Source organism: Solea solea, chromosome 21 (genome assembly GCF_958295425.1).
Source record: "Solea solea chromosome 21, fSolSol10.1, whole genome shotgun sequence".
NCBI lineage: Eukaryota > Metazoa > Chordata > Actinopteri > Pleuronectiformes > Soleidae > Solea > Solea solea.
In genome coordinates, this window is record NC_081154.1 from 14,240,207 (window position 1) to 14,310,984 (window position 70,778).

The 70,778-nt window shown below is 41.4% G+C and overlaps 6 protein-coding genes across 9 annotated transcripts; 4 read left to right on the forward strand and 2 right to left on the reverse strand.

Annotated features, from left to right (window-relative positions):
* The first annotated feature begins 9,831 nt into the window (after positions 1-9,831).
* crygmxl2 (crystallin, gamma MX, like 2) lies at positions 9,832-11,451 on the forward strand. The gene is made up of 3 exons (XM_058621883.1): positions 9,832-9,929; positions 10,394-10,636; positions 11,121-11,451. The coding sequence occupies exons 1-3, from the start codon at positions 9,921-9,923 to the stop codon at positions 11,394-11,396; spliced, it is 528 nt and encodes a 175-aa protein (XP_058477866.1). The 5' UTR covers positions 9,832-9,920; the 3' UTR covers positions 11,397-11,451.
* Positions 11,452-11,829: 378 nt separating this feature from the next.
* Positions 11,830-13,726, forward strand: crygmx (crystallin, gamma MX). The gene is made up of 3 exons (XM_058621884.1): positions 11,830-11,917; positions 12,703-12,945; positions 13,143-13,726. Exons 1-3 carry the CDS (start codon positions 11,909-11,911, stop codon positions 13,416-13,418), a joined length of 528 nt encoding a protein of 175 aa, XP_058477867.1. The 5' UTR covers positions 11,830-11,908; the 3' UTR covers positions 13,419-13,726.
* A 3,526-nt stretch (positions 13,727-17,252) lies between these two features.
* Positions 17,253-28,527, reverse strand: aldh18a1 (aldehyde dehydrogenase 18 family, member A1). Of its 4 annotated transcripts, none has more exons than XM_058620231.1 (18): positions 28,199-28,527; positions 27,402-27,488; positions 26,395-26,546; positions 26,142-26,291; positions 25,947-26,051; positions 25,701-25,859; positions 25,026-25,116; positions 24,581-24,705; positions 23,220-23,364; positions 23,032-23,105; positions 22,753-22,852; positions 22,254-22,474; positions 22,033-22,170; positions 21,051-21,246; positions 20,826-20,947; positions 20,480-20,666; positions 19,084-19,179; positions 17,253-18,918 (listed from the first exon to the last, which is right to left on the reverse strand). In XM_058620231.1, the coding sequence occupies exons 2-18, from the start codon at positions 27,472-27,474 to the stop codon at positions 18,722-18,724; spliced, it is 2,331 nt and encodes a 776-aa protein (XP_058476214.1). In that variant the 5' UTR covers positions 27,475-27,488; positions 28,199-28,527; the 3' UTR covers positions 17,253-18,721. The 4 variants fall into 4 exon arrangements, with proteins under 4 accessions (XP_058476214.1, XP_058476213.1, XP_058476216.1 ...); XM_058620230.1 differs by having other exon boundaries at positions 28,175-28,527; XM_058620232.1 differs by having other exon boundaries at positions 17,254-18,918; positions 25,707-25,859; positions 28,175-28,527.
* Positions 28,528-31,810: 3,283 nt separating this feature from the next.
* LOC131448660 (phenylethanolamine N-methyltransferase) lies at positions 31,811-34,353 on the forward strand. Its single transcript, XM_058621304.1, has 3 exons — positions 31,811-32,021; positions 32,194-32,404; positions 33,301-34,353. The coding sequence occupies exons 1-3, from the start codon at positions 31,850-31,852 to the stop codon at positions 33,737-33,739; spliced, it is 822 nt and encodes a 273-aa protein (XP_058477287.1). The 5' UTR covers positions 31,811-31,849; the 3' UTR covers positions 33,740-34,353.
* A 2,423-nt stretch (positions 34,354-36,776) lies between these two features.
* Positions 36,777-48,746, reverse strand: LOC131448552 (protein phosphatase 1 regulatory subunit 1B-like). The gene is made up of 5 exons (XM_058621121.1): positions 48,381-48,746; positions 40,397-40,480; positions 39,164-39,239; positions 37,623-37,763; positions 36,777-37,522 (listed from the first exon to the last, which is right to left on the reverse strand). Exons 1-5 carry the CDS (start codon positions 48,498-48,500, stop codon positions 37,410-37,412), a joined length of 534 nt encoding a protein of 177 aa, XP_058477104.1. The 5' UTR covers positions 48,501-48,746; the 3' UTR covers positions 36,777-37,409.
* A 5,264-nt stretch (positions 48,747-54,010) lies between these two features.
* LOC131448569 (neurogenic differentiation factor 2-like) lies at positions 54,011-57,917 on the forward strand. The gene is made up of 2 exons (XM_058621148.1): positions 54,011-54,516; positions 56,509-57,917. The coding sequence occupies exon 2, from the start codon at positions 56,522-56,524 to the stop codon at positions 57,626-57,628; it is 1,107 nt and encodes a 368-aa protein (XP_058477131.1). The 5' UTR covers positions 54,011-54,516; positions 56,509-56,521; the 3' UTR covers positions 57,629-57,917.
* The last annotated feature ends 12,861 nt before the right edge of the window (positions 57,918-70,778 follow it).

The following is a 70,778-nucleotide window of genomic DNA, read 5'->3' on the forward strand; positions in this document are numbered from 1 at the left end:
CTGAAACTATAAAGAAAGATATAGCGACAATGCCCCACAGAGAACAAAACAGAGTGCTTCTGTGCAGCCAGCTGAGCGGCTTCTGAAAAACTGCAGAGAGGTGGAGAGGAGACCGTTCACGTCGTGGCAACACCGCAGTAAGGTTAGGTGCTTGACACTTTTGACACGGGGAAAGTGATTTTTCTTGAGTTCAGCTCTGATGGTAACGATGAGGTCTCGGCAGACTGGGTTAGGCCGAAGAAAAGAGAAGTGGAAAATAAACAAATGGGGAAAAAAAAGAAAAGAGCACAGCAGCCGAGGTATCTGATGTTGATAGCTGTGGCGAAAGACCGCCTTTGAAAGGCTTGAGGAAAGTGACAATGCTGCATGTTTTTTCCTTGTTGCGGCGCCTCCAGACGGCCCACATAAAAAAGTCAAAAAAGCTCGACAGATTGGTCTGAAAGGACTGTCAAATGTCAAGCGGTTATCAAACGGCAGACATGTTTTCTTTTAAAAAAAAAAGAAGAAGATACCGTCAGAAGGAAAAGCCTAACCTTTCAGCGAGTGAGTGGAAGTCACTCATCCCATCATGTGTGGTGCTGCACACACGCCAAAGCCGTGCTCTTTACAAGGCGTAGTACACTTTTCACTTCAAATCTGTTGTTGTGGACACAAGTTTTCCACAGCTGAAATAGACAGATTTCAGCGGGGATTTGTTATTTACTCGGAGTAACAACACAGAATGAATGAATGAAATTTCATTGTCGAAGCTCAGTGGAAAAAGGAAAATGGTTGACAAACACTTAAATCATTTTTATTTATTGTTGTTTATTCAAAGTTGTCTTTGCATAACTTGCTCACTTCATTCATTCAGGTAATCATTTTTCTTTTTCAGAGCAAGTAACCTTCACAGACCTTTCCTTTAATTCCGTTTCAATAGCTCGAGGTCGGCTGCAGCACCGGTTGCGCTTCTCTGTTTACATCCTGTTGCGGCCTCTTTAGATCGCACAACAAAATCATCAGCGTGGACTGACAGCAACAGCTTGCTCAACACCGTGTGTACACTTGTCTTTCGGTGTTCCCCTTCCTGTTGCTGATGTTGTCGAACAGACGAGAGAGAGACGCGGGGATGACAATGTCCTCGATTTTTCAAAGCAGCGCGACTCATTAATGCCCTTGTTTTCATGTACACTCCTGAATCAATCATCAGACTGGTGCACGTCTTCATCACGTTAACCCGCGTGTGTACTCGAATCATTTTTCCCTTTATGTCATAGATTGCTGCTTTGTTGTGGCAGTGACGGGAGGTCAGAGATTCAGTGTCTTGCTCAAAGACACTTCTGCAAACTGACTTCAGGGCTTCGTCTTCCACCAAACATTTTGGCTCGCATTGAACAAATGACTTTTATATCCAAAAAAAAAGGGAAATTACAACATCACAAGGCCATTTTTAAGTTGCATGATGTGCAACGGGGAGAAAAAACATGTTTCAGTCCTTGTCATTTCATTATTTATTGGCGTTAGAATGGAACATGTTACTGGTGATGGAGACGAAGGACAGGACGCAGATGGAGTTTACACGTCCTTCCTTTACAATGAGAGAAAGGTGAGACCTGGCGTTGCTCAGGCTTGACACTATCAATTTCTCAAATACACGTTATCAGGCTGGAAACGCGCACTTCCCTGCAGCTTAGGTCATTGAATACAAAGCTGCCGAGGACGCAACCATCTCAGATGTTCAAAACCAAGGTGAGGCCAGGACAAAGTGTACCTACTTTGTAATTGCAGTGCTTCGAAGGGAGGTGATAACGAACATTAATATGTACAGCTGGCTTGCGAAACAATGCACACTGTGCTGCCTTTGGTGTCCTGTTGAGAGAGTGTCTAAGCAGTGCACCATCAGTGGCAGGGAACAAAGCCAGAGAAAATATCAAGTCTCTATTTCCACCACTGCCTGCCTGCCTGCCGCGCTCTGTCGTAAGATTAATCTAATTTGGTCTTTATTGAGAAATGGGTAAGAGCAGTTTTGTTTTATTTATGTGTGTTTTTTCCTCCTCTGCTCCCTTTCCTTTGTTGCTTCTCCTCGGCTGCCTCTGACAAAAGACAGCCAGCCTGCCAAGCCCGGTGTTGCTCTGGGACGAACCTGTCAATCACTCCTGACGGCACCCTGACAACATGTACGTTAAAATTTCAAACGGGACTCAAAGGCGGGGAGTGACAGCCAAGCCTTTGAAAGTGGCTGTAGCGCTCGGCGACAGCCAGAGGAGTACGTGTGGAAAACAAACTAGAAAACAACAGTGCAGAGGGAGAAGAGAGAGGGAGAGAGAGAGATAGTCAGAGACAGAAAATAACAACAAAAGTTAAAAGCAAAACAGTGAAGAATGTGGGTCTTGATGATGGGAATTGGCATTAGATTCTCCCTTGGTGTATCATTGTTTTTTAATTTGGTTGAAACTCCCCCGAGTGGAGCTGTGGGTCTTCCAGGGATTCAGCTGAGGCCGCGTTCTCGTTGCAGAGCAGCGACGGCGGCGCTTCTCTCCCGCTCCGCTGAGGCCTCGCTCAGATCAGGTCAAGCTTCCTCTGCATCTCACAATCCTATCCTTCAACGCAAAGCAACTGTGCACGAATGTTAATAACATTCTTGATTCCATCTCACATGGTTCACTTCATGGTGGTGCAATTAATTCCCAGTAGGAATGGAAACCAGTGCCTGCGACTGAGATAAGCCTTTTCTTTTCTGCGGAATTCATAAATCCAGGACGCGTGTGGCTTCCAGTGCCGACAGGAAAAAGGACCAGTCAATTTAGATTCTTGCTCTGCTCGTCTTTCATGCACCGGGATGGAATCTTGTTTAAATCGCTGTGTCCGCCACAGACCTTTGCCTACAAGCAAACAAATAGCACATGGCGAACAATGTGTGAAGATGCATTTTCAATTGATCAACCCGGCAGAACACACAAACACAGGCCACCGCCACCTTTTCAACATGGCTAAATGAACAGTGTAAATGGGGCACAGCACAAAGGCCTGGGCTGTGCCAAACCCTATGGGGGGAACTGCCATCTCTGCAGTCCTGCAGTTTGTGCACTGATCCTTCAGTCAGCATCCACATCTGCAGTTCAAAACCACGCACTGGCTTGAAACTGCTACAAAGCTAACTGTTCATTGTCTGTCGGAGACTTTGTTTTGACCATAGTGTGTGTCTCTGTGTGTGTTTGTGTGTCTCGTCCAAGTTTGTTTGAAACTAGCATTCTAAAAACAACTCTAGCATAAGCTACTGTGTGTGTGTGTGTGTGTGGCTTCTACAAACAAGTGGACAAGCAGCATGTGTGCTGGGACACAGGTCATGTCAGCCTGTTAGTGAATGTGTTTTTTATTCGTCTCCCTTGGTAAAACTATGTCTGAGCACTGATAGGCTTCAGTACAGAAAGCAGACATGGCACTGACACACACACACACACACACACACACACACACACAGCCATCGCACATGAATTTCTGAATTTATGCCGTTGTCTAACTCATGTCTATACACTTGTTTACTTACAAATGTATACATGCAAACACACACACACACACAGGTTTGTGCAGTTATTCTTCTTAGGACTCTGCAGTGATTTGCAGTAATTTGGACAGCCTAAACAAATCATCATCCCAAACCTTAACCACAACCAGTTAATGCCTAATCTTAACCTAACCACAATTCCAATCCTTGTCCTAAACTTAACCAGTTCTTCAGAGAATTAGCTTCTGCCTCATTAGGACCAGGTTTTGGTCTCCATGAGGGCTACTGGTCCTGGCAGGGTCAGTGTTTATGTCAGAAAAACTCCCTGAATGGGTCACAAAATACAAGTCTGACTACACACAAGCTGCCGAGAGATGATGTGGCTGAGGTTTACAGAACTAATAACAGCATATGATTTGGCTTCTAGTGCCCTCTAGTGGTCACATTTATGTGTCATATGAACTTTAAGTGGGCAACTGTGAAGACTTCAGCTGAGCGCAAGTGAAATAGAGCAATTTGATTATTCAGACAGATGTACTTTATCTGTTTCTCAAAGAATACTGGAAAACTAGACATTTGTTTTTAATTTCAGCATAAAGTTGCCTATTTCCTGATTAACCTTGGAGTGACATCTAATAATACCAATTACTACTAACAACAGACAATAATACATTTAGTAAACAATTAAGTACATTTAATTAATGAAAAAAGCTTACATTTCATGAGTATATGTGCTGCTCTATGTGCTATAAAATTGCAGATACGACTATGTGAATTTAAATTGTTGTACATATTAAATTAAAACTCTGAGGGAATGTTTTCATATGCAAAAATGCCAGAAATTGACTTTGAATAATGGAAATAAAAGAGCCGATATTTCAAAGGAACAATGTTCTTTTAGAAAACACTGACTTCAAATTACATTAACGGCTTATCTGTGGAGTCCCATCAAATTGCTCTATAATTAGATCAATCTGACTCATTTACATAAATACACAGCCTCTCAGTGCTGCTGCTGTTGCAAGACTATAAGTCTGAGATACTGCAACATTTTCTCAAGAATATTCCTTTGTGCTTAACTTAAGAGCGTCTAATGGAAATTATGAAAACATATTTGTTTGTTTGAGGCTGACAAAAATATCTCTGAATCAAATAAAAGTGAAACACCTTTGATAATGAATGATTAACTTAAATGTTTCTAATGATGATTTGTATACAGCGGTAGAAAAATATAAAATAAAATGCAAAAGAAAAACATGTTTTTTGATGATGTTCTTTAGGGAAAGTGATCCAAGAATTACATTATTTAAAACTAATTAGAAAATGGGTGAAAAACAAGAAAACAGCAACAAAAACTCAGCCGCTTTCTATTCTCTATTACTAATGTGGTGCACGGGAAATTCAAGAGACATTATCAAGGTGCCACGAACTAGAAACAAATATATGACTTCCCAACATCACACTCATATTTCTGCCACATGTTTTCACTTAAAAGTTTAAATCATTATTACTTTCTCTGCGATATTTAGACTCCAAACTGATAGAAATACATGATCAAATATGACAAATTCAAAAAAGCAACAGTCCAGACGTGCAGAGCAGAACATAGTGACAGATTCAGCCGAAACAAAAATAACATATGGGACCTTTGTGCAACTGCGTTCCCTCCAATGTGAGGACATTAATGCGGCGTTAATTTACCATAATAAGCAGAAGGCTTTTGTAAATCATTTGCATTTATAGGTTTATGCACATGCACGACAGAGCCGGTAGATGAGGGATTTGAGAGGCACCTCAAAGCTGTGATCCTGAGTGTCTCTGCCCAGTGATGTTACCTGCTGGGACAGCAGCACTGCTCCTCTAAATAAATTGCAAGTGGCCTTGGGCAATAAGAGGAACCCTCCTTTGATCTGCCTGACTGCCAACCAGGAAAATGTGCAGGCAGTCAATCAAGCTCTTAAGGCCTCGCAACAATGGAGCCGACCCCCGTTTATTATTTATTTTTTAAATTGATGTATTTCATTATCACAAGGTGTCTACTTGGTGTTGGGGGGTTAGGGCGGGGGGGGAGCGACACGATCAATAATTGATATGCGGTGTGAAAAAGCTGATTTGGTGCCTCTCCTCTGGTGCACTTGTCACCGGCTGTTGTCAGAACACATTTGCTTTGATGACAAATTTGAAGAAGTGAACAACAGCATCACATCTGATTACAAATTTAGCGCACGGTGAAAGGCAGGGGCCCCTTCTCACTGAGGCTCTGTTTGTTCAAGTGTTGCTCAGGAGGAATGACTCGCAGGCGCCGAGGTGAGCCGCAGTCTTGTAAGCAGAGAGATGAGAGGGGGGTTGAACTTTTTTGTCATGTGTCAGTAAACAGCGTGACTTGTTTGAAAGGCACCTGGATTACAGGGTGAAAAGTTGCTCTTTAAACCTTTAAAGCTTTGGGGCATGGGAGACACGCCACGTCAAAACAGTGCGCCGAGATGGGGAGTGAGAGCAACTACAAGCCATCACTCCCACAAGTCTGTCTGTTGAGAGAGAGACAGACAAGAGAGGAGGTGTCCTGCTTTTCACTGGGTTTGGGTCATGCTCGTGTGGTGGAGCATCTTGATTTAGCCAAACAAAGGATGATGCTTGAGTGATTCAGGTTTCATGGAAGACGGCTGGTGCTGAGGTGAAGGGAGTCTCTCAGAAACAGAAGATTTTGGCTGTTCCAAAGAAAAACAGCATCTAATCAAAAATAGGGATCCAAGAACTTAAAGCGTCATAAGAACATAGGTGCATTTGGATAAAACAAAAAAAACAAATGATGCTCTCTGTTGTGTGTTATTCATGTGGTGCATGGGGGAGCTATTAAAAATACAAGAAACATTATCAACAAAAACGTGACTTTTCCTTACACAACACTCATTATCTGCCGTGTGTTTGTCATGAGTCACAGAAAACATTAAATGTCATGTAACAGCAACAAACAATAGCTGTGAAACTTCAACTTTCTGTCCAACATTTAATTTACTGACAATTTGTGATATTCTGCAGAATGAAGAGCATTTTTCCAGTGTTACAGCTCATAAACATTGGTTATAAAACAGGAAGGAAGTCGGACGTACAGACACAAAGTGTGAGTGAGAGTTTGTGCCAGAAGCCTCACCTGCAGGTCATTGCAATTTGTGTCTTCATGGCGCTTCATTGCTAAGTGTAGTTGCTAATTAACCTAAATGTTTTTAATTACATGTACAGAGCGGAGATTTACTGTAAACTTTACGACTAAATCCAGATGAGTAGCAGTTCAACGCAGAATGTCAGTGAAGAGAAAAACAAACTCAACATAATTGACAGCTGCATCTATTTGCTCGGTTGCTCCTCCTGCTTCTCCACTCTGTTCTTCCAACACCATTTCCTCTTTTAATTATCCCTCAGCAAAAAGATGGAGCACATCAGAAGCATCGTGGTAAATCCTGGCCCTGGCACAGACTCATAGTGGCGCCTGCGTCTGGCAATCCCGATAGAGCCTGAGCGCTGGCAGCGACAAGAGAGGGGCGACGCCTGGAGATTTCCTGACAGAAAGAATGGAGAGGATGATCTCTCAGCAAAAGAGAGGTCCTCATTTTACTGTCGTTATGGCAGGCTTTTTTTTTTTTTTTTTTTGGCGAGCACTTTTCCGATCATTCCACATTTTCGGGACAAGATTAGCGAGTCCTCGGGAGCAAAACTCGCGTATAGCCCTTGTTTACACCTCAGCGCTATAGTGTTTTTGTTTTGGACTGTTCAGTAACAAAGCACGTTGGACTCTCTGCAAGCACAGCTGCTCTCCTATCTTGTCCTACAACATTTTGGGGTGAGACACGCTGTGTATTGCAGGGTCAGAGAGACCAGAGTTTGGACTGAGGCGGGGAAGTGATTTGTTTTCAATTGAAAGGAGTCTCCTCTGGCCTGAAATGTGTTTTACTGAATGAATTGCAAACGCACACTCTAATGAGGTATCAGCTACAAAATGTTTTATTTTTTCTTCTTTTGGAACCCTGTTATGAAGGGAAAAGGTTGCAAGTTAAGTATTGGCATTGCTACCATTCGAAGTTTCTTCTATCTCAGCGGGGCGCACATCAATCACCGCGCTCCCCAACTGTCACTGGTTCTGCAGGCTAATCGTGTCGTCATCTCCCACATGATTGCAGACATTGCACAATAAGGAGCCTCGGACACAATGGAGATGTGAATCGACTCCCCCACTCTGTTCCCTTCTCCTTTCCTTTTCTTCCATCATTCCGAGATGAAGAGTGGAATGCTCCACAGCGGGTAGCTTTCTTCTCCTCCGGGGGGAACTGAAAAAGCAGGCAAGGGCCTCTGTGATGTTGCTTTCCCTTCAGGGTGGGGAGGAGATGTCTTGTAGCAGAGCTAAAGACGATCATTTGAGAGCGTGCGAAACAAGGTTCCCCTCTAGAAGCTACATACACGTGGAGAGAGCCAAGGTCCTGACTAATGAGTCGGGGTTAGCCGATGTTCCTCAGTGATGAAAATGAGAACAATGGCAATGACGGCTGTGCCAGTCAAATAGTTCTGCCTTGGCTCAGAGAATGTGTTGCACCTCAGTTCCACGCGTCTCTCGATGTGGAGGTCAGATGTCAGACTGAGCAGCAGCCACAGAACTGGTAGATTCCCAATCAAAGACACACACAGCAGAGCAATAGTTACTCTAGCGCACATAGTTTGAACGAGTGCAGCACAGTCACGCGCGGCTTTCCTGTCATTCCTCTGCCGTGTTGCGTCAACACTGAAAGAAGTGTTTTACATTTTAAAACTGTAGATACATTTGTCAAATGAGTTCACACCACGCTGATTAAGTCAGCTCCACATAACTTTCTCTGTGTTGTAGGGACGTGGTGTAAGTGGCACAGCATAAAGTGAATTCTACTGCTCAAATACACCTGGTTGTTCAGGGATTTGAGAGGATGAACGTTTTTTAATCCCCACCCACACATGTGCTGCTGCTGTATACACACTAACACGCCCTAAATCAGGTCTAATAGAAGATGAAGGACACAGCGTCCAAAGACCGAACTCCAAACAGAAGCACAATAATGACATCAACGACAACAAAGGTCACCAAAATGTACTATCCTTAAGGCACAATGAAAGGAATCATTAGTCTGAGCATATGAGGAATATCTAAACATTTAGTTCCTTATATTTTCTGATAAAACCTTTCCCAACAATTTGCTCCAGAAACTCGCAAAAAACAAAACATCCCATCTGATAATCTTCCACAATTATGCTGCACAGTGTGATGAAAGAATATCAACGATCTACTTATGTCACAGAAAAGGAGTGCAGCTTCAAACATGAAACCTATTGAAGCCGATGAGAGTTTCAAGCCGGCGAATGATCAAAGGAGCAAAAGCTTATCAACGCGGTTCCTTAACACTGAAGCAGTGTCATATGGCTCTGTACTTACAACTGCAGAACTATGGTTCTTTCTTTTTATTGTTTCCTTTTTGGCCAGCGATATAATGGCTATTGTGCTTTCTAGAAACATTTGCCTTTTCACACAGTTGAAGCTGCAAAACACACAAACCGGAGTGAGGGCATGAGCTCTTTATCCCAAATGAAAGGCTGAAAGGTGACCTTTCTGGCATCAGCTGGGCTTTGGGAACACAATACGTGGCGGCAACTCATTCTGGCCTTTTCCCCTTCAGCTCTGGGCGATATGCTCACAAGCCAAAGACTTAGGTCCAAACATCTATCATTTTATACAAAGACTAAAGCACACACATGCCCCAAACGCCTTCTTTTATAGCGCAAACACACACACACACACACACACAGAATGCAGTTCCGTCTGTACATCTGCAAACAAACCGGTCCCGTCTGGCATCACAGTACAACTGCAGGCTATGGAAGCTAAAAGAGACAGGAGATCATTGTATATTACATCAACACGAACGCTTGACTCAGTCCACAGTATCAGCCCCACTCTCCTTTAACATAAATTGAAACAACAACTGCATTGTAACCTGTCCCACGCAGGAATAGGCCCAGGCCCAACTCACCGTATCACTGAGACTGAACAATCCGTGATCTATATGAAAATCATGACGCAGCTATGTGCTGGAGTGCCACCCATAATGGCTGTAAATCTTTGTTATCGCACCCTAAAGAGCCTTTGTGTGATGTTTCAAAAGGCTGCATCACAAAGTGTGTGGCGTGAAAAGGACACAGAATGGGACTTGTGTAGTGTTCATTTTTGTGGACGGGGACGGGGGGACGGGGGGGGTCCCAATTCTATAGGTAAACTCTAGCAAACAAGAGGTTTGTGTCTAAAAAGGTAAAAGGTAGTCGCGTCAGAGGCCTCATCATCATCATCATCATCAGGACAGTATAAAAGCACCGGGAAGTGTGTGCAGGGCTACGGTGCTCAAACATCCACAGCCCTGCAACCATGGGAAAGGTATGAGCAGCAGCAGCTCTGACGGAGGGAAATGGCATGATGTGGGAATATGTAGGGAGCATTGTAACAAGGGAAGATGTAGCAAAAGTATTCACATCCAAATGTGGATTTTCACTATGTTTTTGCCTCTTGCGGACGTGTCTCTGAAGGGGACAAATACACAAGCAGGTGTTAGTTTTACAACAAAGTGAAAATGATGACCTCTGCTCACCCTGAATTGGGAAAAATGGTTGGAAAACAGCTGCATCTTAAATAGCTGGTCTAACGTAATCACAGTGTCCTGTTTTATCATTGAATGCTGCAAGTTTTATCATTTATATTTGAACATTTTTGCATTCTGAATTTTTCTTTCTTTTGGATGAATAACTGATGCTGTTATAGGGACAGCAGTGTCCCCTACAGTCCATTCCCGCGTATTGCAAGCAGTCAATCTATCAACATTCTTTTCTCTTTTCCTTTTCAAGATCATCTTCTACGAAGGCCACAACTTCCAGGGCCGCCACTGGGAGTGCAGCAGCGACTGCATGGACACCTTCAGGCACTTCAACTGCTGTAACTCCATCCGCGTCAGTGGGGGTCACTGGGTGACCTATGAGAGGCCTCACTACATGGGTTACCAGTACGTCCTTGGCCCTGGTGACTACCCTGACTACCACAGCTGGATGGGCTTCAACAACTGCATCCGCTCCTGCCAGATGTACTCACCTGTAAGTCAGTCAGACAGACAGAAAGGACTGGAAGTGGAAGTACCCCCCCCCCCCCCCCCCACACACACACACACACACACACACACCAATGCCACTCACCTCGCACATCAAATGCCAATTTAAAAATGGATGTCAGTCACGGGCCGTTTGATGTCATTTACAGGGACTCAGTCGGGTCATAGCATGAAAGTGTGGGCCCACAAGGAGACCAAGTCAGCCTTTAAAAAGAATATGACACGCCCCCCCATAAGACCTAGTGCCTTCATCCTAATTCTGTTAGTCACACTGAGTGTTTCTGGCAGTTTAGGAGGGGGTTAATCTCATTCTGTCATGCTCATTCTCATCTGTTGTTACTCAGAGACCAAGTAGACAAGCACTCCGTTGCATCCGAAAGTTGAAGGATCAGCCGAGGACAGGAAGTTGTGAGGGAGCGCGGCGAGCCAAAGAAGCATAATAACCACGTTCTGATCTCTTTCACATCCAGTACAGAGGATCCTACAAGATGAGGATCTACAACAGGCCTGGCATGATGGGACACTCCATGGAGTTCATGGACGACTGCCCCAACCTGTACGAGCGATTCAACTACCGTGACATTTACTCCTGCAACATCATGGAGGGTTTCTGGATCTTCTACGAGCATCCCAACTACAGAGGACGCCAGTATTTCCTGCGCCCAGGAGAGTACAGGTCCTGCGGTGAATGGGGCTGTCACAACCCCATGATGGGCTCATTCAGGAGGATGAGGTCTGTCATGTAAATTCTGCCCATGCACGACTCATTTGAACATTAAAGATGTGGTTTTCAAACAATAATGACCTTTGTGAACTTATTTAAATAAACCATAGGTGCAATATAGACCTGAGTTTCAAGCACAATACCAACTTCAGCCTATAAAATCCCACTGCTGCTGCTGCTTAATAAAACATCACTTAAACAACTTTTTGACACCGTGGGTAGCCTCACTTTGCAAGTTTTCCTTTTTTGGGGGTTCCATGGAAATAAAGGCAGATGTTGCAACTCCTTTTGTAGCCCGGACAGAAAGTGCAGTTGTACAGTATTTTTGGCCGACAGACTAACAGAGCTTTGACAAAGACAAAGTGGCTGCTGTGCATCACCAGTCCTATAGTGCTCGGCAGTCCATACAGAGAACTGTGCTGACACGGCGAACCTTTGTTTCATGTTTACAAAAGCCTGATCCGTGAGCGGGGTCTATAAAGAGGTCTGGAACAGTCCGGCATTTGGTCTGGTCTGAACTTAAACACAGTTGCAATGGGCAAGGTAAGTGTGCAATTTAATATATAGTATGTATAGTGACAGCAACGCAAGCAGTTGTTGTATATTAATCAATTCTGAATGGATAAATGCTGCAAAGACTCTCGGAACAAACATGTTCAAGGCTTGTTTTGATATTTCCAGGACATATTGTACATGAGGATGTAATAAAATGTGAGCAATTGCAAAGAACTGTGAGAGGAGAACTGCAAAATAAGAAAAATATGGCGTTGTCTGTTGCTGAAGATAGTACAATGCAATATTATCTTGAGCTTGTAATTGATTTTAAAAGACTCTGTTCACTGAAATGTATCACATATGATGTTTTTGGGGTATTTTATTCAACTTTAATTCAGTCATCCTGGATGTTTTCCTCAATCTCTGCAGTTTATAAACAGCAAAATCAAATTTCCTTTCATACAAGTCCTGACTAATTTGTGTAACTGTTTACTACTTGCAACCTTGGCAAAACAAAATTAAATACTAAATTACTATTGTAATGAAAACTGTGCAGACTAAAACTTAAGTTATTCACTTAAGAGTCTGTTAATTGAAACATACCACATACAGTATATTTCTTCTAAATCATTTAGATTATTAGATTATATGTTTTTTTATTTTATATTTTAACAGATTATGTGGTTTTATTTTAAGATACATAGAGCAGTGAATGTATAGCTTACAGGCGTTGTCAGTTCATGACAACGTCCTCTATGTAAAGCAGTCTAGAACTGGTGCACTGTGTGTTGTAGCTCTGTGGCAATAATGTTTAATTGTCTGTCGCTGGGCAGATTATCTTCTACGAAGACAGGAACTTCCAGGGTCGTCACTACGAGTGCAGCAATGACTGCTCCGAGATGCAGACCTACTTCAGCCGCTGCAACTCGATAAGAGTGGAGAGCGGTTGCTGGGTGGCCTACGAGAAGCCCAGCTACGGTGGCTACCAGTACATGCTGCACAAGGGCGAGTACCCTGACTACCAGCGCTGGGCAGGCTTCAATGACTGCATCCGCTCCTGCCGCATGGTGCCAGCTGTGAGTTTGACCTCATCCTGTTTGCCAGTTTAGTTCTCAGGCCTAGTCCTACTACGGGTTTCACCTGTCAGTGCCAATACCTGTATTTCTGGTTTGACCTATTACTGCAGTAAAATATTAAGTAGCAAGAATAGAATGGGCCAAATATGAATCCTCAGTGGCTGTATCATTGTATTCTCCCATCCCTTCTTTCCCAGTACAACGGCAAATACAGGATGAAGATCTTTGAGCGATCCGACTTTGGGGGTCAGAATCTGGAGCTGATGGACGACTGCCCAGATCTGCAAGAGCGCTTCCACACCCGCGACATCGCCTCCGCCAACGTCATGGAGGGCTACTGGATGCTGCACGAGCACCCCAACTACAGGGGACGCCAGTACTACTTGCGTCCCGGCGAGTACAGGAGGCACAGCGAGTGGGGAAGCACCAGCCCGACCTTTGGCTCGCTGAGACGTGTCACTGAGCTCAACTGATTCACAGTTATTTTCTACCAACGGTTGAGCTCTTCACCCTCTGGTCCCCACAACGCTCACAGTGTTTCAGTCTGGTCATAACACCACGTGTCCAAACTTGAAATATTAACGTTGGGGGGATTTCTTTTTTTTTTAGAGCGTCTGATGTTGGGTTTCAGTTTTGTTGGGTCACTCAGTTCTCCTGCAGTGAACAGTGATGTTTTTTTTGTTCCTTGCTTTGGTCGTCCTGTAGCAAAACGCTTTGCCCCACAGGTCCCCCACCTCCTGTCCTACTGGAATGACAATAAATGAAAACTTGATGAAAGTCAACTAAAGCGAGCCTTTGTTAATTTCCAACTGACGACTCCAGCTGTCACTATCAAAAGATCAGGGGGATAGGGCCTTGTCATGAATCTGAGGGAGGATTTTCTTTTTTTAACGATGCTGATTTAACTTCAGTTTCATCAGGCCACAGAGTGAGATGCACGTGTAATCACTGAGGTCCCGGTAAGACGAGTTCTCCGCAGTTTTGACACGGTATTGTTATTCCGCACACACAAAGGAGAAAATATAAAGGAAACTGAAGATTTCTTTTTCTTTGAAGTTCAATATTAAAGAACAAAAAAAGGGGGGGGGGGGGGGGTATATCTGAAGACAGGCATGTAGGAGTCTTTATGAGATCACATGGTACACAGTAAGTGCTTTGGGTCCGTGAAAGATGCCCATATTAGATCCACATCACAAGGCCAGTGCCAACTCAAAGAGTCGGAGTCAAAGTGGCCTGGTATTAGCCCCGAGCATCAAGCTCTCACAGAACAAAAAGCAAAAACCCTGTCCACATCCCTGCTCATGCATTTTTCATCAGCCCAAGATACTCGATCCTCTCAGAAATAAATATCAATTATTGAAATTGTTAATTAGAAACTGCATAATTGGTGAAGATACACATGAATAAATCACTTTGACCATTAATTATTGATTTAAAAAAAACTGGAGCCCAATGGGGAGTGTATTTGAGAATCTCTTAAGATCAAGTACAACAAGAAATATGAGTTTTGCCCTTGAGTAATGTCCAATTAAAGGATTGTCAGCTTTGCTGTACAAGTCCAGTGATGTGCACTCATCATCCCTCACATATCCTTTTGGACGACGATACCCAGCAGCTACCACAACATCAACTGGTGGAACATGGGATGTGATCAGCTGGAGCCTGGGGGCACAGCCACATAAAAGACGTGAGGAAGTTTACAGACCTCGCTCCTAACTGCAAGTTAATGTGAGGGCATGAAGACGCACTGGCTTCAAATACTACAATAATTAAGGGAAGTAAGCACTTTAGACTTTTATACAACTTCAATTTTTATGCAAAGTGCACTGATCAAACACAGAGAAGCAACTTTAAAATATAAAATATACTCTCTACTGACAGCAAATTGTTTTCATTATGAATCAATCTGTTGATATTTAGTCTTTATTTGGTCATTAAAATGTCAGAAAATGTTATTGTATTTCTCAAATATTGAAGACCGGAAGCTCCAATTAACGCTGCTTTTGTGTGTGCATCTGCGTCATTACCTCGTTTATGAAACCCTAAAGTTTCAGAACAAACAGAATAAAAGATTTTATTGTTTTCCGGGGCTCTGCAAAGTGGAAAGGCACTTCCGTTTGTTGATGATGTCATCAGGAAACCTCACGTAGCTCCTCCTGGTGCGGGCGCTAGTCCGGGCACATCCGGTTGCGTACATTCAACCGCAGAAGAAGAAGAACTACTCTCGTTGTAGCCATGGATGTATGATAAGAACTGGATAGAGCACCGTTTATTTCCGGGTTGTGTAGAGCATGAGCATGCGCAGTAGTAGTTATTCACATTTCTCATAAAGTTTTCACATGGTACAGTAGCGCCGCTCCTGAGACGCCACATGACCGCGCTTTGCTGTGCTCGTACACAGCTGTGACGTCACGTCATTTTGCTATTTTTGTTGCAGTACCCGGAAGTGGCCACCAGGACAAAATTGTCTTCAAGTCTCTATCCAGTTCTTATCATTCATCCATGGTTGTAGCTGCTGAGATGCAGAGCATCCATCGTGCCAGAGGGGGAGCTGCGTATCTGAGAGCTGACGTGCTAATTACGTCACTTCCAGGTACCTGGCCAATCACAGGACACTGGGAAAGCTCTCTGTGTGATTTTGGTCTGAAACGGCACGGCTGACGAGAGCGTCAGTGAGGAGATAGTTCTATCTGCTCGTCTGCAGCGACTAGGAGGATTTTAACCATGAAAACAAGTTAATATATGTAAGTAGACGTCCATAACTAACATATATGTGCGAAACGAGCACATATATTTCGATGTCACCTTTAAAATCAGGGTTCCTACAGCGTAAGGCAAGTTAAATTCCAGGCTTTTTTCACGTGGAGTGAAATTTAAGACCAATTTTACAATAAACAAAAACAACAAAGCTGCCCAAAACACATAAGTAAGGGACAACTTTGCCCAAGTGTTTATTTCAACATAAAACATGACTTTTCCGTCCAGTGCAAAAGCTAGAATATCTACTTCCCGGTGTTGGTATCATGACGTCCTGGCTGAAAACTGTTTTATTGGTTCCTGCTATCTGCGTGATATTACTGCAAGAGTAAAAAACATTTTTTCAATAATTGTTTTCAATTACAAAAAATAATCATAAAATCCTACTTTCTATGTGCTAACATTTTCAAGACCTATGAAAGAGGGATTTAAGACATGTTAATGCTAATTAAGGCCTTGTTTTTACATTTATGAATTCAATGCCTTCTAATGAAATGAAAATGAATAGTTCCTCTAATGTCTTCTTTGTCCACAAACCTTACCGGGGCAAAGACAGAATCACATATTCACAGAACTTCCCATTTTAAAAAAACAACAAAATACTCAATTTCCCGATTATTAAATCAGATAATGCTTTTGTGGTCAATTTACTAATCGATTAATTCCATTATTGCTGCAGTCCAAATTGACATGATGGGTCATCTTGAACTATAAACCTCAGTAAGGTTTCATGTTTTACTCCTGTGTGAAGAACCAACTGTAAAATGGTTGATTTGCAAGAACTGAGGTAGTGGGTTTAGTTTATTCCTGAGATATGATTATATAATTTCTAGTGAAGCATCATAAAATATATGATAAGTATAAGAAGTGTTTGTGTAAGTAATTCATGCAATGGATGTTTTCCCTTGTTAATATTATTATATAATATTGCTAAGAGTAATAATGTTAATCCTAAAAAAGAACTTTTATGCTTTCAAGAATATAAAGCAGGTCTCTGTAATATCAAAGACACAATCCTCATTGTCCCCTGTTCCTTCTCTACCTCAAGTCATTTAGAAGTTTTTGTGTTCAGTCACTTCACACATGAAAAGGACAAAGTAGTGAGATCCGAGTTTTGTCTCCCTCTTCATCGCTGAACCCTTTGGACTTGGTGATGGGAGGCTGATTGAAGGGTAAAGTACTGCGTTTTGGAGAATGAATTCTTTAGATGAGAGAGGGAAAAAAGAAAGAAACTGAGAAACCCAGAACGTAAGCCTGTGATTCCATTATTAGTCTCAGTTCTGCTTCTCCCCCTTTTCTTTTCTGATGGCTGGATAATTAAACCTCTATAGTATTGTCTTCCATCTTCCTTGCCCCACTTCCAGCAATGTGAATTCCCCTATGGGCAACTTTAAAAAGGCCCTTTTTAGACATCTGTTTTTCAGATCAGTATGACTTTTTTCCCCATTAATTTGTGTTCTTTGTGAAAGTAGAAAGACTATTGCCAGGACAGGGATGAACAAAAACCCTCAACATTTCAACTGCAGGAATCAAAGAAAGTGAGAAAAATATTCCAAATATTCCTTTTCAACATTTCTTTTTTTTAATTCTTCAACACTGCTATTAAACAAGCCAAAGCACTCCTTAAGTGTGCATTGCAATACATCAGATAGGAGCTCAGAGGCTGGAATTGTTGCAGAGCTTCATTTAAAAGCAGCTGCGTTCTTCCCTCCAGCTTGAAGGAGGCAGCTTGTCAATTACTGTTCCTGCTCTGAAAGAGGCTTTAGGCGCCACAAGGTACAAACAGCAAAACAGCGGATCACGGAGAAAGCAGAACTTGTAACAACGATCAGATAAATCAAAACTGTAAATAACATTAATGTATTCATGTTCAGGTGTGCGGGTTGTAACCTGGTGAATTATTCTGTATCATATATGATATCATTAATGTGAATCCTCGTCATTACAGGAAACATAAAGATGATAATCAGCCAGTTTACTGTCACATGCCGCCTCGCAGTCGTATAACAGCGGCACCTCGGCCAATTAAAGTGCCTGTGTATTTTTAATTTACACACGGAAAATAAGAGCTAGAAAATAAAAATGTTGAAATGTATTAACCTTCTGGGCAATGAGCCAATTACAATTTAAATAATATGTACAATCATAACATGATCATATTTTTTAAATATGAATTAAGATGTAAATAAGCTGGATAAATAAAGTAATAATTTAAATATTGCTGACCCATGACCACAGATTTGAGTAAGTGAGTGGTTTTACACAGTAAACCTGGCTAAAAGTACACGCTGTACATTGTATTACTGATGACTGTCAACAGCCTCATGAACATTTAATGAATGAAGTAAGGGTTTGTGTTGCACTATAGCACAGCCTGGTAAAGTAAGTTGCCAGATCAGAGTCTGTGTCAAAGGCCTTGTCAGTTGCATTGCTGTTGGAGACGCCAGTCAAAGCAGCTTGATAAGTGGTCTTATTGATGGTAACGTAGAGTGAGGTTTAAGAATGATATTCCGAGATTGCATTAATATAAGAAAATGTATCTGAAAAACTTTTTATGCGAAATCTTATGTATTTATTTTGCATAAAAGATCCCGTGTGTAAGATATAGTGACATCTAATGGTGAGACTGCAGATTGTTGACTCTTTTGCTCACTCCTCCCTGACCCAAGCACATCAGGGAACTACAACTACCTCCGTATACCATTAGCATCCGTACTAAGTAGCATACTTATGGGCAGTATATTCAATTTCAGCCAATAAACCTCCGTAAGTGTTACACACTGGACCTTTAAAGAAAGTAACGTTGCTATAAGGGCGAGTTCTCTAACTCTAAAGTGTGATAAGTTGAGGTAGAATTTAGAATAAAAAAAAGTTCACACTTCATCAGAGAACCAAGTACAACATCCAGGTTGTGCTTTTTGAGCTGCAGAGTCTTAAACAGTGACTTCATGATCTGTTGCTGATTTTTGGGGAGCTGCTGGTAGCTAATGCGAGTACAGCATTGTGTATCGTCTCAAGTCTAGTTACTGTCTCTTTGTCCGGCTAAAGGCTGCCCAACAGGCAGGTTTTCATGGAGGTACTTCATGGTGCCGTGCTCAGAGAAGTCAGCTGTTGTGTGTCCATCCCCTCTCAGGACCCACTTGGTGGTGAGCAGCCCCTCCAGGCCCACAGGGCCTCGGGCGTGGATGCGTGCAGTGCTAATCCCAACCTCTGCTCCTGGAGGCAAAAGTGAGACAGCCGTAAACAAATTATCACACACAGGGAAAAGAAAGTGTGTCATTGTCTTGACAGGAGGGATTACAGATCAACATGGGTAACGAAATGCGACAAAGAATGAGGTTTACGAAACCCTGACGACACGGCGATAAGGCCAAAACATACCAAGTCCAAAGCGGTAGCCATCTGCAAAACGTGAGCTGGCGTTCCAGAAAACACAGGCGCTGTCCAGCTGCTGCAAGAACTGCTCCGCTGTTTCCTCTGGGACAAAAAAAACAACGATTATTTGTGCTCCTACCTTCAAATCTACCAATTCTCGATGTGTCATTGAGACCAAGATGACAGGTGCAAAGATAACGCTTAAAAGAAAACAATCTACTGTTCTGAAGACTAAACATCCAGTGCAACAATTTCTGTTAACTGTGAAACCCCCCAAAAAATCCACAAAATATAGATAATTGCTATAATCTTGGATTAGTGTGGACAAGAATGAGTTTAGAAAGTCATTAGAAAAATCCAAGTGGTGTTCAATGATCCTTATATCAAATAAACCAAATGTGGATGATAATTCTTACACAAATGTTATAAGTTAATTAGTCATTTAATCCATCAACCATATCTACTAAATGTTTATTCGTCAATTACCATCAATATACAATAAACATGTACCTATTTTCTCAAATGAATTTCTTAAACCTTTCTATCAATACATGTATTAATGTTTCTCTCTGTCATAACTATGTATGTGGTAAACTCACAGTGACACGTTCACAAGTTTATTTTTTATCTGATGAGTTACCTTCAGTCGTCACTAGATGGCAGCAATAGATACTAAACCGCAGGTGACAGCAGGGTTTTTTCATTGTTTATTCAAAGTGTTAAACGTCATCAAATATTCTGTGTATATCGTGTGTGAGGCTTTCCATGCATTTGTACTATATACCCATCAAGATATCGTGATATGCCTGAAACTATATATATATACATATATATATGTATATATATATATTAGTTTAACAATATTTGTGATATGCAGGTCTGTGGAGTTAAATTTGGTGGCATCTTCTCAGTCTGGATTGTTTATTTAATTTCATCTGAATTATGTCTGTGAACTGAGGGGATTATTAACTAGTGAAATTATGGTTTAGACTGGATTGGCAGTGTAATGAGATTGTGTAGAGTTGTTAATTTGAGTTGGGAAACTATTCTGGGATCTAGTGTTTGCTTGAGTTGGAGTGGTTGGTATAATTATTAAGAATTCTTATAGATTATTTGATTTGAATCTGATTTGATTCATTTACTTTGTTTGTAAATATGGAAATAAAAGTGAGGGGGGTAAATTCATTTAATGCACTAAATATACTAAAGATTAAAAGGGTGATTTAATGCAATTGCATTCTTGAAAAAATAAATCGGTTTAAAAATAGATCCTAAATAGACCTGTTTGGATCATTTAATATATAGACAATGCACTGAACAAGCAGTGTTTTGGCGACGGAAGTTACACACTGGAGCTTTAAGTGCAGTACATTTAACAATGAGAACACTTTGGGCTTCGTACCATTTTCTGTGATGATTACGTCTGTGTGGGAGCTGCCATACTTGTGGATATGGTCCACGGCGTCGTGCATACTGTCCACCACCTCAATGCAGCACTCCAGATCACCGTACTCGGTACGCAAGGAGTTGGCCTCTAATGGGCTGAACGTCAGGAAGGAAGAAAATCTAGGGCCTGCGTGAATCTTCACCTAGACATAAAAAGATAAAACATTGTCATTGAAAAATGCTTTATCTTAAAGTAACAAAAATATATACATTTGTGTACCATATATTCCTTGCTGAAAAAGCCTATTCTACTCCAGTGTCTTGTTGAGTTATTGTCCTATTGGATATTTGTGGTGTTTTACCCGTTCATTTCGCAGCATATCAATGATCTGGTCAAAAAGCGGCGTCCTTAGAATGTCTCGGTGAATCAGCAGAGTTTCCATGGCGTTACATGCAGCTGGGTAGTCGCACTTTGAGTCCCTGACTGTAATAAGAAAATATCCATCAGCTGAACTGAACGTGCTGGTTGTAAAACTGGCCTAACGGTACCACAATCACAATTCATTCACAGATTTGCAGTAGCTGACCAATCTTGATGACTTTATCGACACTGGCGTCTGCGTCGACGTAGACGTGACAGATTCCCTCGCTGTGACCCAGCACTGGGATGCCCTTGGCTGCTCGCTGTATGTCCTTCACAAGCTGGGATGAACCTCGAGGGATAATCAAGTCGATCATATTGTCCAGTCGACATAAATCCTCCACCTCCTCACGAGTGCTCACCTAGAAACAAAAACAAGTTTGTGAATCACAGCAGCTAATGTATCTTATCTTTTTTTAGGAATTCAGGCTAATTTCATGACTGATGAAGTATGTACAGTATACATTACATTTTAGTTTAAAGCTAAAGTGTGTAACTTTGTGTCATTCTAACAATTGTTAAATGAGTTCATACAATGCTGATAAAGCATTTTACGACTCTCCGTGTTTCTCAGTATAGCAGTGTTTTGTTTTTTTGCGACTGTGGTGACCAGAGTTATGTGGGAAGGAGAACGCTTTCCCAGTTCTCTGAAACATGAGTAAGGTGGAGAGCGATACCAAAATTAACTTTAAAAGAGAACAATTGGAATATGGATGTCCTTTCAGAAAGCTCTGTGGGCTCACCTGAGGTGAGGGCTAAGTCTGCAGGGTAACAACACTGGGGACAGAAATTGCACACAGGAACTTTAAATCCTAAAAAGTTTAGCTTTTTCAAAACTCTATCTGAGGCTAAGATTTTTTCATTGAGACAGGAAAAATTTATTTATTGTCACTCAAGTAAAGATAAGACAACTTAAGACATCGTGCCAAGTGCCATCGTGGATTTAAAGTTTCAATTGCAGCCTCTTGCTTTGACATCATCTTGACTGCACTTTGCATGTTAACATGAAAACCTGTTATTTATAAAAGATGAAAACCCAGTTTTAAAATGTAATCTGAATGCATGAATAAGACTTTTTGATCCTGACCTTTGAGTTTCTCTATCTAATTTATAAAATGTCCACTTTTATAAATATAGCAGAGGTTTACCAGTTGCACAGCCTCTCGGACACTGTGCATTGAAAGAGCTTCCTGGGTGAGCTGGTGGAGGACACGGTTTGTGTTTGCAGCCTCTTTGCCTCCCTTCAGAAGAAGGGCATTACCACTGGCTATGGCCAGGGCTGAAACCTGGACGCAGACACAAGGACTGTGGTTATTACTGCAGTTGTTTCAAAAAGCTTTGAATAAACTTTGCAGCTCTGCCTGGATACCTGTGGCAGGCAGTCAGGTCTGGCCTCAAAGATGACCAGAAGAACCCCGATGGGCACAGTGATCTGCTCCAGCTCCAGGGTGTGAGCCACTCTGGTCCTGCGCAACACACGCCCCACGCTGTCCTGCGCCGCCACGGCTATCTGACGCAGACCTATGGCTAAGCTGTTGAGTTTGACCGGTGACAGACTCAGACGCGTCAGCATTGCTGGTGGCAAATGGCCTGTAGTGGGAGTAAAAAGCAAGATGTTGCTATCAGGCGTTACAGGGCTAAACTCCCCATTTAGCAACATGGAGAAGAAGTGGCATATGGATTAAGTCGTCCCATATTCACTTTTATTTGGTGGTAGGTTTATGTTTACTTTAATGAACCGATTCCTTTCTGGCAGTGAAGACTTGGACCTAATTGGTGGTCACTTCCTGGAAAAACAGTGCTGAAAACATTCCCTGAAAGTCTCTAAACACACACACACACACTGAGTTGATGGTGTGCTCTGTTACCAGCATTAACAGCCAGGTCCATGTCCGTCTTGTTGGCAGCCAGAATCGCCTCCTTCCTTTCAGTCAGAAGCTCTGCTAGATGACAGATGATCTCACTCCTCTGTCAACAGCCAATCAAATACAGACAGGGTGAGCAGACGGAAGGGGTACGTGTTCCATCTCTATCAGATTATGGACTTAGGTGAGTATGAGCATTTAAAAAGCTACTGTATTTAAACATAATGTAATGAATAAAGAGAGAATATTTAAAAAGAAAGAAGAAATGAAGAAATGTGTCACCTGGTCTGGGTGAAGAGATGCCAGGGTTCTTCCAGAGCTGCGAGCCACTTCTGTCTGCTGCTCCACAGTTGGACCTGGTGAAGAGTCACAGAGAGACTTGAGTCAGCAGCTTCAGTGGACGTATGCAATGAAATGAGTTACAGTTAAACAAAGTAAAAAAAAGTCAAAGTAAAAAGAAAAAAACTCACCAGCAGGTTTGATCTCAGAGAAGAAGGTTCCCACCTTTTTGCCTTCCACAATGTCAGTAATGACATGACCTGTTACTTTGGGGTGGGTTCCATTTGCTATGACCACTGAGGTGCCACCTTGCAGCGCCCACAGTGCAGCCTTGACCTGCAGACACACAAAAGAAGTGACATTTTTTACCATCTCTTTAAAACCTTGACTCACAGTCTTCATCTTTAACAGGATGATGAACAATTTTAGTGTAACTGTCTTTCGACTAATTGATTTGTCTTCTTACTTAACCAAAACCACTGCATAAACACTAGATGGTAAAGCAGGACAACAGTGATTATTCTCATGTCTATCATTGCACACAGTGGTTTAACACAACATAAAATAAACCTTAGTTAAAAATAATCTAAACCTGAAAAGGACTATAAACTTAAAATGTGTATGTCACAATCAACTTGTGTCATGACCAAGAAAGCTGGTTGTGTTTAGTTGTTAGTCCTGTGTCAATTTTGTCTTGTGGTTTCCTGTTTTATTTTGAAATCACTCTCCTCTCGTTTCAGGTAACTTGCCCCTTCCCCTTGTGTTCTTCCCGCCAGTCTGATTGACGTTCCCCACCCTGATTGTTTCCACCTGTTCCCCGTTACCGTGTGCATATATAGTCTACGTCTCCCTTCGTCTGTAACACCCGTGCCATTGTCTTGTCAAGATTCACCAGCATCTGATTCATGCCCTTGTCTCATCAGGTTTTGTACTTTTGTTTGCTGGTAGTTTTTTGTTGTACTTTCAAATTGAAATTGATTGTTTATTTTTTGCTTTGCCTCTCGAGTTGTGCAATTGGGTCCAAGTCCTTGTTCAGTTGTGACAACTTGTTCATGTGTTGTCACAAGTGTAGCTCGGACTTGCCCCTGACATTTTGACCGTGTGACAGTTTGTTGATTTAAATTTACAAATTATTTACAAATGAATCACTGACCAAATGAATTAATGTTAACATTTATCATTTAGATAAATTAATAATTCCACAATTCCAACATCCCTTCGATTGTTGGTGATCCGATACCACAAATACTACTCAAACCCAAAAAGTATTTCTTTCTATGTGTCCTGCTTGGTTTTGTTTGTCTAGTTTTCATAATGTATCTCTTCTTCTTGCTACGTCACATTACCTGTCTATGCAAAGTTAGTACTTTTTTAATTTGTTTGTACACACACAATTGGTAAATAGAAGGGTTAAAACAAAAGTCTCTCCTCAAAACAAAATTGAAATCAAGAAAAATCCATAGTACAAAAGGCCACTCTCTTTAACCCATCGTGTCTACCTAAAATAAGACTTTGACAGATTATGGATTTGGATTACAGGGTATGAACACACCTTGGCCTCCATGCCTCCAATCCCAACTCTGGACTTTGTGCCATAAGTGATAGACTGTTGGTCTCCAGGGTAAAAGATGTCAATGAGCTTGGCGTCATCTGTTCCAGGGGGGCTGTCGTACAGTCCTAAGAAATCATCAACTCTTACGTAAGTAACCTGTTCATATGTGGAACATAGTCCTCCTGACTCACACATTGTGTTTGTACCTCACATTTACAGTCAGTCAACTTGAATTGATGCTGAATGGATCCACAGTCACCACACACGCACACCATCACCTCGTGTCAACCCCATCAGCATCAATTTCAAACATCACAGCAGAAGGTCTGTGTTTGTCTCTTCACATACGACTCAGTTGACCCTCACATGGGTGTGTTTTTCACCCGGACAGATGGTGTTCTTACCTAACAGCTGATACAGACCGTCGTTGTGGTTACAGGCATACCTTCAACGTCAGACAGCGCGATGAGCAGGTCAGCCTTCATCTCTACAGCGAGCCTCGCCGCCAGACTGTCATTGTCCTTGATGCTGATCACCTAGAATACCAGAAATTTGTAAAAATGTATTTTAAAAAAAAACCCACTGGCAGTCATTTGCCAAATAACTAATTTAATCCTTGTCTAAATGATGAATAAGAAAATTCCTAAGACAAAATAAATAGTGTTCAAAATAATTGTATGTACATAAGAAGGCCCAAATCTATTTGTTTATATCACCAATAGGCACTAAAAAGTTATATTTTAGTAGAGCAATGGCTATATTTGAATTCATAAAGCAGTTAAAAGGTGTAAATAAAGTGTGGAAAAAGATGTGCAAGTCATATCTGCAGGAGAAGAGAAAAAGGAGACGTCTACCTACAGAAGTTAGTCCCAGTCCCTTCTGACAGAACCTCCTGAACAGTGACTGCATGCACTGCCATCCATCCCCTCCCTGCATGCACATGCCTTAATGCTCGAGGGTGGAGCGGATGAGGTGAGGCAGGGTGGCAGTTGTCTGTCATACTTTGTACGGCTAATACTATGGATAACAAATATTTATCCATAGTATTTTCAGTTCTCTTGCTGCCACCTCTACTATCACCCACCATCGGCAGCGTCACACCCATGCTCTCTGTACCCACATTTACCCCCTGCAGGTCGCTGTTGGGCTCCGGTGGCGGCACAACAGCGTCATTGGTGTTAATGATGGGCACGATGTTCATGCGCAGCAGCTCCTGCAGTGTGCTGTTCAGGTTCTGCCTCTTCTGGTCATCGTGGAAATCCAGATTTGTCACAAGGACCTGAAGACACAGGAGGGAGGGCAGAGCAAATTCAGTAATTCACAAACATGTCTATGGCACTTTAAAGTGATTATTAAGATGAAGTACCTGTGCAGTACAAGTGCTGTATTGGGTAAACATGGCCTCATAAAGGGCCATCAGGCCACTCTGTCCAGCTGCTGCACAGGCCCGCGCCTCCAGTACAGGCAGCGACTGCAACACACAGTAAAGCTCACATTTTTATATTGGTGAGTGAGATCAACACTTAGATGTTGTTGCACAATCTTCAGCCTTTTTTCTCACCATGTCTTTGAGCTGATTGTGTCCCGAGTGCAGCGCCTGTCGTACACTCTGTGACAGAAGGATCTCATGTCTTAATCGTTGCTTTCCAAAGGCCACTGCTCCACTGGTGACAATCATCATTTCCCTGCCCTGATTCTGCAGCATAGCTACCTGAACATGAAATCAAGTAGAGTTATGATTTATGAATGGGAAATCTAAAACGTTTTTTTCCAATAAGTTGCTTGACAGTCTGTGCTGGTCATGTGTTCCTCACCTGCTCCACAATGGAGGCCAGCCTCCCAAGAGCCAGACCACATTCATCGCCACGTGTGACCACAGCGCTGCCAAGCTTGACTACTATCCTCTTAGCATGACGCAGTTCACCGCGGTGAGCAAAGGAGCTGCCATGGACCCGGCCATGTGGAGCTATGGAGAGGGATGAGATGATGACTGAGATTTCACCTGCGCTGTCATCTAATGAAAACGCAAAAAAAATGCATATCGTACCAAACCAAACCATTCCACTTGTTGGAAACGGCTTAATGTGTATGGAGCTCTTGATTAGGGCAGTCATTCTCAGAGAAAAATACTACAAAACAACACATAATAATGTCATGGACTCTTAAGAAACCTTTGTTGTTTAAATGTGCGAGTAATAACTTATAATAAGGATTAACTACACACTAGCAATAGACAGCAGCTTTATCTGTTTAAAAGGTTTCCTTTTTTGTTTCATTGATTGTGTAACTGAAGCAAACAAAGTGAAACTTGCCCTATGTGTAACCTGGGATACAGATAATCACAGCCTTCAAATTGCCACATCAGCGGTGGAAGCTGAAAGGCTGTGCTGACATGACACATCTCTCTGGAGCAATGAGGCGCATGCGAGAGAAAGAGAGGGTGAGAGAGGGAGAGAGAGGCGCCTGTGACATCGTGTGCAAACCAGAAGGCAGAACAGAACAGAAAGACAGAATCTGAAGGTTCTTCATCACACCTGCCTGCAATATTGATGAAGTCAAAAAACATAATAATCATTCAATTAAATGAGTAAATTAGCATATTTTCTTATTTGTTCAAAAGGGTTGGGGTTATTTCTGTTTCTTTCATAAGTTCCTGAATCCTGAGTTAGGCTGAACTATACAGTATAGCTGTGTTTTTTTACTTTGATAAAGTGTGATGGCAGTGAACATTAGGTTAAGGAATGAAATCTGTTTCTCTGAAACGTGAGTGAGGTAGAAAAATACTGAAATGTGGTAAACATTATGGAGCAGCTTTACTTGCCTTGTGTCAGTGGTCTGATGAGCAGGTCGCGTACGTGTCTCCTTGAACCAAAGGCGAGTCTCTGCAGCATCATGGTCAATTTAACGTCTGAGACACAGAGAGAGAGAAACACAGAGGGTGAGACGCAGCAGCACAAAACACAAACAAACAACAACCAGTATACTATTCTAACCTTCACTAATGTGATCATGTTTGAAGTGTGCAATATGGTTACATATTTATATCTATATAAATGTGTTTGAAATTAATTTCACTATGTAATATCTACTTTGTGACCAGGGTCTGTTAGGTGTTTATATTGTTTGCAATATAAACAAGTTCTTCACTCTATCTGAAAGGTGATGAAGCATTACCACATCGCAGCACCAAAATATTAACAACTACATAATGCACGGATCAGAACTTGAACAAGATATTCAATTAAAAATAAAACTTAATTTTAACCAAGAGTGCAATTCAAGATCTAAGAGACTAAGAGAGATCAAAAAGTACCGTCAGTCATTGTTTGCAATACATGTATATACTATATTTTAATTTGTATAGATCATAGAACAATGAAAAACTGATTTTGAAGAATTGTAACCTTTACAATTTGCATTGTTTTTAAGTGCAATTTAGATTTGAAACCATAGCACTTGCAGCATTTATATACAATGACAGTAAGGCTTTATATTCTAGTCTAGTCTAGTCTAGTCTATTCTATTACGACCCTGGACTTTGGTGTTTGCCTGAACAATTAGAGACATTTAAATTGCAAAATACAAATATCCTACTGGTTACTGTTGTTCTTTATTAACCTGGTGAAGTCCTCGTTTATCTTCTGCTGTGCAATGCCTTCTATTCAGCCTCGTTCATAGTCGTGGTCCCGTTATTACTTATCCCACAGTAGTTCACACAGAGATGACTCCTCCCCTGACTGATTGTCAGGCTGCTGATGAAACTGTTGCCACGAGTGCAAACGGACCTTATCTTCTCTCGAGGGTTAGTAAGTCCCGCAGCAGTAATTTAAAAGATACAATGTCCATTAATTGACGCTGCTGACATGAAATTTAAACCACAGGTGTTATATTTTTCTCAAAATATTATCTCGTATATTGGCGGTGGATTACTAGGATGTGACGTTGGGCTAGCCGGTGCAATACGGAAATGAAGCGGAAGTGTCACTCTTATTTCACAATAAAACCACATCAGCGAGGAAGTTAGAAAAAGAAGAATAAGATCACGTTGGGCAAATAATATTCTGATTTACCGTTCTTAATAAAAGAAAATCATTTGTTTCTTAGCTGTTTTAGCTGTTTGCCTTGGCATCTGGGCATGTTTTTACAATTTGCATAAAACCTTCCCTAAAGAATCTCCAAGCTATCTCAACATAAAGGATAAATCCTATTGTATTCCAATCAGTATTAGACAAATCGTGAAGATCAGCTTGGTCATGAAAGTGTTTAAGATTCCTCTTATAAATAATACAAGGTTTAGATTTGGACACCTTAGTGTTCCGAATAGCAGCTACAACACAGTGGTCACTGCAGGGTGTACCTTTCTTAGACCTAATAGTACAAAAAAACATTATATCCAATGATGTTAATGTCTTCATCACCAACAGATTTGGTGAGCCAAGTTTCAGAAATTACAACAATATCGACATCTGTTGATTTAACCCAAATCCTGACCATGTCCGTCTTGGATAACAAGCTGTGCACAATAAGATGAACAATTTTAAGACCAGGCAAGGGGTTGAAGTCAGATAGTGTCTGGATACACTGTAACTCAGGACCAGAGTTAGGTTTGCACATTACCAGTTAAGAGTAATAATAAGACAATGTCTGCCTCGTAACATTACATTGTTCATCTGACATTTGAAAAAAGAAATGTAAAAACAAATGTCTGTGATATATATAATCACTCAAGACACCCCAACTGTCCTCATTTTGATTAAGTTGTTTCATTTACTCCAAGCAGTAGAAATGCAGTAGTGATGGCAGTCTTCTGTACCTGCTCTCTCCTACAAAAAGTAAGCCAGTGCAAAGTTAACCTACACTGTTGGACTTCCATTGCCCCAAGAACCACAGATAACTAAATTGGCTCCTGTTGCTTAGGCTAAATGTTCATGATTCTATTACACCTGTCCTGTTCTTGTTTTTCTGTTTTCCACATTTGCCCCTTATCTGTTCCTCTGTTTTCGTCCTCTCTCTTCTCTTATCTGTCCATCTGATTCAGGGGAAGAAAGTGAACCTTACTTTGCTCCCGGCTATACACTAATCCACCAACTATGTTGCATGTGTTTGTGTGTGTGTGTGCATCTTTGTCAATTATAAATGTATAGCATGGTTCTATTTTAAATGCAAAATTGTGTTGACTCTTGGAGCTTTATTTGAAAATGGGAAATGTTACAAAACTGTACAGCAAGAATGTTGCAAACTCAGATTTTCTTTGTTTTCACATTTCACATTCTCCTCTCCACCCATTTAACTTCATCTGCTTCTCTGTAATCTCCAAATATCCTAAATTCAACATCACATGCAGAATTGGATAATACACTGTGTCCCTTTGACACTGTAATATTTTGCATGGCTGAAGAAGGTCAAAGTATGTTCGTGTATGTGTATGTGTATGTGTGTGTGTGTGTGTGTGTGTGTGTGTGTGTGTGTGTGTGTGTGTGTGTGTGAGAGAGTGTTGTTGCCACAGATGAGCAAGGTGTTAAAGAGACCCTTTGGGAAGAAAACCTTTGATCATCCAACATGGCTGCATTCCATGTTGGTTCAGCTGTTGTTTGCTAAATAGTGAAAATTCAATCAGGGGCTGTTTTAGTCAGCTGGCCACAGTTGCGAGGGTTTTCAAGATTTAACAAGGGATTTTTAATGCAGCAGTAATTAAGAATTTTGCCCATTCTTTGGCACAAAATAAGTCCAATAATAAACATCTGCAGTTAAGCAGGAAAATATGTCCTCCTTAATCTGCTCAAATTGAAAATATAGCCTGTAGAACATGAACATGAAAGTATTTCCGTGAGGTCAACATGACCCCTTCAAACACATTTTCTTAAACAGAATTTGTGTTGTTGGGCACAACATTGTTGGAAAACCACGTAACTTCCAGTCTGGACCCCCAGTCTTTGAGTCTAAGAGTCCGAGTTTGAGTCTTGTTGTGTTCCAACATGAGGTCCACTTCTCCACTTTGAGTGGACAACACGTAAAAAAATTACACAATTAACTCAAACAAAAGTTCAACATCATAAGCCAAATTAATACCTTAATACAAGAAAAACAAACATATCAGAGTCTTCATCAAGTCCAAGACTGACAGGATTTGAGTCTAAATTGGACAACGGGCCATTTGGGTGGAAACACACAGGTGTAAATAATCAAATTCATTTGGCTGGCTTGGTTTCAGGTTGCCTGCTGCTTTATTGTCACAGTCCTGACATTAGTGAGATCACTAACACAAACATGTGTCTACTATAGTCTGTGGTTGTGAAGGCTGTGAAAGCCACCAAAGTCTATTCTATTATGTTCTATCAAGACACTGGACTTTGGTGTTTGCCCGAACAATTAGAGACATTTAAATAGCAAAATATAATAATAATAATAATAATAATAATAAATATCCTATTGGTTACTGTTGTTTATATATTAACCTGGTGAAGTCCTCGTGTATCTTTCTATCTCATTGAATTCCATCTGATTCTCTGTAAACATCACATGGCAACATGCTGTCTCACTGTCACTGTTCTAACATTAATCATCACTAACACCTGTGCTTTTCAGAGAAACATGTCAGACAGGTTGCTGTGCAAAGGGTCCATTGACCAGGTTTCCTAGTCTGTGGTTGTGGAGGCTGCAAAAGCCACAATTGTGATTATTCTCCACCTGTTTTACTGTCGTCAATTTATCTGATTGACAAGGATTTAAATATTGCATAAATATTCTGCACAAGCAGAAGTTTATGTAGACACAGAACTCTTTAAAAAGTTTCTGCATCATTACTTAAACAAGTATATAATAATGTATCCACCATAACAAACTCTAATTCCTTGTGCATTTTTCTTTGATATTCATAGACCTGTTTTTGTGTTTCAAACACAGTTGGCTCAGACGAACGTGGTCTTGTGTTTGATTATAAAAGGCCCTTTTGAAAGATCGTGGAGATATGGAGGGTTGGCCCTCGAGTGGACAACCTGAAAGCCCCATGAAGAGTCCATTAGTGGGTCTAGTGTCGGAGGAAGCCCCCTGATCTGATGGTATCAGTGCCTCGGGGAAAGTGAGCAGAACAAAATGCTATCAGGCAGAAACACAGGCCCAAAAGCAGGATCACTATCTCTGCCACTGAAACACGCTGTAGCACAAACACACGTATAATCAGGATACACCCACATACACAGGTATATAAGGCACCTGAACTGACCACTGACCATTGCTAAGTACTCGGCAGATCCACACAGCAAAGTTAGGATGGCAAGGAAGGAAAAGGAGAATGGAGTAGCTGCCATGGCTGTCTGCTATCAGGGATTTGATCCTGCAGCATATCTACAGTACAACTACACTGCACCTCGTGCTGACTTTGGGAGAAATGACAGCATAGTGCCATGGAAACTGGCGTGTCTGCACCGAGCGTTCACTGAAGGTAAAGCAATCAGGTGACCAGTCGTGCAAACCTCTTCGGTGTGATTTAAATATTAAAAAGTAACGTGTGAATTTTATTTCCCTTAATTACTACGTACAGATACTGCAACCTGACTTCACTTCCACTGCTCAGTTTCATCTTGTCTGTTTTTCTTCTCCTCCACCTTTCCCAGGAGATGTGAGTGGTGAGCTGCTGGTGGACATAGGGTCGGGTCCTACCCTGTACCAGGTGCTGAGTGGCTGTGAGGTTTTCAAAAAGGTGCTCCTCACAGACTTCCTGGAGGTCAACAGGCAGGAGCTGAGGCGCTGGGTCCAGGATGAGAAAGGCTGCAACCTGGACTGGACACCGTATCTCCAGCACGTGTGCAAGCTGGAGGGACGACGGTATTTCACACAACCTGATCCTCACGTCACTGTGTTAGAGAGAAACGCTCACTGTAGCGCGAATGTGTCTCATCTATCTTTATCTTTAAAAAAGAAGGTCTAGCAATTGATCATTGGGCCTAATGTGACAATTATAAAACGAAAATGTATGAAATATTAATTTAAGGTGCTGCATCCTTTGGCCAAAAAGGTCAAAACAGATGTTTTGGTGTTTATTATTTAGTAAATTATTACTGAGATTTCAGACGTTTTAATTATAAATCGCACAATAAATGATCATTTCAGAGGCCTTAGCCATGACAATTCATTTCAGATTTATTTGCAGTTAAATACAGTATTTCTACAGGAAAATGCTACCAAATCATGGTAATACAGTATATTGTGCGGCAGAACTGCTGTGTTACAGTAAAATACAGAATTTTAACTGAAAAAGTAATATACTGTAGAATAACTACTGTGATCTTACATTGAAATAGTATTTATTTAGTGAGCAGAGCTAAGTCGCATATACGAATACTTAAGTCATATATTCTGACTGACAATTACTGCAAAGTTATAGTAAAATATAGCGTTTATACAAGGAAAGTACTGCGTAGTCACAGTAACATAAGGCATGATGTGAAGTTACAGTAAACACCTGTCAATTTACAGTAATTTAGAATAAAATGATAACTGACAGTGAAAATAAAGTATCAAGGATGCTGCAATTTGATAAATATGCATAAGTAATTAGTTGGGAACCAGTAGTCGGTAATTTAACGTGAATGTGCAGTGAAATATTTCCAAATGAGATGCTATGTGAAATATTTATAACAAAATAACTTTTAAATAATTTTATAAAATTAAAATAATTTTTTCAAATTTTACTTTGTGATCATTGACATTGTCTCCATCAGGCCCTCAGCATGGACAGAGAAAGCTGCAAAGCTACGCGAGGTCATCACAGACATCGTCCCAGTTGATGTGCACCGTCCCCATCCTCTGGCCCCCGACGCTCTGCCTTCAGCAGGGGCCGACTGTCTTGTGTCCTGCTTCTGTCTCGAGAGCGTCAGCCCGGACCTTGCTGCTTTCACCAGGGCCTTGGGTCACATTGGGGGGCTCCTGCGGCCCCGAGGCCACCTCCTGCTCATTGGGGCTCTGGGTGAGAGTTACTATTTCGGGGGTCCAGGTGTGAAAATCCCTGTGGTTCCACTGAATGAGGCCCAGGTTTGTGATAGTTTGAAGCAAAGTGGCTTCACTCTTATACGGCTTGAGGTTTACACACTGTCTCAGGACATGAGGGTCGGAGTCGATGATGTGACCGGGGTATTTTTTGCAAAGGCTAGAAAGGACTAAAGATTAAAAGTAAGAGATAAGGCAAAATATATGATAGTTAGAGGGTATAAATGAATACATTATAGTAAAATATTTTAGATTTAACTGAAGTAATATGCACAGCAAACTATGAATTATTTATAAGAGTAATTTTGCATTATTCTATTCCATTCGATGTTGCAGTTAATGTCTTCTTTAATGGTGCGTAAGGATCATGTGACATGACACCCCATTTCTTTTTCTGAGCGAAGCGGCAATTAGTGGCAGAAACATGATCAAACATCGCCTCCTGGAGTTGAAACACTGCAAATACAGCATGAAGAAAATGTCACGCTTCAATTGAGTTCTGAGCAAAATATGCACAGCACCTTACAGCAAACTTATTTTTACACAATTAAAGCTTTAGAATCATTACGCGGGTCACAGTTATGTTTCAGATCCCCCTGTGTTTAGTGTGTAAAATATCACAGCATTGCCCGCCATTAAACCACAGAAGCCACAACATCAAGAACGCAGCGCCTTAATATTCTCCCCCCATAAGGGATTTATAAATGCCATATTATATATTTATTTTACACTCAACTGTTGCTCAGTGTAATGAAATACCTGCTGTGTGACATCTGGTCATGTGAATAAAGGAGCAGTGTTACCAAAATGCTTTTTGAACATGTTTGTTGTTATTATTTCACTCTGTTTTGACAGGGTTGGACAGGTTTTGTATGGAAATAGATGAAAGCACAGTGTTTTTGTGAGTGTTTTCATGGATTCACCTTTATAGTGGGTTTAATGCTCTTTAAGTGATCACATATGCACAACAGAACAGAAAATTATAAAAAAAATGTAGTTGCAAGTATTGCACACTGGGTGTCAGTACTTTTCTACATTTTTAGTAGCTCTGAAAATCAAACTCAATGACCCTCAACCATTTACTTTTAGTCATATTTGTTGATAAATTTAATTAAACTTAGCACAGTTCACACTACAATACATATCTGGCAAAATGTGTCCTATTTTTGCTAGACATGGTTCATGCTTTTGGATTTAAAATGTTTTTGTGTTTGTTTAACAAACATCTTAGGGAAGGGGATATTTTACTGTGGTAAGCAACATAAACAGTGTTTTTTCAAGTTCATTAATGGACAAGAACAACTTGTTCAAGTCCCTAAAACTCAGCGTCTTTTGTCATTTGCTGTATTCAAACAACACACGGGCCACCGCCATGTTTAAAAGAAATGTCACGCAAACAGCAGCTGCTCATTATGACTGTTTTATTAGCAACCAACACAAAACAGAATTTATACACGGGGTCATGAATAAACCTTCATCCTCATCAATACAATGATTGTTCTTTCTTCCGTCTGCTTCTCTGTGATCATGCCTGCTCGTCATGTAACAAAAAAACATGTTCATTACAAGAAACCAAAACAACTGTGCTGCGTTCTCATGATTAGTTGTATTATGGTGATATCATTTAGTTTAGATTTAAGTCTTCTAATGGCTGTGACCACAATGGAGTAATCTGTGACACATCCTCCCCCCTGACCTTGCACATGAAAACACCTTGTTGAGAAAAAGTAAACTGACAGAAACACCGCAGTGTGACCTGTGGTGTGATTTGATGCGCCTGGTTTGGCTGTAAAACATCAGGTTGTAGTGTATAATTAAGTATTGTGTTTCATAGGAGCCCATGTTGTGCATGATTTCTGCATGAGATGCAACACAAGACAATAACCTCATTCTGTCCCTCAAACAACTCTGCTTCTCCCGCTGAAGCGACTCCACGCTGCCATGATAAATGTAGCTGTACGTTATACAGACAGTATTAACAAGTGGATGATGTTTTGGTTTTTTTCCCCCTTTTGCATTAGTTGGATCTTGGCCTGCAGGATAAGTTTACTTGGCACATGATGGCAATTCTGGATTTGTCTCTACATAAATTGATGTTTTTTCAAAAGGAAAGACGAGTCAGAAAACATGGAGATGTTTTGATTCTTGTTGAACTTTAAAACTCACAGTTAAACCTCTGGTGGACAAAAAAAGAGCTGATTTTAAAATAGTCACATTTTGGTATTGATGCTGTAATGGCACTTTTCCACTCCATGGTTCCAGCAGGGCAAGGTGTGGCTGGACTCTACACGGTTTAGTTGGCTTTCCATTATTATCGTACCTCCTCAATGTGGGTAGGGGTCATCACAGCATGTTCTGCATGAAACGAGTGACTTGTAAAGCAAGTTATTTTCAGTCTACTGGATCATTAGCATCAGTTAATCAAAAAGATTTGTCCAGCACTTCCTGCACGTCTTCGTCTGACACAGTCACTGAACTGAAATACAGCGGCAGGGTTTGCGATGCGGCTCGCCGCTCGGCACTGCTGTCGCTAAATACACCAGGCTCCTCTGTTAAATATTCAGATTTTAGACATTTCCTTTGGTAAATGTTGATTTGATTAATGCATGTCTAGATCTTCTACAGTTCAGCATTGTTCGGTTTGATTTTTAACACATAGTATTGGCTCAGCTTGCTAGGAACCTCACAAGAACAGGTACTTAAAATAGTACCAGGTACCAGGTTCTATCGCTAATGGTCAAGGGAAAAAAGTTGCGCCGTGCCGGGACTAGGTAGTGGAAAAACCCCATAAAACGGACATGTTTCCTACACAACTCTCTCTTCACATATAAATCTCTGCTCTGCTGATGTTGGCTCACTTCCGTGTGTCTATTGTGTGACTCTCTTTTAGACGCTGTCCTTTTTGTTTAGGTTTCTTTGCAGCATAGGAAGTCTTATTGGCACATCCAGCTCCAGACGCAATCTGTATGCAGGGCTGATGTCGTGGAACTGTCTCACTCTGTGTGTGTTGCTCTGTTTCTCTGAGAACTGCTCTATGATTGGTCAAAGTGTTCAGTCACTCGATGCACTGCCCTGTGACCACACTGAAGATTTAGTCGTGAGGTTGTAAACAGAGCCCAGAGGAGGTGCAGAAATGTTTTTTCTCTCGCAGATCGTTTTGATTTACATGAAGCTGAAAGGTTATTATGGAATTATTGATCAAAAAACGCACACACACACAATCCTGCCCATTGTACATTTCTCCTGGCTAACTTCCTGTGTCTTGCTGCCATTAGCATTCCTCTCCGTCTTACTGACATCACCTAGTGAACACATACGGTGGTAGTGGGGATTTATTCACTGAGAAACAGCCTAAACCTCCTGAGCAGAGAGGAGGAACTGCCTCTTTGTGGACTCCTGATTGAATAAAACGTTTCTCTGAACATTTACTGCCACAGCCTTAAGACAGAGAGTCCACTCTAAGTCAGCGATATAGAGAATTTAACTGAAGTATTTCACTGACAGCAGCTCTTTTTTTTTTTTGCTCGAGAGAAATCCCGCAATTCCTGGCAGATCTCCAGTGCAATATCCTTCGCCAACAGGAATTTAGTCTTTTCCCAACTGAGACATGATTTCATATAAACTCTTCTTCACAGCTGCTTAATACCCTTCTGACTTTTCTCAAAGCCTCTCCTTCTTTCCCACATTCAGGTTTTCCTAACATCCATGTACACAGTCACATACACACACTCACACACACACATCCATGCACGCACACACACGTGCTGTGCAGGTTGCATCCTCCCTAACAGCAACACTCAGTCAGAACAGTCTTCCTTTGTCAAGCTCCCTTTCCATCCTCTCTTCATTTGGCCTCCCCTTCGTCTCCGTGGTGACGGCAGCTGAGATCAGAATGTACTGATGAAATGTCTGACAGGGGACATTGATCTCTGAGTGGTTGTTTTTCGCCACTTAGATCTGAAAAGAAAACAAGATTCCACAAGTGTAAGCCATTTTCTACACGTGGTCCAAGCGTATGAGAGTGTAGCAGCGTGTAAAACCGTCCACTCGTACCCACCTGTCGCTGAGTCTGTCTGCTGCTGGATCTTTCTCTCACCTTCTTTCTCTTCCTCTCCAGAGGAGGAGTCCTCTTTGTCCACAGAGGTCATGTCCAGAGAAGCCAGGGAGGCCAGGTGAGCCTGAGCCATCCTCTGCACAGCTAGAAAACAAATCAATAAACTGAGAACTGGTTTGATTTTGCTTGTTTTTTCCATTAGCTTAGTCCCAGTTGTGTTGCTCTTTGAGGTTATTGCTGCATGCTGAAACCTCAGCATGTCACAATCCTGTCCCAGAGCTTTGTTTTATTTCTGGTGTTGTTATTTATTTGGACTTTAATTTTCCTGACTTGGTTGGCATTACTGGTGTTGTGTTTTTTTGTCTTTGTTTATTTGTGGGTTTCCTGTTTTATTTTGCTACATCCTGTTTAGTTTGGACACTCACCTCTTGCCTTGTCACTCCCTGGTTTCTGACCTTCTAGATTACCTGCTCCGCCCTAATTAGTATCACCTGTGTCTCATTGTCTCTCCCTTCCTTGTGAGTATGCCATTTTCATTTTGTTCTCTGCTGGACTGTCTGTGTTGATTTTGCTCCTGTTTTGCCCCTGTTTTGCCCCTGGTTTGGTCCTATTTTGGTCCTGTTTAGCCTCTGTTTTGTTCCTGGTTTGCTCCTGGTTTGTTCCTGGTTTGCCCCTGGTTTTACCCTGGTTTGGTCCTCTTTTGCTCCTGTTTTGCCCCTGGTTTGGTCCTCTTTTGCTCCTGTTTTGCCCCTGGTTTGGTCCTCTTTTGCTCCTGTTTTGCCCCTGGTTTGGTCCTCTTTTGCTCCTGTTTTGCCCCTGGTTTGGTCCTCTTTTGCTCCTGTTTTGCCCCTGGTTTGGTCCTCTTTTGCTGGTTTGCCCCTGGTTTGCTTCTGGTTTGCCCTTGTCTTGTTCCTGGTTTCCTCCTGGTTTGCTCCTGGTTTGCCCCTGGTTTACTTCTGGTTTGCCCCTGGTTTGCTTTGTTCTTGCTTTTTAATTTTGCTGTTTTTTAATACATTGAATTGATTTCCCCTGCACTGACCCCTGAGTCGTCCTACATTAACCCCCCCCCCCCAGCTATTTACATACTGTGATGTACCTGCTGGTATGTTATGTATATTAATATATATATATATATGGTGTATTACAGCGACAGTGGAACAAGCTATACATCACACTGATGAAATGTCAGTACTTGTGACTTTTTAAGAAGTCAAGATTGCAAGAAAAACAGACTAACAGGAGTGTGTGTGTGTGTGCGTGTGTGTGTGCGCACATGAGCCTGTGCATGTGTGTGTTGTTGTCTGTGTGCCCATAATCCAGGATGATCCAGAGCAGACTCACAGCTGCCTCTGCTCCTAATCTCACATAAAACACATTCAAACACACACACACCTCTCACTGTTTTTTTTTGGATATGCTTGTATTCCAAACAAATACATTATGGATCACACAGCTGCTGATGTATTAATCTTACCAGATTATTTCATTTGGTATCATTTATTACGTAACGTGTGGTGCAAACATGAAACCGAAACAGCATTTACCTTTGAGTGAGGGCGGCTGGTAGGTGGACGCGTGAACCAGTTTGGCTTTCAAGGCTCCATTTTCTCCTATAACCCACTGTGGAGATTAAACACCCAAAACAGGGATTATAATGGTTTGTAGGCGATGTTGAAGCGTATCAGTATAGTCCTCTTCACTGCTCTATAGTGTTACATAAAATGTGACAGATATTACATCTTTTTTTCTTTGTCTTTTGCTGGCATTAAAGTAGAAAGAAAGGAAAAAGTTACATTCAAAAATGTAATAGATGGGGAGGGGAAAAACCTATATTTTCTTTTTCTCATTCTGACTATTATTTGCAACTCCATTTGGAAAAACATCCACCAGATATTCAAAGATTGATGGCATCAACAACGTCAGATACAATATTAGTTCCAAGGAGAATTTACTTTTGTTTCACACCCACTCACTCTCATCCCACTTGGTACAGTGCTGCTGCCAAAGAGAATTTCCAGCATTTCCTTAAATACTTTTTTCCACAACCCCCACAAAACAAACCTGAGTGAGCTGCGATTTGTGAGCACTTTGTGTACATACAGAGCTTGATAGTGAAATACAGTAAGGGTTTAATAAGTTCACATAAAACCCACACTGCCTACTAGGAACCGTGCACACCAAGATGCCATTTGCTTTATGCTCTCATGCTCTAGGGCGACTGACGGGGATGGATAGAAGTGGTATCTTGTCCTGTGTCACAGAGCAGGGGGTTGGCGAGTCCCTGAGCTTAGAAAAGCGGATTACGTGAGTCCACAGTATTGACAATTTTGACCTTAAATTTTATGGCTATGAGGAGACTTAGAACCCCCCTGACCAAAGACTGTATACAAAAAAATCGACAGGACCTTTCCGTTTCTCAGAAGTGGATCAGGATGTCAGAATATACTAAACCTACGTCTGTCTTCTTTTATAATAACAGTATACATTTTCCTGAAGGTGTTCACAGTCGCATTTAAAGGAAAATAAATGACAGTGGACGCCGCTGTGACTGACAGCTGGTGTCATCCTATAGGAGCCTGGTTGTAGGTGACAACCAGACACAGGCCGTATCGTCATTCTGGAGGCTTTAAAAAGGGGATGTGCGACATCGCAACCGGTTGCCACACAAAGTCTCACAAAATGCCCCTGCTCACCGAACACAAAATCATTGAACTTTCACTAAAAGTCAAAGATGAAGTTTTTCATTCCAGAGCAGTGCACGACGCCAGCTGGTCTACCTGGTGTGGGCTGGAGTCTTCCTCTGGCGAAGGTGGATCTGTCATTCTGAAGAGTGTAGCTGGTGTCGGCCTTCGCCGTCGAATCTTAGCGAGGACAGAAATAGAGAGAGAGAGAGAGGGTCTGTGTGAATCTGCACATGCTTGTTTGCTCCAGTATCTGACAGCCATGACACAACATGACAAGTGTGCAGCTATCAATTATCTTGTCATTCCTGTCATTGCATTTACTGACACATCTTTCTCAGAACATCATTTACCAAATTGTTCCTGAATGAGGATTACGTCTTATCACAGGCAGCTGGATTACTTTAATTTGTGTACTATTTTACTGCATGTTCCAATCACCATTTTACCCAAAGACATAATTGTACTTCCACTTAAATAGGTTGTATTCTGTCTCACAATTCATGCTCCTTGTTTTCATTTTGCTGTTTTTACAGTTGTGGTTAACTGTGTAAAGTCAGCAGAGCTGTACTTTTCTGTTGCTGTTGAACAGAACTCGAGGTCTCCACTCAGGTCACACACACACACACACTGTGGGCTCAAAAACTCACTACACCTGAATTCCTGCACATTCGTCATCTTCCTTTATTCTATGTGTGAGGCAGAGGGAGTCATAGAAACCAGTGGTTATGCAACTGATGATACAGAATGTCAAATCTGGTCTACTATTGTGCAGCTGTACAAAATGGCTCGAACGATATTGGGAACATCAAACTAAAGCGTTCAAATTCATCCTGAATGCATTTTTTTTAAACAATTCTAGGTTACAGTTTATAGAAAGTAAAAATACATTTATTTAAAGTTGTGCAACTTTAACTTACATGTACCTGATTTGAACGTTTCCATTTTGTGTTTTAGACCTCTAGTTGCACAGCTGGTGGTTAAAAACCTGCATAGCATGTAAAGTATGCAGAATTAGCTCCAACTATATGACTATATAGGGCATTAATAATAATTAAACAGTATAATTAAACAACACTGACAGGAGTCATTCTGAATGAAATTTGTTTATTTAAATAACCAAATTACTCCTAATGCATTTAACTTAACTAACCTAATAAGTAGAAATATCCAATGATAAAGGGTGACGCTGAAAGAGCCTATTTAAGGTTCAGTTAAACTCTAAATCTCAAAGTTTGAGACCTGAAGCCAAATCTGAAGGATTTAAATCCTCAGTCTATCACGAGACGCACACACGTGCATCAAAACAGGATTTTATTGACATTTGCCCGAGGAAGCAGGTGAGCTAAAATCAATGGCTGTTTCTGAATGCACGTGGTTACTGCTCCCAACATCAACCTCACATTTTATATATGTATCATATATATATATATATATATATATATATATATATATATATATATATATATATATATATATATATATATATATAGAGAGAGAGAGAGAGAGAGAGATCATATATTAAAAGAAAACACAGAACAACACATTATTCAGAGCAACAGTAACTAAAAGTGCTCTGATACATTTAATATATTCACCACTCTCTTTATTTATAACATCTTATTGTTGTGAGATACAAGTCGCTGCCAAACCAATCACAGCTCAGAGTGTAGGCATGACATGTGTGGGCAGCTACTAAGAGTAACTCTTACATGCATTTGTCTTCCCCCATGTGCTGGATTCATGCATATTTATCATTCTCTCCCTCTCTCTGTGTTCTAGGACATTTTCTGGCATAGACACTGACCTTGTCAAACCTGGTCCTAATGAGGCAGAACCTCATTTCTGGGCTAACTAGTTAAGTTAATTTGTGGTTGGTTTAAGTTGGTTTAAAGTTCGGGTGAGGCAGTTTTGTTTAAGTATAGGAATAAGGCTTTGGTTCGGTTGTCCAAATGAATTTAAGTAACAATGATAGCTGTGTTTGTGTGTGAGTACATTAAATGGAAAATAAGTTACAAGCAATTGTGTCTTGTATTTAAATGCTGTTATTCAGCTGTTGTCAAACTTGAGCTCTTGAAGTAACACCATTATCACAAACGTTAAATAGGTCAGCTCGGGACTTTTCACAGGAGGCAGACTCATCATCCTCCACTTCCTCACATATACTTCACACACTGGTAAAGTGAAATTAGATACAGATGGAGCAAGAGATAAGGTGATTGAATGTACTTCGATCACACACCCTGGTATATACAGTAGAACAGGATTTCTGATTTTCCTCCAAGTACCGCCAGAGGAAGCTCTCGTACCACTGGTGGTACATGTATACAGTTTGAGAACCACGGCTCTCATTCAACAACAACAATGAACATTTTGCATGCATCAACAAACATAGTTTTTTAGTAGTTCGGAGGACACAGACTAACATTAACCACTTGAACTAAATGCCTAACTTGAATACTAACCACATCTTAATTCTATAACCTCACGATGTTGTGACAATGTTATTATTCTGCCTCTGTTAAGTCAGAAATGCATCAAACCCACTGAGGTTATTTGTGTATACAAGGGACTTCCTGTGTGCAGCCCAAGAATGTCACCAGGTGATACAAGAGCTAAACACCTCTGTAGTGGGAAACACGTGTGAACTCATTTGACAATCGTTTAACAGTTTTAACCCTCACAAAGCCAACTGAAGTTGTGAAGGCTGACCAAAATGTCCTTGTGAGGTTTTGAGACAAAATCTGTCCTCACAACCAGAGAAAGACATGCATGCGCACACACACAGGAAATAAAATGTGCACTAACAGGCTGTGCACCTGTCTGATAGCCCTTCCAGACACAGTGACCTTTTCTAAGTGTTTTGTTAACGCTGTTGCCAGAAGGTTAAGCACCTGCGGGGAACATAGTATTTTCATTAGGGCTTTATTATCCATGTCTGAAACACCATTTTTAAATTTCAGAGGTGGCTCAGTGTCGCTGCATTGATCGTGCTGCCGGCTCTCCTAACATTTATGAAGAAAAATGTGTTCATCTTCTTCTTTATTTGGCCAAATGAGACTTGAACAAGTTTGAGACTAATTTACAACACCATGAGTATAAATCACAGGGACAGTATTGTGATATGGATTTATAATTAACAACACTAATAAACAAAATTGCTAACTTCCTGCGAAACACTTCAACGTGCCTTTGAAAGGTCAAATCATATCTGGTGCAACCAATCTCAGACAAACATGCCGGTGCGAGTGAGGACAGCTGGACCTGACTTTCTATGCCAACTGTGCATGTCTAATGTGTTTATACATTTTCTGCTCAGATTTTCTACAGCGTTTAGTTCACGTTTGTGAATTTTCCAGCTAAATTAGAGACATACAGTAAGCAACTCCACTCCTGTTGCAGCAGCAGCAGCACAGAAACTGCAATATTTGGGGACATAAAGCAACACAAAACTACAGTAAATCAATCATTTGTCTATATATAAGAACAATTTTTAGTAGAATGACATTCATGGTTACCTAACATTCAGTACATTAATCTTCTTATCATGCACATCGACTTCACAGGGTGGGAACAGTGTCCTAAAGAGCCCTTTATGCAGAAATAACCCATCCACTTAATCATCACGAGCACATACTGACAGCGTAAGTCCTTTTGTTCATACAGTGCATTCAATTTATTCCGTGAATAATCCTGTGTCGTGCTTGATTGGACCGTGACATATTCATGACCAGATAAATCAAACCCACAATGCCCCCCCCCGCCCCCCCCCCCCCTGACCTTTTGTTTACCAGTGAAGAATTATTAAATATATAAATAAAAATCTCTTCTTCCTCTTTAGGGGTCGCCACACTCCATTTGGCAGAGACCTTTTATGTTGGACGATCTTCCTCATGTAACCCTCCTCTTTTTCCTGGGCTTGGGACCAGTGCGAGGAGAACACAGGATGTGGGGTCAATGTAGAGTATCCAATTAACCCAGTCAAACAATGGGGATTACATGCCTTGCTCAGAGGTACCACAGCCCTTCACCTGTTGGGATTAGAGCCTGCAACCCTGCGGTTACAAGCCAAGTTCCCTTACCACTAGGCCGTGGGCTGGCCAACTCAATAAATAAATAAATAAAAAAATAAATGAATGAATAAAAAGCTCCAGGATTCTTTATTCAGCAAGAATAATGGGCTCTTTGCTCAGCAGCCCTTTTGTATGAATCACATCACAGGAAATCCCAGGTGTAAATAATCAAATGAACGATGGCTGAGTTCCATGTCGCTTCTTAACTTTCAGGGGGGGGGGGGGCATGCTGGTTCACCGTCACACTGACTTAGAAATGAAGTGAACGGTGCCAACGTTAATGTGCTCAGCAACACCTGCGCTTTCCCTGCTCGCAGTAAAGTGGCTGCAAATGTAAATGAATCTTAATAACACGCATACAAAAAAACCCCAAAAAACATGCACATGATGTATAGAAATGTCAGAGTTTCCATTGCAGGTGAGGACTTGTTGTGTCTCTCACCTGCTCACTGTATCCCATTTCAGAGATTGATAAGTGGAGCGTTCTTCTCCATCTTGTGTACAACAATAACGTTTTAACGGGAGCACAATGAAGAATGTTGTGCTTGTTGAATTAGACCCAGCTGGAGTTTAGCTCTTGGCTGTGCGGCGGTGAAAATTTGTTCTTGGCATGATCTGCCTTTGCCCTTGATTCAGGCCTCAGCCATCCTCAGCTAATCTCTTTGGTTTTAATCAGTTATCTCCTTGGCGGATGATTTCTCTTTCTTTTCTCTTCTTACTCGCCTTCTGTTGGTTATTATTCTCTTTCTTTCTGTTTTCCCTCCTCAACACGATTTCACTCTTTCCCTCCCACTCTTTCATTTATTTTTTGTTTTTTTTCTGTGCCACTGCTTGACATTTCCATGCTAATATTATGGCTGTGTTTTGGAAATGCCGCACTCATGCATTTGGCTTGTCTCGCCCTTTGTACAGACTTCTGTTCTCTTCTCTTCTCCCAACTCACACAGGCTGCAGTGTGAACGGAGACAGTGCGATCGGGGTTCGACAAGAAAGGAATGAGAAAGTCTTTACGAAATTTCTTGGGGCTTTTTGATGGAGCATTCTACCCTTGGGTCAATAATTCATTAAAAAAATGCTCATAAACCGGGTGGATTACAAGGGAGGTGGTAAGTGACGAGGGCATTTGTGAAAATGAAATCCTCTGTGTGGTTTGGATAAAAGTGGACAATTAATGCCCCTGATCAGCTTCTGCCAGTTTTTGAAACAGGAAATTCACAGAAGACACCTGCAATTATAGCCACCAATTAGATAATACATTGTGAGGTTGCTAGTTTGTTTGCTTTTACATGAGTGACAGGACCTGGTACCTGATGCTTGTTTTTTAGTACCTGCTCCGGTGAGGTTACAAGTGAGCTAAGTCGATACTAAAATGTGACGTCGACAGACTGCCACTGATTGATCAGAGCACGTCATCACTGGAAGAGTCGTGAGCGCGACGTTCGACACAACTGTAGATCAGATAAAAACGCTTAAAAATCTGGTTTATTTAGTGACAGCATTGCCGAAAGCCGGTGATCATGAGCCAAATCACAACCTGTTTAGCTGCATTTCAGTTCAGTGACTGGAGTCTGGGAACTAATCTTTTTAATTAACTGATTCTAATGATTCAGTACACTAAAAAGAGTAATGTAGAGAATGGAAAAAAACCATAAGATGCTACAGGTCCATTACTTTGGTTTCTCTCTCAATAGTTGACAGTGGAAACACAAATCATTGTGTGACGAACTGTGGAAATAGGGCTTTGCTGTCAATCACACTCTACGGAGTCATATGTGCTGCGCTTTATCACATATTTTCCTCTAAATGGGAACATTGATTATGATATAAACATCAACACCGTTTTAATAAATCACATGTTTACCCTGAGCTGAAATTCAAGCATCACATTTCCTGTGTGTTGTAACATTCGATTTAGAGTTGTTTCAGTTGCCTTAGAAGACATAACCTAAGATGTATTATGACGTATGAACCAGGCTTATGTGTAACCTTTTGCATGCAATGTGTGCATTATGAGGGAATTCTGCTGCCCTTCTCATGAGATCAGTTGTGCAGGGTTTGAAGTAATCTAATCTTTCTGCTTATCGGGAGAGGTGACTTAGCTCCTGTTCCCTCGCAGAGCTGCCAATGAGCATTTGAAGGACTGAAATCCAAGTTGGAAAGGGTTGGAAGAATACGGGAGCAGAAAAACTTTCCTAGATAATTTATTATAGTATGGTAACTAATTACCATAGGAGTCAGACTTGTTTTACTCAAACAGTGTTGCTGAATGAACGTGTTTAGATTTTCATGAAGTCAGACCTGCTGGGACTGCTTGGGAAAGCAAATGAAGGGATAAATCTGCACTGGAAAAGTAGTCCAAAGCTCTAGAGGTGCCAAGTTGGGCTGTAAACAACAGATGTGTGAGAAATATTTATTGATTTATTAGTTTAATTTGCATTCCAGTCTGAAACAATCTTTCCAAACACATGCCTGAAATCTTTCAAATCCTCTACAGGGGGGAAATAGAAGTTTTCTGATGTACTGCACCTGGTTGCCAAAAGGAGATTTTACTCGAGGGAACCTCCTGCCATTAAGACATGGATGTCTTCAAAGCTTCCAGGATCACTTAGCTGAGGACTGCTTCCAAATGTTATATCAGTCTTACCCCATAACCTTTATTGGCTTTAATATTGGCAGACTTTTACAGCTGCTCTGCCTCCATATAGTGCTCAGGCCAATATGATTCCTGTTCACACTGCACTATTTGGCAAATATGGTTCCTCTCTGTCCATGTCAGCATGTTTTATTTTGGGATGATCGTGTATAAGCTGCAGTAAATTGACTTATGGTGTATTTATTTTTACATAATGCACTCCCCACCTCTTCTTAGAACATTAAAAATTTAAACATTTCAGTGTGGTAAGAGCATTACTATACTCAGGATGGGACGCAATCACATTTTTAATATTACTAACAGTGCTTTATCCCTCACTTCCTCCTCCTCCTCCTCCTCCTCCTCCTCCTCCTCCTCCTCCTCATCCACTCTTTTCAGAAGGTCAGAGATGCCTCATCACTTCGAGGGGCTCGGAAAACTCACAGGCAGCACAGCTCAGTTTAATTCCAGCGCCCATACGGTCCCGCTGCCCCGCATCAAAATACAGAGGAGGTCTGCAAAGTCGCGTCAGACCGGTTATGTAACTGCCCATCAAGCTCGGTGGCAAGAGGGTAATGAGGATTTGTATCTGGTTTCTTACAAGGCGAGCCGATGACTCTCCCTGAGCCATAATAACTCCACTGTTGGAGGATGAGGAAGGACAGTGGTGGAGGACAAACCCACACAGTGCACAGAAAAGATGAATGTATTCTACACTGGGTTTATTCCAGGTCATTTTATGTAGAAATAGTTGTTATTCTTAATGTGTGTTTTCCATAAATGCCACATCGTTTTGATATATCTATCTATCTAGACCAGTGGTTCTCAAACTTTTAATATCAAGTACCACCTGAGAAAATATTGAACTCTTGAAGTAACACCATTATCGCCATCGTTAAAATAGAGTGGTGTAAAAAGTCCAAGTAAAGTCGACTACAGACTTTTCACAGGAGGCAGATTTATACCCAATAAATTATGTTGATCTCTCATCCTCCTCCTCTTCCTCACATATACTTCAGACACTAGTCTTGCGACATTAGATTGAGGGAGGGTCAAATGTCCTCAGTTCCACTCTGATCACATTCCCTGATACATATAGTATTTTTCCTCCAAGTACCAGCAGAGGAAGCTCACGCACCACTGGTGGTACACGTACCACTGTTTGAAAGCCGTGGCTCTAGACCATTTCTCATAAAAGTTTAGATTGTAAGTTTCATGTTGCACAAACAAGCTGATATAGCTGACAGGTACAGTATATGTGACCCTGGTGTGACCTCAGTCCTCCACACGTGCCCATACTCCAACCACCATCAGCACAGCCACTCTGAACACTTCACAACATATCACACACACACACACACACACAGTCGCTCACCATCTCCACCTGCCGTGGGTCCAGCTGAGTGGGCACGGCGGACGGCACCGAGAACTGGATCTTCCTCTTCGCGTCCTTGTCCGCGTCTCGCTCGCTCTCCATGGGCAGCAGCGGGTCCATGGCTCAGACCCAACCCGGTCACCCTCGGCAGCCGCGCGCACAGATGCACAGACGCGGAGTCAGGTCCGTTTCAAACCTGTCCCTGTCACTGTAATCTGGCGCTATGAATCTCTGTGTCGCCACAAACAGGTTGAATTTTTCAAATAATTCTATAATTTAGCTGTAATTCATCAGCAGCTTCCCTCTTCCCCAGCAGATCTTTGGACTCTTGAGTTGTGTTTGTCATCTCTCTCTCTCTCTCTCTCTCTCTCTCTGTCTCTCTCTCTCTTTCTCTCTCTCTCACTCACTCGCTCTCTCTTGTTAAGCTTTAATTGTTGTAGCGGCCCAGAAAGCACCCTCCTCTCAGATGGACTGGAAATAAGATGTCACAAAACTGACCAATCTGGTTTAACTGTCATGCTGCCTTCATTGTTAAATGACATGATACAATTGAATAACAGACTATTCAGGTTAAAAACTATATACATTGTGTCCTATTTGTTCTAAAACCCTTTGGCTTCAGTTTAATTCACTGCCCTCTTCAGTCCTTAAGGACAAAAATGTCCACTTTCAAAATACTTCACAGATTAATATTTGTTGGCTTTTACTACCAAACATTCAATCGTGTTGAGGTTTGTATATCCCCCAGCCAACATTTATTATATGAAAAATCACTACTTTTTGTGTGTCTGTGTTTTCATAAAAAAATATTAGAATTATGTATTCAAACTGGCATTTCAATGGTTAAATCATGATAATTATTCAATATTTTATATATAATATAGTAATATGTACTATGTAATTTCTGTTTTTGTCCTCTAATGACTTAATAGTATTCACTATTGGTCTATTAAATAAAATAATAATAATTTGAATTCCAAAGTTTGTCGAGAGAGACCTTACAAAAAATGTGCCATATGCACTAACAGCCAAAACCATGGCCAGCTCAAGAGGAAAGGTGTACCTCTACACAAACAAAAATGTCCTTCATGACACCTGAGGTTTAAAATAAAGAATTATGTGTGCTGATATAATCCACTAAGAAGGAACTTGGCTCTGTCATGCACAAACTGAAATATGAGTTAACATGGCAACATCATTGTGTTTTTATTACTCCATGCCGTTATTGTGGCATAAAACAGCATCTGAGAGATTTGAGAAAATCAGAGCAAATCTCTTCTCCGTCAGTGGACCACTTTGTTGCAGAGTTCTGTATAATTTTATGAATTCTCTTGTGTTTTCTTGTGGACGCCTCGGTTCATTTATTTGTTTATTATTTGTATTTTATCTCGGGGTAGAGTCACGTCATTGTTCTTATCCAGTGGTTATACCTATGGGCTATCTGATGATTTGCAGTGGAAAATGTATAAGAGGCAGTCAGTTGGGAAATTCATTGCCATGGAAACAGTCTCTCCTCACAGAGTTGAGTGTTGGCATTGCAGCGAGTTTAGTGTGTAGTGCTTGTGTTGGTGTGTATCAAGTGCTTGACAGACACTTTGGGGAAGAGCGTGTCAATGCATATGCAAATGTTAAACCAGAAGTGATAGAGACACAAAGGAAAATACTACGTTCTCTGTAGAATTTGTATACATGGCCAGTTTTGGGCACATTCCAGTGTTTAATCATTAATGCTGTTAACCTATAAGGAGACTTTACATTATTTCCACAAACTCCACAAAACACTTGGATCTAGTGCTGTCTTTATGTCTAACATTGCTAAGGAGACAAGGTTACAGACAAGGAGAGAAGAGCGGTGACAGGGATTATAGGAGAATAAAACAGTAGACTATTTTTGTGGGTATATTTTTTTCTCTCACTTGGGAGTTGAGACTGTTTGTGTTGCCTCCGTAAATGAGTTAAAATGACAAGACTCCACTGTGTCACCTTCACCTAAACCCCTAACATTATATAATCCATCTTTTCAGGTTTTAGGGTAGGGTTAACCCTATACTCCATGACAGCAAATTATTAGCAATTACTTTATTGTATATAATCACAGTCCATGGTAGAAAAAAAAAGCAATAGGCTACAAATCTCCTGGGATCTTGTTTGAAAAGTGCAGCGATGTGTTCAGCCTAAGTGGCAACCAGTCATAACATCACCCACAAGAATCAAAGCTCTCATTGTGTGAAGCCTCCAGAGGCAGAGTTTGACCGGCGCTATGTTGACGTCTTGCAAACTGAAGTTTAAAGGCGTCACCGGGCTCCTATTGGACAATACACTGGACTCTAGTCATATCCACCGTACTTTATCATCTATCGAGAACATAATTCACAAAACTGACACCAGGTGCTGTTGAAGAAAACCCGAAACGAGCAACAGAGAACAAAGAAAATGTTGACTGAGGAAATAAATCAAATTTCCCCATAGACTTCCATTCAAATGGACCTCGCTTTTTATGACAGCATTGGTTTCATCGGGTTATGGAAGCATATTGCATTCACCGAAAACATGACAATAAGCTTCCGTAATCCGGGGAACTGCAAGTCTACATCCACTTTTATGTACAATCCAGGAAACAGCCCAAAGAAGAACAAGAATCAGGCATCCTTCTCCATTCCAATTTGGCGTCTCTGCAGGTGTGTGATGGGTTGCAGGTGAGTGTGATTGACTGATTTGTGTATAGGTGGAGCCCTGGAGCTGATTGGTCCTGCACAGGAGGTTCCAATATAAGTCACTGGATTCTCCCAACAACGTTGGACTTTTCTTGAAACCCTCACAGACAGACTGACAGCAGATGTCAAGTGTTGTTTTTAACAAGCCTTTTAAGTAGTTCAGGTTGGTTGGTGCTGCTTGTTTCTTAGGAGTTGGGCAAAGGGAGTCTCTTTCCCCCTCAGGCTGGATATAACGTCCTCCGAACAGTCCAGCAGAACAAAAGGGAAACAAGACTGCTCCTGTGAGTTTATGAAGTTGACATATGTTCTTTAAATGGTTGTTTTTGAATTTCATGATGGTGGATTCTGGAGTGCAGATTGTTGGACACTGTTTGAGACTAACATTATCTAATGTTGTACTTTTTTAATAACGTAAGTGCAGATATGTGTATAAACGATCATGTATCACCCATGTTGTTACCCTTTTGAATGAAATAAAACATCTTGGAAGAATTTCCTGGGTCCTGTGCTTAAATGTATACCATGCCTCAGATGTGTCAAAACGCTTCTATATCGTGAGACTCGAGATGTTTTAGCAGGAGCTATGGCTCTTTTTGAGCTCACTGGTTCAGAACCTCAGCCAGTTTCTGCTACAGAGGAAATGTCTTCTCATCAAAAGTAAAACTTCCACCTTGGACATGTCAACACAGACGGGTCTTCTGAGGCTCAGGTCCCCTTCAGTCCAAGGGCTGACTTTAAGAAATTGAAAATATGAGCTTTTGTGAGCATTTGCATCACTTGATGCTAAAATTTTCTTTTGGCTACAAAGGTATCATGTTAGTCCAAAATGTAAACTCTTTGGCTTTCACATTTGAAATCACCTTACAAAATAAAAGTTGACTTTTGACTATTTCCTGTTGTCTATTGTGTTAAACTTGTTTTAACACTATTTCCAAAATGCACGGATGGTGTTAACTATTGGCATTACACACTCGTGTGAATTCAACACTGTTTGTTTGCAAGTGTTACATTTCATCTAGTGACTGTTGCTGCAGCTCTATTGTATTGTATTGTATATTGTAAAACAATATTTGTTTTGCAGTGCTTTTCAGTGACAGGGAGGAGGTTTGAATTTATGGATACAATCTGAGTTTAAATGCTTAGTGCTTAAGATGAATGAACTTCAGGATTATAGAATTATAGCCACAAAAGACAAGCCATTAGTCTGATGATCAATAATGTGGTGAGCACACAGTGTCACTCTCCAAACCACCACAGGGAGGCGCCAATTCAAGTGCAGCGTTCTCTCATCCTGAATGACCAGCGTTTATAAGATTGATGAATGTTCTTGGCAGATGTTTATTTAAATGTGAATTTACTGGTGTTTCATAGAAAATGAATGAATTCTGAATAGAAATATGAACCAAAAATACATCTGATAAAAATAAGCCTAACTGTGTCATAAGATTCTTGACAATTTTTTTTATCACACGTTTAACAACAAAAAATGTATAATTGCTGAAATAATGTCTGTGACACATTAATAATTATAAGAAGTTGTTATTGTTTTCATCTGCACTGCACTAGCTTTACATGACCACTAGATGTCACCCATACGTCAGTGGAGAAACCACATGGAAACACATTCACTGTGAACTCAACCGATAATTTAACAATGAAAAGACATTTTTTAACCCTTAAAACTCTCACCCGGTTAAAAATAAGAAAAAAAAATAGAATCCAGATGAATGAGAACAAAACAATGAAACAGACTTACACTTTAACTGACTTTATTCTTCACATTCATGCTTTGTAAGAGGAAACGACACTGGTGAATGAACTGCTAAGTGGTTTGCAGCATAAACATGACTTCATGAACATAAAAAATGATTCATGATTTTTATTTTTAATGATGTCAAAAATATTGAACCAAAATGGAGCAATTATAGGAAAATTACAATTTGATGTAATGAGGAAATAAATGCACAAGAAGGGAAAAGCACTATTTGTTCCATCAATAATGTACATGACCCGTGGGATAATGATCATTATTGTACATCAAATGAAACATTTCTGAAATATTAAACATCTGATCTGTATTAATATGGTCATATTAGCATTCATAATTGGCTGTTAAATTATTTTTGATGACACAGCTGGTTTATATTGATCACATGGACTGTGTTGTTGACTCATGTTCCCCTTTTTGTCTCTGGATAATAAACAGTGGGTCAGTGAGGTGTGACTGTGGCTTATATGGTGCAGGGACAGTGATAAATAAATAAACTGTAGAGCAGTTTTCTAGACCAGTCTCTTCCTCCTCTGTGTCCTTCACTGTTATTCCCTCTTCTCTCTCTCTCGTTCTCTCTCTCGTTCTCTCTCTCTGTGTCTCTCTTGTCTTGCCCTTCTCTGCAATCTGTGCCTCTGCCACCTTTGGCACCAGCCCGCCCACAGGCACCTGTGCCAAACCTGGCAACCCAAACCGTGGAGGCTCTGCTTAGCTCAGTTCAACTGACTCGTTTAGGCAATTGCACCCTGACTCTGATCTTTATGGCGGGTTCACCTGATTATCCCAGGCCGTCCTGAGGAACCACTATGTCTCTTTCTTGGTTTTTGTTTTGTTTTGTTTTTTTGAAAACTTGGTTATTCCTCATTATAATTAATTGTTTTACTGTATAAATGTTCCCTTCAACGTATAGAACACGTCATTAGTTTTTAAATGGGATTATCTGTAGGTCCATGAATGAATCATTTTCCAGTAAAAACATTACCTGAACATAACAATCCATCTGACTGGAGTGTGTTTGTGCCACAGCCTGAAATTTGTTGGATATAATGCAAAAAATATATTGTAATATGATTACTATAATTATGTCACATAAGGGGTTTGTTTTCCTGAACCCTCTATATGAGATTAACCTCGTTTTTTCTCTCCCTTCCCAAAGATGGAGGCTATAACAGAAGCGGCTTGAATTTTGTGCCATTCACTCCTTATTCCATTTTCTCTTTCAGCGCCTGTGACAGATGGCGAGTCCCTCTCCCCCGGGGGGAAGCCAGTCTCTGTGAATGCGGCCGCATGTCAATCACCGGCTCTCATGTGATGGCTCTTGCCAATGACGTGCCAGCCATATGGGCCTGGCATCAGAGCTGGTATGTAACCCACCCAGTCCTGCCTCTGAGGTGCCACACGGCTCAATCCACGCGTCTGGGCTGGGGAGAGCAGCAGCAGCAGCAGCAGCAGCAGCAGAAGCAGAAGAAGAAGAGGAGGAGGAAGAAGAAGAAGAAGAAGAAGAAGAAGAAGAAGAAGACATGAGCAGGGAGGAGAGAGAGGAGTGAGCAGAGCAGAGCAGAGCGCAGCGCAGGGCGTGTGGATGAGATGCCCACCCGGAGAGAGATGGTGTAAACAAACCCGCTTCTCCCCGTCACTGAGCCCCACCACAGAGGTAAGATGCGCACAATCCATTCTACAATCTCACATTTACAGAACTGTGTTTGCCTTTCAGTGTATCACCTGTTTAACGGTTAAGGCGCTTCAGTGTTTCTGTGACAGACAGGAGACAATTAAGTCCGTCTTTGGAATTAGAGGTTATTTCTCTCTGCGCTCTTTTCTGTCATTTTTCTCTAATGCGACGCAATCATAAATGCGCGTGTTTAATCTCATCAATCTCCTCTTTTTGTAACAGTTCTTATCGAATGCATCGACTGGCTGTGATTAGTTTTGTATATTCCATTTTAATACATTCATAAATAGACATTATTTCTTTTTGGGACTCATGATAGTCAGGCACTTTTTGATATGTGTTATTCTATTGTGTGTGTGTGTGTGCGTGTGTGTGTGTGCGTGTGTGTGTGTGTGACACACGATGTGCTTCAGAGCACCAGGGGAGGGAGTTATAATTCTCCGTAGAGACACACGGGGGTAATTGACAAGGTATTGGTTGGCATTAATTACATTGTGGTTACAAGATTAGGAGGAAAAAAAAAAGATCCGTCCTTGGACTCCTGCACGCGCACAGCTGAGCTCACAACACTGATAAATGTGTCAGGATCATTATAGAGGATTTTTATATTGCTTTGTAAATGTCGCTTTAATAAATGACTTTTGTTTTATTTGCTTTTTTTTTTTTGTAGATGGAGTTGTTGGTCAGTGGTTATGGTGACACAATGAATCCGGAGGGGGGGAAACAGTTTAAATCATGAGATTTCACGCACATTACGATGTTAAAATGTTGTGTTAAAACATGGCCCTGGGACGCCTTTTTAATAAAGCTTTAATTAAACTGGGAAAAAAAAAATCAGCATTTTTAATTAAGGGGAATAAAGACGTCACTGCAGACACTGAAGTTCACTGTCAGTGTCTGTGGCCTAAACATGGACATGCACTCTCATCCTAAAATCATTCCTTGATATAATTATTATCATTTAACTCAGATTTTCTCCAGTTAAAGTTTTCTTTTAAATAAAGTCTCTCTTTTTTCAGGAAAACGTGTATATTCTTATTATATGTATTTCATATTATCTTCATTTTCTTTCTTTTCTTATTTATCTTGAATTTGCTGCTACACTTTGTGCTCCTGTATCATTGGAGATGAATAAAAAATACATCTTCTCTGAAGTGACACCTGAATAAAAAATGTTGGGATTTGGGATTAATGGGATCCCGTGGACCAGAGAACAGCCTGACTGTGCTGGAATTCCTCCTGGTTGATAATTTATATGACGAAGGAGGCACCGGACCACTAATGCGTCCCTGGGGAAGGGACCTGCTGATTCAGGCCGGCGTTGCTGCTCCCTGTGCCGGACTGCAGGAGGGGGACAGACCGAGGCGCGTGTGGAGGCCGGAGAGTGGCCTCGAAAAGACTGTTGCTGTGTCCCATTAAAATTTACATTTAATTTTTAACAACAAAAAAAAGTTTTCAGTCTTTTTGGAATCTTCCTTGACAAGGTTTTAAAATCGCGGAAAACAGATTTACATCTATCAACATTTAAGGCCCTGTGGATGGATCATATTCATATCCATCACTTCATTTCATCTAAAACAGATTATAACCACACGTTTTGTCATATCGCAAATATCTTTAATGTTATTTAATGGATGTCTTGGGTTGTTATTTGTTCTTATTTGTTCCATTTAGCCATTGAGACAAAAGTTAATTTGTAAGTGTCTGTCTGTTAAGGTAACAGGTTTGTGATGCGCTTCTGGCCTTCACATTTGATCTCAGTGATAAATTGCACATGAAACATTTAATAATTAGAGAAGAAATAATAAGAATGTTCCCCTGGGTAAAAAGCATTAAACACCCTGCGGCCTTGTGCATCTCCATCAGGCTGCAGATTACGGTTTGCTACTTTGCATACATCGCGTTTACGGCTGCGTAAAGTGCACCAGGACGCAGAATAATCCAGCTAAACTCTTCGTTTGTGTTTTTTTTTAGGTTGCTTGCCACAATGTTGAGCCGTCTGTACAGCGAGGTGCTGCCGGACGTCCAGAGGCTCGCGGCTGACTGGGTGGAGGACACCGAGCGCGAGGACTGCAACCTGAAGGGCGACGAGCACGATCCCTGTCATCTCGGGGAAGAGGATCTGGACGACCCTCAGGAAGGCAGCAGTCGAGCCGAGTCCGAGATGGCCGGCGACGACGACGATGACGACGACGACGATGATGACGACGAGCCCGAGGAGGACGAGTGCGGAGACGAGAACGACGGAGACAAACCCAAGAAGCGCGGCCCTAAGAAGCGCAAGATGACACCGGCGCGCGCGGAGCGCTCCAAGGTGCGCCGCATGAAGGCGAACGCGCGCGAGCGCACGCGCATGCACGACTTGAATTCTGCGCTGGACAATCTGCGCAAGGTGGTGCCATGCTATTCCAAAACCCAGAAACTGTCCAAGATCGAGACTCTGAGGCTGGCCAAGAACTACATTCTGGCTCTTGGAGAGATTTTACGCAATGGGAAACGTCCAGATGTGGTGACCTATGTGCAGATGCTGTGTAAAGGCCTGTCACAGCCCACGACCAACCTTGTGGCAGGATGCCTGCAGCTAAACACCAGGAACTTCCTGACTGAACCGTGTTCAGACGGAGCTCGCTTCCACATGCCCAGCTCTCCTTTCTCCGTCCACCCTTACTCTTACCGCTGCAACCGCATTTCCAGCCCGCACTATCAACCCGGAACAGGCGCGCTCAATTTGCGGGGCCATTCCTACGGTTCTGGGTACGAGACCGGTTACCCGCCGGGGGGGACATCTCCTGACTACAGCAGTCCGGACTATGAAGGCCAGCACAGTCCGCCTGTGTGCGTGAACGGCGCCGGCGGCGGCGGCGGCCTGTCAGGGAGGCAGCAGGAGTCTACAGACACAGACAGGAACTATCACTACTCTATGCATTACTCCGGACTCAGCACGTCCAGACCCAGTCACAGCTTACCCTTTGGACCCTCGGGGGCGCGCAGTGGCGGAGCGCACTCAGAAAACATTTCCCCTTTCCACGACGCGCAGTTGCACCACGAAAGGGCTCCTCCATATGAGGATCTCAATGCTTTTTTCCACAACTGAGCCCCTGTAACAATCCTGGTCCAGGCTCACTGACCTTATAGTGACAATCCTATTATGTGTAATATTGTTTGGAGAAAAAAACAACAACAACTACAACAAAAAACAAAAAAAAAAAACCCAAGAGGAGATGGAAGCGACTCAAAGATTCCTCTGATTACCTTCTGTATTCCACTGATGTCATCATCCCTATACTGTTGTACATCCTATCAAAGTGTGTCCAGTATATTATCATGTATGCAGAACGAAATGACGTAAACGATGTACAGGCCCACGAGGAAAAAAAACAAAATGTTATGACACAAACAACAGAAATAAAATGAAAAAAAGTGTTTTATAATTGTTTGAAGTGATGATCGAATCTGTCTTACACACACACACACTTGACATTCTTTTCTTATTTATCATGATAGTATTTTGTTCATATATAGAATATTATACATTACAATCATTAGCTGCACGTGCAGACTGACATGGATGTGAATAAAGCCATTTCCTTAAATTAGAAACATCTGAAATATATCTCACTCTGCATAAATATGAAGTTTGGGATGTTTATTTTATCTTTATAAATTAACATTTTACCAAACAAGCACAAACCCTTATCTTATGAAATAGTGTCTTGGCCTTTTTCACCTGCAGCTAAAGAAGAAATGATGTTTAAAACAAAAGTGATAGAAAAAACATCTTTAATAGGTTAAGGTCTGCTATTAATGGGATTACCAGTTTAAATTAATTTGGACAATTTACCAGTAAATCTAATGATCAAAATAAACACTAAATAGTTAATTTATTTAAAAATACATGTTTTATAAAAAAAACTGTTGAAATCTAGTTTATTTATTATTATTTTCTAGATTAAAATCCTCAATTTATGTATAAATCCATGATGTTTGTTCCATCCAATCCATCCAAAAATGGAAGATGCCAAAAACCCTGTATGAAAAGTCATCCTGTCAGGTGACAGGGACTAAGACACTGAGGTGACTTCATCATCAGAGAAATAAGACATAGAGACACCTCATCATAAAAAACCCCATCTAATATTCTGTTACAATTCCCAACATAACAAATGATTATACAGCAGCGACTGAACAAATGATCTTAGGGTAGAATGAAGTCTTTGAAGCCGTCACAGACCTGGAAAATCAGTGAAAAGCAATGAGACGACTCACCTTATGTGTGTTTTTCTCCCTCAGATACAGTTTGACAATGAGCAAAAGGCCTCAGTCATGCAGAGCAATACAGGGAAACCTGTTAAACACCCCAAATATACACACACATATTTACGTATATATATCTGTGTATATATATATATGTATATATATATATATATATATATATATATATATACATATATATATATATATATATATACATACACAAAACAATGCATTTTTTTAGATGAGTCAACCTATTTTCCAGCACAGTGAAGAGCTGGAGCTGAGCGTGTTCACAGCAGGTGAGAGTATTTATTCAGCTATAGTTAAATTACATTTGCTCCCACATAATCTAACAACAATCCTTTAGAGAATGTGTCAAATGAATATATATATTAAAAAAAAATAAAACAAAAGCGTGTGGTTGCACCTGTTATTTTCACAGAACCTGCAAGATGAGCAGGTTGTGTGAAAAAAGAATGTAGCACATGCTGTTCAAAATTGTTAAAATTGCAAGAATGTCACTCACCGGTGTTTCCGGTGTTCACATTTGTGATGAATATGTGATGATTTCAGTTTATTTAGGCTGGATGACACAATTGGTGATTTATCAAATCACCACCAAAACAGACTGGTAAAAAAATCTTTGGACCACTGCCCTGGGTCCCATATGTTGTTGCAGACATCCAGGGGAAATCAGCAGCAGGCACTGCAGGGTGGAAACTGTCCCATCACACAGTGACCCCGAACAAAACCCAAACAAAAACCAGAGAGAGAAAAAAGGGAGGTTCTACATGAAGATGAGCGACACTGCAGGAAAATCCTTTTTTTTACATTTGGAACATCTTCCTTTGCTTTTTTTTTTTTTTTGATTGTTGGTTTGTTTTCATTTTTGCCAAAAAAAAGAGGCCCATTTATGACCAGATGAGTGGAAGAGGGCAGGTGCAAAATCAGGTGAATCAATGACCCATTGGTTTGAAATGAATAAACCCAGGGATGGCATCACACACACACACACACACACACACACACACACGCACTGTAGATGATAATTCTGAAAGGCTGTATTTTATTTATTTTTGGGGACATTTCCTTATCTTTAATTTTGTATTTTAATTTGAGTAAGACCTCTCAAATTAAATGTTTCTCTAATATTAAACCCTTTAGTGTGTGTTATTAAAGACTCCTAAGACATATATTTAAAACATAGCTATAAGGACACAATAAAGTAATAGCATTTCTCTTTTTTCAAAAATAAGAATATGAATATAGTGTACTTCACTTTAATTTACAGACAATTAATGAGCTTTATTTTTAGCTGTGAACAAAGAAGAGATAAGGGTTTCAGGCTCATATTTAATTCTTTACATTAAGACTTTTTTGGGTGGGTGTCAATAGGCCACAGAAGCAATATTGGAAGAATTTTTTTTTAATCTTGACTGGTTTAACATATTTAATCTCAGGATTGATTTTGTATTTTTAAAAAGAGAAACACGGATTCAAAATAAATAATAAAGAAACGACAAACACTTGTATGAGTGCAGGCATTTATAGTTGTCTGTGTAGATTCTCACTCGTCCAGGTCATAATAATCCAAATAGCACTGGATCAGTAGCAACTGGATTTATACAAGTCCAGATGCTCCTGATTCACTGATTTTGGAGCCATTCAAACTTATTTTAGTGTTTTGGAATAAGGTCATTAAATCTAATCCTGCAAAATGAAATTAAAATCCCTGTGATTCGGCGTGTCTCCTCTGCGTCCACGTGTGATGTCCACTTTAGTTTCCCCTGTCCCAGGTGAGAAGGACAAGGTGAGAGACTGCGTCCCTGACTTGATTTGCTGCTCTTTAACCTCTCACTCAGCTCTGCGGAGTTTTTTTTTTTTTTTTAGTGAGGCGGGTCTGTCTGTGTGCGTGCGTGCGCGAGGGCTGGCAGAGGATTAGATGGCGGAGCGCGGTGCCAAGTCGCTAAATGTCTGAGCAGAAACCAGTAAAGCCAGGGAGCAGTAAAGCCGACCACCATCACCAACCCCGGTGCCAGCTGCGCCACGTGGCAGCCAGGCGGCCCCTGCCAAAGTGGCCCTTGTGGGAGGGACCCAGTATTTCTTTCCTAATTCACTCAGCATCTGTTCATTATTCTCCGCCGTTAAAGGAGGCTGAGTGTCCACACACGCGCGCGACCCCGGACAAAGACACTTTCCCTCGGTGCGGTCACGCACTTTATCAGGGGACCACAGAGGAACACGTTTCAGATTTAAAATCTGACCGCCGCTCCTGCACCAGGCCTAAAAACTCACCTGTGGGTCTATATAAGTTATCCAAAAGTCTAATTATTATTATTATTATTATTATTATACGAGAAGCCTCTCTAGCCAATAATTGTCGCAAATGAATTAATTGAAATTACTAACAATTGATATCAAATTATATTCAATCCGTGTAATATCCGTGTATTATAAGCAGTAGTGTATGGATGTCACCTTGCACCTGTGCTGGTTTATTCTAAATATCTACATGACATGTGGGCTTAGCAGATAATAATTAAAGTCCATAAAGTCAATTATCTATAATTGTTGTTTTGTTTTTTTAAATGACTGTTTATAAAATATCATGCAATCAGTGTAATGAAATAATCCCAGTTGAACTGCTTAAAAAAGGATCTTCATCAACTGATTTGCTCAAAATCACAGCCCATGCAGCACAAGGTACAGTAGGCCCAGGCCCTACTGGGCATAAATCTCCATCTGGACAGTTTCACTCCCATTTATCAGATTAGGTCAACATTTATTGGATTAATTATTCTGGGTCAATCTGAGAAAAAATAATTCCATTGGACTAATCAGTGTCATTATTAAACTAGGGATTGTTGAGCACATAAGAGGACAGAGGTGGTGACAGTGCAGTGGCAGAGGAAAGAAAACCACTAACAGCAATTAAAATATTCCAACTTATGTTTGTTTGAATTTGTTACCTAATGGAGACCAAAACCTGGTCCTAATGAGGCAGACATTTATTTGTGAGGATCTGGTTAAGATTTGTTTAGACTGTCCCTATAAGAAAATAGCTGCGTAAACATGTGTGTGTGTGTGTTTAATTTCTCACTTTGCCTCCCCTTTTGTTCACACACCAGTTGAGTAAGAGGACACAAAAACAAAAAACAAAACAAAGCAACTTGTCTGGCTGCACATGGAGCTGGATTTTGGGCGTCACCTCCACCACAGTGGGCATCGGGGCACCACTGCATCACGCTCGCCCACCTTTGCTTTGCACCCTCCCACCACACGACTATACCACCCTGCCAGCCTGAACACCACGCCCTGCAGCTCTGTGTGTGAGAGGAGACGAAGCTGGCACTGGGTGAAATTCCACTGCATCTGTGGAACAATAGTGTGTGTGTGTGTGTGTGTGTGTGTGTTCATCCCAGCTTGTGGCTCACCATCTTTGTGTGTTACATGTATACGGAAGGTGTAAAACTATCCTACCTAATGAAGTTATTTGGTCAAAACACACACACACACACACACACACACACACCCACACAAACAGTGACTTGCTGTTGATGATACTGCAGAGCCTATGAGTGAGGATTTGTCATGTTCAATGTCCAACTGTGTGTGTCCCAGCTTGTAGTTAACTGTCTTTGTGTGTTGCATAAATGCAGAAGGAAGGTGTAAAATAATTTTATGTGATTATGGAATTTGGGCAGACAATGCACACACGCACACGCACACACACACACACACACACACACACACTCAGTGACTTGCAGTCCAGGGTACTTCAGAGCTTATGAGTGAGGATTTATCATGTTTGATGCGTGTGTGTGTGTGTGTGTGTGTCTGTCCCGGCTAACTGTCTTTGTGCAGTTTCATACATGAACATTATTGTACCCTATTGTGTTATTTGATCACACACACACGCACACAGACACACACCGACTTGCTGTCGGTGTACTGCAGAGCCCGTGAGTGACTATTTGTCATGTTTGATGTGTTTGTGTGTGTGCCCCAAGTGTGTGTGCACGCGTGTGTGCGCAGTATACAGTCTGTGTTGTGCATAGTGGGGTATAGAGGTTGTTGTCACTCTGCACAGATGGTGGGAGTGTGTTTTTTTTTTTTTTTTTACTTATTTATTTATCTTTCCGAGAGGGGGGAGTGTGAGGGAATGGGGAGGCAGTGAGGCAGTGAAGGGGTGGCAGAGGAAAAGGAAGAGGAGAGGTGAGGAGGAGGAGGAGGGTTGCATCTCTGATGCTGCCATGCCACGGTCACGCGGGCAGCAGTAATTGGCCTCCATATTGAGGGGTTTTGCGGTGCTGTGGGGTGGGCAAACTCCCAGCTGGACCTGTCAGATGGTATTCACTCCAGCTCATTGCCCTCGCTCCTCTCTCCTCTCCTTCCCTCTGTCTCCACGTCTTCTCTGGCATGTTCACTTCTTTTTGTTCCCCTCCATTTTTTTTCTCCCCCACTGCCCCCTTTTGTGCCCGCGTCTTCACCGTCTTCCGATTCATCCCACTCACAAACTTACACGAAACTCCCCCCTTCCTTTAATCACACATACACTCATCACTTTCCCCTCCCAGCATATCACTTCTTCTCCTCACCTTTCTCCTCTCTTTACTTTCTTCCTCTCCAGTTTTTCTCACTAATGGCACATGGTCATGTCTATCTAACACGTTCAACTTCTTAAAGTACATCACACCCTCACTTTGCTTCTCCAGCATTGGTCACCCACATGCACACACAAATACACGTTCTCTTCAAACATGCCTCATCCAAGACACTCAGAATGTTGCACTTGTGTATCTCAGAGGAATCGTTGGCTGATCGTCATCCAAGTCACTGGTATAAAAATGTTGTTTTTTTTCATGCTGTAGTGTAGTGTTTTTTTTGTTTGTTGCTACATACTGATGTTGAGTATAGAGTAAAACAGCTGGATAACTGCTGCACATTTGTCCCTCTTGGTGATGAAACACATAAGAACAAGAATGTGCATGACCGTAAGTCGGTTACATGACAGAAGAAACCACATTTAGGTCCGAGTGTTTCTGTGATGCAGCCGTCCAGCTTTCTCAGTGCTACATGCAGTATAATGTGAAATAGGTGCCAAAAAACAGTGGAGTAGGTTTCCAGGCAGACTGCCAAGATGCAAGTGGGGTGTATCATGACATGAGGATGGTGCTAGACAGGTCTATTCTAACAAAAGCTTATGTATACAAATACTCCAGTGCTGCTGTTATAAGTCCACGTAAATCCACAGTTATTGTCACAAAAAAACAATGACTTGTCTTCGGGCTCTAAAGTGGGATTTAAATGAAGACGGGAAACGTGAAATTGCTTTTCTTTCCATATATCACAACTACCAAAGAGCTGACGATAGGTGCAGTAAAACAAGTACCATGCCAGATGTGTAGAATTTATTAAAGTACAGTGAAATAGACACTGACATCGTCCACGGCCCATATGCTTCCACGGTGTCGCACGCACTAGAAACTATTTGCATTAGTTTGATGGGGGAAAAGCTCGGCCTTCCGCTGCTCGTGGATCAGACGACAAGTGTGCGCACCAAGGCAAATTAAGCAATATGTCACATTTTCAAATAAAATATCACCTTTATTACAACATATATTATATATATATATATATATATATATCCCATTGAAATATCATTCATTGGCATAACTATGTTAAGTCCTGTCCTTTTAACTGAAGTAACATCTGTTATAGAATAGAATAGAATTTTCATTTAAATAGGGACAATTCAGTGAATATAATTCCAATACAAGTAATGCAACTGATGTGCTGTAAGTTGCGTTTATAGCTATTACATATGCATGATCAAACACGTTAAAACTACACCAAAACACAGAAGTGCATGCTAACATCACATGACACATTCAAATGTGAATGCATACACACAACAAGTACAAGCTAAACTGGATTACACACAATAACAATTATCAAAATGACAAATATAAGACATAATCAGTACAATAAAATGTGATAAAACTTGCTAAAACTACACTTGACAGTACACTAAAACACAACTTGCAAGTAAAATAAGCCTCATATACCGAAAACAATGAATGGGCACAGCTCTGTTATAGCTTATTCTAAAATCGTACAATGTGATTGGGTCATAAAAGAAACAAAGAGCTGTGGAAAATCACAGAGAAATGTAACACCACTTAAAACAATATAAGCCCACAATGGACAAACTAAACATAATTTGATGCTAATTGAGGGATACATAGGTGAGGTGTATTCAGCTGCAACATTTACATACTGTACCTTTAAGACACTTCCTATATAATGATCGCAGACACAACATGCAGCCACTTTAATAAAAGAGCCTGAAAAAACCAACAAAAATAATCAAACAGATACCGACGAGCAATATATCCTTTGTGTTTGTGCACGTCTTGCCCTGCCTTCCACTCAGAGCTCATGCCATCATCATGCAGTGTGTGTTTTGTGCTGGTGTCTGCTGCTTTGAGGAAGCAGCGGCGTGGGGTTGTAATGGCCTAATGAACAGCTGTCACTGAATTTAAACTCTCTTACACATACACAGACTACCACAGTCTCTCTCTCACACACACACACACGCAGATGCTCTCAACACACACACACACACACACACACACACACACACTCCGATAATCGCTGATCTTGACTTAGCAGACTCCCACAGGTTTTGACTTTGAGTGAGTCTGACCTCTGAGTGTGAATGTGTCCGTGTGTGTATTTTGTGCACATGTGACATTTGGTCAGTTAATGATGCTAATTTTGAAAAAGGGTCTTTATGTGAGTTTTGGAGCAGCTACTGCATTTAGATATTTGTAGTAAATCACACGAGTTCTACCTCTTTTCCTTCACTGTAACATCAGGTATTTTTACTGACTATGGGCTCATAATGAAATACAACTTGGGATTTTTGCACAAAGACATGGCAGCGTCACCTTTATTCGTAAAAATAAATTTAGAAGCTCACTTGAAGAGAGAGATTTTATATTCTCTTGTAGCCAAATGACAAAAAAGATTCTTTCTGCGCTGCCTTTGAATGCATCATCCTTCTTTATCTATTAAATTGTATTCAACTCTAAACTTACATTTGATACATTTCTTAAGAGTACATTGCATTGAAACCTTCGTGTGAAACAGACAATTATTTTCTCATGTCATGGTTTTGATTACATAATCCATGCATACCGATGTGGGCCATTGGTTACATAAATATTGTATATAGTACAGTAATTCCACTCCAATTAGAACGAGTGCACCAAAGCTCTGTAGTTCAAGTTGTTCTTTATTATTAGATTAGACAAGCTACATTAGGGTAGCAAATGACTATAACTGACAATCGTGTCCTGATAATTAGTTAGTACGGTTGACCTTTGTCACAGTACTTTCATCATGGTACACAAGTCGAACTTATATGTCACTGCCGTCGTTGTCTTTGCAGCCATTTCCCAAGAGTCTGTGCTATATTACCCCCCCCCCCACACACACACACACACACACACATACACACTCCCCACCACATCTCCCTCTTCATCTCATACTCTCCGTCACTCTTCCTCTCTTTGTCTGCTGTTGATCCGGCTCCCTCGACCCCTCCTTGGATGCTAAGAGGAAACAAACAAAATGGAGTGTGTGTCCCCGTGGCAGCCTGGTGATGAGGTATTGACACAGCAGCCTCTCACCCTGCTTTTTCACACGAAAAGAGATTATCCGAAGAGGAAGGAGGAGAGGAGCGCTCACTTCCCACCACCGCATTGGGATGACGCGGGGTGGAGCGGTGGTGGGGTCATCTGCTGAATGAAAAAGGGAGACTCGAGGGTCGCGCGGAAACATGCTGATGTTGAACACATGCTCATGCATATGCACACTTGAGTGCTTCAATCTGTATCCAAACATAAACAGTAGCGTGGGCCTGGCAACACGTACATATCAATTGTCCTTTGAACCAGTAAACACATACTGTGTGCGTTGTGTGACATGTGAATATATAGAGTAAATTGGCATGTAATTAGTTGCATGCGCGTGTTTTCACTTGAGGAACTGAATGTAGCTCAACAAATTGTAATAAATGACAAAAAAACAAACAAGACCTACAGAACTACAAACTGCGCATGGTTCTGCGCACTAAACTCTGGTTTCTACATAGGTGTTAGGGCTGTCACTTTTCCCAAAAGTACATGTTCACGTATTATTTTACATGCTATTCCTTCAAAGATATTCCATTTTAAAGTTTGAATTTTGGATAAAAAGTGACAGCCCTGGAGGTAAAGGTCCACTATGTAACATATAGGAAGCTTTCTTGGCAGAATTTTAAGAATAATAATAAACGTTATTTGTATAGCACCTTCAATACAAGGATTGCAGCTCAAAGTGCTTCAAATAAAATGAAAATGTAAGTATAAAGTCAAAAAGTAAAAACCCGGTTTTAACTTTGAAATAAAACAAAAGCTGCAACAGTAAAATACTACACAGGGTGGAATACAATAGGAAAAAGCTCGAATCAAGAAGTTAAAACCCTGGTTTGACTTTACTAAAAACTAAAAATGTAAATAAAACACAACACAGGGTGGAATAAAAAGGAGCTAGTTGAAGGCGTGAGTAAAATGATACGTTTAAGTCCTCTTTTAAAAATATCTAGTGTCGGTACTAATGTCTGCACAGCTGTATAATTGTGTTAAAATGCAAACAAAAAAACCAAGAATGCTTCTTGTCACTTCAATTGTTGATCCGTTGCTTCGCATCACTCGCGTTTGTGTGTGGCACAAGTTGAGAAATGTTCCAAAACTTTCCAAGCAGCCAATCAAAGCAAGTCATGCAAATATACCAACACAGGTGCGAGACAATCAAATCACATTCAGCTCAAACACTGCACAGATTAAACAGAGAAGACGGTTGTCCCCTAAATGCTGACTGTTTTCTGCCGGGAAAGTGCACACAAGTGACGGCAGACACGGTGGACATCATCAACGTCGTCGTCCATCCGTTGCTGCGTATGTGTGAGTGCAGCATTAGCCTTTTGGAAAATGCCTTGTTTCTACAGACAGCGTGCGATTTGGTGTTTTGACGCAGACGCGTCCTACACAGAAAAAGAAGAAGAGCTTTGCACATCATGAGCCCAGTGCATTAACCAAGGGAGAGGTCAAAGAGTTGTGAAAGAGGGATAAAATCCATTTTGGTAAGTGAAGGCCACATGCTGGGGAAAGAGGAGTCCTCTGTTTGCTGCATTCTCGTCGAAAGATGTCGCTAATTCTCACACCGTAGCCTTTTGAAAATGAGAAATATTGTTCGATAGATATTGTTTAAAAAGAGAGGCTCTGAAATGACATAAACTTATAAAAAAGAGTAGCTTATGTTGTGTATTAACTGTGCAACAGTGTCGCTCGTTCATTGTTTGAATAACTTTGAAATGCATGTTTGTTGCACAGATAAACAGGAAATGCCTTTTTTGATTCGCAGTTGTGGTCGGTGTGTATGTGATGTGCACACAATGTAAATGTAAAATGCCACATGACTTGTCCCTTAACCTGTCGTGTGATGAAGACAGGGAGGCGCCGCTGCAGCCACACCAGTTAGTTTCAAGAGTGACACGGCTTGAAAAGTGAAACCCAGTCAGCAAATGGGCAGCCATCACAGTCAAACATCAGAGCGAATGAGGAAGTGCATCTGTATCAACCAGGATGAATAAATCAACACTTTCCCCTGAATTAATCTCTCTCAAGTTGAAATTCTATTACAGATGAGCTTGGACATCTCCATGGTAACAGGAATTCCACTGCCATTCCCAAGTGGATTCACTAGCAGCATGTACGGACTGACAGTGTGACGTGCCGTGCACACTGCATATGTGCTGCTGTACACCTGCACAAAACACAACACTGAATGCATCACATTAACACACACACACACAATTGTTCAAGACATTTGAGCGATTTAAAGATGAAAAACAGAACATCCCATCATTTTCTTTTCAAAATCGAATAAATAGATGTTGCAGTGAGTGACAGGTCAAGATTTGAGCAGTCAAGTTGCCTATCCCCCCCCCCCCCACACACACACACACACACACACACTTTGACTTGAATCCATGTGGTCAGTGTAAACAAAGCGTTTTCCCTAACCTTAACTATAACCAGTTAATATCTAACCCTAACTTTAACTAACCACTTTTAAAAGCTTAGGTTCGTCAGAAATGAGATTCTGCATCATTAGGACCAGGTTTTGGTCTCCATGAGGACCACTGGTCTGGACAAGGTCACTGCTGATGCCGGAAAAAGTCCTAAGGAGGTCAGAAATACAAGTTCACACACTGACACACAGTCTCACACACACACACACACACACACACACACACTCTCAGACACAAACACACGCGCACTACCAGCAGGCACACAAAGAAACAGTCCACTTTGAGTCTACTGTTTTCTTGGTCTTTCCAGCTGGCGGTGGCCAGACGCGGCAGAGTTGGAACAGCCAGAGTCGCAGTGCCAGGGGGAATGGAGCGCCACATGGCACATTCATGGCAGGGCCAGCTAAGGGGGAGGGAGACAGTGAAGGTTTGTGTGTATATTTGTGTGTGTACATGTGTGAGTGGGTGTGTGTCTTGGACAGGGGTGTGGTGGAGGGGTGCATTTGCATCTTAAATTCCACAACATCTGTTCGATAGGCAGCACCATACAGTATATAGCACCGAGGCTGGTGTGTTTACAGGCAGACTCTATAAATGGGGGTTGGTGCGTGTGCATTTATGTGCATGTGTGCGAGCATGTGTGCCGTCTGTGCATGCTTAGGTGATGTAGAAGAGGGGGTGACGACGAGGTGGTGGTGGTGGCGGCGGCGGGATGATGTGAGGGATGCATGATGCTGAGGCTAAGTTTCAATTTTTCTACCCTTGGCTCAGCAGCTTTCATTTGCAAATGAAATACAGCTTTGGTCAAGATAGCACAAAAAAAATCAAATGAGAGCTATTAAATTCCCCTCACATATGGCCATTTTGCTGGAGGCTGATTTATAGCGTCTGACGTGAGGATCACAATTTGTAGTTCATCACAACAACTGGGTTACGAGTAATTCCAGCATCATCTTCGTACAGTCTTGATGCCTGTGAACTAGCTGTGTACTGGCGCGTGGGGAGTCATCACTCTCTTTTACAACGGTCCACAGACAGACACTGAGTGGGAGTGAAGCACTGGGGCAAAGGCTTCTCACCTCACTGAATGAGAAACTTGTGTCTAAGTATGGCTCTTCCTTCGCACTTGCAATCACACACACTCAGCTTTGTACAGCTATCTCAGTGAGGACGCCCATAGACATATTGCATTCTCTGTAGCCTCTTACCCTAACCTGACTATTACAACTGATCCCAACCTTTATCCTTACCCTGACATAAATCAAACCCTAAAACCAGGTCTTATACCAAATACAGCCAACTTCTTCTCACTTAGGATGGTTTGTGAGTTTGCACTGCTATTCCTTTTAGAACTGTGCATCGAATTCCTTTCATTTGGACACCCGAGACGAAGCCTAATAATCCCCAACCTTAGCCATAGCAAGTTAACGCCTAACCCAAACCTTAAACTAACCACGATTCACATCATACTCCTAACCAGAGCCTAAGAAATTAGGTTCTGTCTCATTAGGACCAGGCTTTGTTCTCCATGAGGACTACGGGCCCTTACAAGGTTCGTGTTTATACCACAAAAGTTAATAAAGAGGTAACGAGAACTAGCACACACACACACACACACACACACAGGCGCAGCTCGTACGAACATGCAAAAAAAACACACTCACACACTCAGCTATAGCCCCCTTCCTCGTCATCCCTGCTGGCACTTTGGGGAGCAGTCCCCCTCCCCTCCCACCCCCATTTATCTGCCCCCACTCCACACACACACACACACACACCCCCCCACCCGTGGCAGCCGACGTCCCTCGCAGCGTGGCGTACCATCTGTTGCCCCCCACCTCCCCCCCAC

What these genes read in the sequence shown, in the direction of transcription:
- LOC131448552 (XM_058621121.1), bottom strand. Translation starts at nt 48,500, where the DNA reads ATGGACCCGCTGCTGCCCATGGAGAGCGAGCGAGACGCGGACAAGGAC. An exon ending in ACCCACGGCAGGTGGAGATG is followed by an intron (nt 40,481 to 48,380) that starts GTGAGCGACTGT and finishes GTCCTCGCTAAG; the next exon opens with ATTCGACGGCGAAGGCCGAC. An exon ending in GCAGACAGACTCAGCGACAG is followed by an intron (nt 37,523 to 37,622) that starts GTGGGTACGAGT and finishes TTTTCTTTTCAG; the next exon opens with ATCTAAGTGGCGAAAAACAA.
- LOC131448660 (XM_058621304.1), top strand. Translation starts at nt 31,850, where the DNA reads ATGGCAAGGAAGGAAAAGGAGAATGGAGTAGCTGCCATGGCTGTCTGC. An exon ending in GCACCGAGCGTTCACTGAAG is followed by an intron (nt 32,022 to 32,193) that starts GTAAAGCAATCA and finishes CACCTTTCCCAG; the next exon opens with GAGATGTGAGTGGTGAGCTG. An exon ending in TGCAAGCTGGAGGGACGACG is followed by an intron (nt 32,405 to 33,300) that starts GTATTTCACACA and finishes TGTCTCCATCAG; the next exon opens with GCCCTCAGCATGGACAGAGA.
- aldh18a1 (XM_058620231.1), bottom strand. Translation starts at nt 27,474, where the DNA reads ATGATGCTGCAGAGACTCGCCTTTGGTTCAAGGAGACACGTACGCGAC. An exon ending in CTCTGAGATCAAACCTGCTG is followed by an intron (nt 23,106 to 23,219) that starts GTGAGTTTTTTT and finishes ACTCTTCACCAG; the next exon opens with GTCCAACTGTGGAGCAGCAG. An exon ending in TCCGAGAGGCTGTGCAACTG is followed by an intron (nt 21,247 to 22,032) that starts GTAAACCTCTGC and finishes TTTTGTTTCTAG; the next exon opens with GTGAGCACTCGTGAGGAGGT.
- crygmx (XM_058621884.1), top strand. An exon ending in CCTGCCGCATGGTGCCAGCT is followed by an intron (nt 12,946 to 13,142) that starts GTGAGTTTGACC and finishes CTTCTTTCCCAG; the next exon opens with TACAACGGCAAATACAGGAT.
- LOC131448569 (XM_058621148.1), top strand. Translation starts at nt 56,522, where the DNA reads ATGTTGAGCCGTCTGTACAGCGAGGTGCTGCCGGACGTCCAGAGGCTC.
- crygmxl2 (XM_058621883.1), top strand. An exon ending in CCTGCCAGATGTACTCACCT is followed by an intron (nt 10,637 to 11,120) that starts GTAAGTCAGTCA and finishes TTTCACATCCAG; the next exon opens with TACAGAGGATCCTACAAGAT.